A 72089-nucleotide genomic window follows, 5' to 3' on the forward strand; every position below is an offset into this window, starting at 1 on the left:
TCCCTTTAAACATCCCCCTGCCAGGCTATGCTGTCAGGGGCTGCATGACTGGTCACAGCTTATTCATAGCCTTAATCAGCAGGTGTGTGACTGCCTGTTTAGCCACATTTTTAGCTCTCCAGGCTCTTGCAAGCTGTCAGAAAGAAAGGCTTTATTTTAGGTAAAATACCACTGCAAAACCAAGTGACATTCAGTTTGACGCGAGGGGATAAATGAAGGATGAAGATACATGAAAGGAACCTCCGAGCACCTTTGTCACATTCCTACATGGAAGGAGAAATGCAGCCGAGTTTCAGTTGATCTTGGCTTCCTCACTGACCTGGAGCAGTAAATTTTCCCCCCTTCCAGTGTTTAAATAGGTTGTCACTGAATGATCCCATTCATAACGTGCTGGTGATGACAGTCATGCAAAGCTAAACAGCCCTTAACTGTGCACCTAATAAATCTGCAACGAAAACAAACAGAGGGGATGAGGATAATGAAGATTAACAACAGCAAAGAAAACCCCACAGAAGCAGCAGCAGCACCGGCAGGTCTGAAAGGATGCTGCCATTATAACCGTTTGAAATGGTGCTGGGCAGGATTGCTCCCATTTCCCACCCCTGCCTGGCTGAACTTTGGATGCTCAGAAGCAAATGCACTTGGGTGGTATCTGGGAACTCAGCCTTTGTTCAGATGAAGTCACTGTGGGTAGTGCAGATCCACCTCCGTGTGTAGTTATCCACTTCCACTGCAACCTCCTGAGTTAGTCCAAGGGCATCTCCACTCTCATGGAAAGCAAAACCTGCATTTATCACCCATTTTATGATTCCATATAGGAAAACATGAACTCCAATTGCTGAAAGCAGGAATCAGGTTGGGAAGGGAAATCAGGGCAGGAATGCTGGAACCATGACAAGCTGGTCCAAAACAAGTCTCAGAAGCACGAACTGCCAGAGCAAAATATTGATTGTAATCAATCAGATAAAATCCAATCAAAGAGATTGATTCAAATCATTGATTTGAATTGATTGAAATGAATTGATTTTAATGAATCTGGCTGAAGGTGGCACTGAAGGAATGTGCCACGTATCTAAGAACTGGGAGGAAGATCTGGAATAAGCAGGCTGATTTATAGCTTACGGGGGAAAAGCAACTTGGGGGAGAAATGAAATACAGGGAAATGGGATAATGTGGAAGGAAGTTTGCTCTGCCTAGTTGCTCTCTTCAATAAGATAAGGGGTTTTCTAGCCAAAGGAAATGCAGAGCACCAGTCACTGATATGGACTGTACCATTCTGTAGCAGGAATTAACAATTTCACTGGGGTTTTCCATTTGAGGTGGCCAGAAACCATGGGAAAACGTGTTCAGAAGGACACAAGTGGGCTCGAGGGAGTTTATTAACAGAGTTGGTCACGATTCAGACTCATTCTGCGTAAGTCTTGAACGAAAACCCTGGGCAGAAAAGCTGAGTCGAGCCCTGGAGGTTTGCTGATGGCAGAAAGCTGGGTCAGATTGCCATTACCAAACAGGACTGTACAAACTGCAGGAAACCCAGGAGATGGAGGACTGGAGCAGAGGAATGAGACAGGGAGGAGCATGGTAATCAGTGACCCCTTAAACAAGGTTTGTGGCTACCGAAATCAGGTCACCCATATTAAAAACAATGCAACTCCAAAATGAACCAGATGAGGAGTTTGTGCTGGAAACAGCACTGCTGTGAGACCTTCTCTGCTCAACAGGTCTAGGTCTCATCCCCTGTGCTCAAGAGAGATAAATTCAGCCTGGAACAGGAGCAGCAGACGGACACCAGAGTGATGAGGGAAGGAGTTTATCTCATGAGACAAGCCTCCAAGAGCCTGGCAGGATGAAGGTTGCATGGAGATATGATCCCTGGCTATAAATACCCAGTGAGAGAAGGAGCAGAGAAGGAGAAGAGCTGCTTGAGGCAGTGGACAATGCTAGTAAAAAGAAAACAAACCAAGGAAACCCTCAAAAAACAGTGAAATAGGATAGATATAGATAGATAGATAGATAGATAGATAGATAGACAGATAGACAGATAGATAGATACACAGATAGATCTGCTGCTGGAGCAGATGGGCTCTGTACTGTGTCCAAAAGGTCAACAGGATTGGCCTAATCCAGAGCAGGGCTGGGAGCCAGGGAGCTGAGCATTCCTCAGGAAGGGGTCCATGGCTCCACAGCTTTCAAACAGCTTCCATGAAGGGGAGGATCAAGTTCATGGGCTTCTGCTTATCCCTGTTGGACAACATGGCACGAGGAGAGAGGCAGGTCCTTGGGAAGGGAAAACCAACCTCAGAGTTAGCAGGGAAACATCTGGCTGATGCTTCCCAAAGGAGTTATCCCATTTCTCCTGGCAAGAGGTGAGAACAAACGCTGAACCATCCTCTGCTCTTTGACATCTTCATCTCACTGCTCACAATGGGTGAATTTACACTGCACAAACGCATCTAATTATGACCTCAGGGGTAAATATTCACTCAGTCACATGGAGAATAAGGCATGGAACTCCCAGTCTGGGCTCCTAATCCCATTATCAGACACCTCCTTAGCATCATTATCCTAAATAACACAAAAGGAAACACAGAGGGGAAAAATACCCCATTGTATTTGCAGTAATGAGCAGCACGGACACTGAGGAAATCAGTTCTCTGAGTCATGCTCCCCACCCAAATAATAGACACAGCTCCATGAGGAGCAGCAGGTGACGTTATGGGTTAGCTGCACTTCATTTTCATCATGGAAAAGTTCCTATGAGCAAATCCCAGCATGGAAAAGCCAGCTCCCTGTACTTAGGTGGCCTAAACTCCAGCTATTTGCTGCCTGAGTGTTGATGTTCTACATCCCTTTCCAAGGGATCAGGCCCCTCTGACTGAAGCCATGCTCCTGCATGGACCATCCCATATCCATCCAGCAGCCTGTAGTTTGGGAGCAGACCCACGTGCGGCTGCTCAAGACGTGGCAGCACGGGTGGATCCTAGCTCTGGGAATCCTGGAAGGTGCAATTCCCTGCAGGAACAAAGCTGACTGGGAAGGGGCAGAGGCAGAAAGGTTTGGAAAAGGAGCTGGAATTAGAGGCAAGCCGAGATTCCATAAAGAAGAGGGCAATTCCCACCTCTCCTGGCAGGACCTTGGATGCCCAGAGCACCCAGGCTTGTATGTGCACATACATGCTAAGGACAGGGATGGATGATGGAGAAGTCTCTTCTCACTGAGCTGGTGCCATTGGCTGAGAGCAGGAACCCTGTGGAGTGGGGATTTATTGCTTTTAATCCACCACTTTTCAGCTCTTTGGCTTCTTATTTAATCTGTGAGATGTCTTAGAGAGTCCACATTCCCACTGGGAAAGCTCCACTGAGAGCAGCTGCGTGATTTGGATTTAAAAATCATCTTCCACCTTGCTAAAAGGTACTTGAGAGCTACAAACATCTGTATCCAGCAGTGCCAAGGAAGATGCCCTGCTGTTTTCATGACACTTTACACCTCTTTTCCCCCATTACTCCTACTATAACATCATAATGATGAGCTGATGCTGCTGCAACAGCCACCAAAGCTGTGATAGGAGAAGGATGCTGCTGAAACCTTTCTCCCAGTGCTTTGCTTCTTCCATCAATTCCAGAATCTGCCTGACTTCAAGCAGCTCTCAGACCTGCTTTAACCTTGTGCTGGGTCCTGGCACGCTCTAGAAGGGGGAAGGAACCTTCCTCCCAGCTGCCTGTAGGAAGGTCCAGGACCAGAATGATTTCAGGAACCTCTCTCTTACTCTCAATTGTCTGACAAGACAAGAGCTCTGGTGTTTCCAGTCCTTAGCTGACATGTCAGAACAGCCTGGAGGGGTTAACACTCTCCACTGGCAACCTCCTAGCAGCACATCTCTCCCTTTTGGCACCTATGGATCCCGGGAGCAATAAGCAGCTTCCTTCCTAGCAGTGACTGCTGTGCTAAGGTGGAATGATTCCATCGCGCCGGGCCAGTAAACTTGGGGAGATTAACAACATGAGAAGGGACTAGAATTGGGGGGAAAGCCTAGAAATCACAGCTTACCTGGCTATGAGGGGAAAAACATCTACTTCTGACAGGGATATGGATTTTAGGGCTCAATTGCCTATGCTCCCTCATGAACTTTAACTCCAGGCTTCAAAGTCTGAAAGCTTAGAGGTTTGAATTACAAATCCTATGCTTGCAATGTGCCACTCTCTTCAGAACAGGAAAACTACTGTGCTACAAAGATTTAAGCCCCTAAAATCCCTCATCTGCATTTTACAGCAAAACCTAGGGAAGAAAGAGGGGCATCCTTACAGGATGCTCATGCCCAGCATCTAAGATTCCACAGGATCTAGGCTTCACCAAACTTCTGCTTTTGTGAAGACACAGATTTAAGCTCAAATCCTGTATTGTAGCTCAAGTCTAACCCAACTGCTCTTTACTCAGCCACGTTTTAACTTATACAGGCTAAAAGGAAATAGAAAAAGCTGCCATTCACCATCCTGCAGGTATAGCTAAGCCCCAGATAAATCTCTCTTTACAGAATCAGAGCTTTTCCTGTCAAAATTTACCAAAAGTTGATTTTGCAACATTATTTTTCTCCCTAGTTTTCATTTTCATGTAGTTTGACCCAGGTAAGCTTTTTACCTTTGCTTTTTCTCTCACCTCCTCCTCCTCTTTGTTTCACTCATTCTCTTCTCACTGTCCTTTTCCATTTTGCTCCTGAAGAGAGGTGATGGAACTGAAAACCCACCCAAGCACCAAATTCCTTTGTACTGGCCTGAAGTTAAATGAACACATCCTTTTTCTCTTGCAAAACAAGACCAAAGCCCATTCATCCCTGCTGGGACCTGGGGGAACTTACCATCCTGCAGGATGAGCTCAGTGCTTTGCGAGATTACCTAAACAGTGGGTACAATAAAAGGTGGGTCCCAGCCAGAACTCCGGATATGAGCACTTTCAATCCCTGTAGGGAAGTTCGGATTTCGACATCGGGGCTTGTTCCTTGCTGTCAGAACTGGAAGCCAAACACCCCTGAACATCAGCAAGGTTCAACCCCAAGGGCACACGATGAGGCTCCTCTGATAAGTGACAAACAGTCCTAGGACAGGAGATGCCTGGGAGACAGAACAGTCAACAGCCTTTTAAAGAAGTAAAACTACCTGCAGGACCAGGCACTTGGAAAGCCCTTTGCTGTCATTCTCTCAATAAAGATGGGGATGAGACTTGCAATGTTCTTTCTGGGTCTCAGAAGCACGAAGCAAACACAACTCACAGCCACGAGAGCCGGGCATCACCACAATCCCCTTTAAAAGCTAAACTCAACCAGCCAGGCTTTCTCCAGCCCCGCTTAGCTCAGCTCAGCCCAAAGCAAAGGGGAATCACTCCTCAATTCTTTGAATTCCAGTGGAGGAAAATCTTAGAACAACAGAAATCTCACCCAGAGAAGCTGTGGCCGCTCCATCCCTGGCAGTGTTCAAGGCCAGGTTGGACACAGGGGCTTGGAGCAACCTGCTCTAGTGGAAGGTGTCGCTGTCTGTGGCAGGGGGTTGGAACTGGATGAGCTTTATGGTCCCGTACAGCTCAAGCCAGTGATTCCATGAAAAGGAGTATTTGCCTACCAACAGTGGCTGGGATCACTATGTTCAATTCCAACTAGAATCTGTAGATGGTTTTTCTCCAGCTGCAAATATGACCCAGGACAAACAAAAGGTATGAAAAGATTTAGCCAAGAAATAATTCAATGGGTTTTCATTCAAACAGACACATTCTGCATGTGCTTTCCATGAACATTCAAAAGATGATCAGGCAAAAGGAACTCAGTGGGAGCAAGTATCAGCATTTCAAGAGCTAATTTTGCATCCAAAGAACTGCGTTGAAAAAGAAGATGCTAAGATTGCTACTCATCCAGAAGAGGAACAAAATCATCCCCAGTGTGTTATGGGCTCATTCAGAACTAGCCCAGACAGCTTGAGTATTGCATTTGTACCCAGATTGACTCATAAGTGATTAGAATGGGATTAAGGAAAGAAAAAATTAAGTCAAATCCCTGGAACTGTTCCCACCATAAAATGGGGCTGAGTCAGGAACAATTATTTTCCTCTGGGAAGTGGGAAATGTCGTTTTGTAACACTTGCTTTACTCTTTGCTGGAAGCTCACCAACTTTGCCTTGCTGGTGCCTTAAACATGTAGCTTGAAAAGGATTTCACATTTTCTGTTTTCTTATTTACCCATTTCAGTGCACAGCACAGACCCAGCACTGCCCATTGCAGAGCAAGAAAATAACTCCTTTGCACCTGTTTCTACTTCTCTGCTGCTCTGTATATAGATCAAACCACCTCAAATCAGAAAATCCAATGCAAAAAAGGAAGCACAAGCCCCACATGCATCACCCATTGTATGGAGCAGCCTTTGGCTGATAGAAAGGCTGTATGCTGACATCTCCCACGTTTCAAATACACCTCTGGATGTACCTGGTTTGTTAATTCACTAGAATTGGGATTGCTCTCTTCACCCTCACTGAGTACTACAGCGTTTAAGACTTGTGGAAACATTGTACTTTGAGATAACAGTGCTGATGCTACTACCCAAGAACAACAAAGGCTGACTGTGGGTTTCATAGACCATCTCATCTAATTCCTGTACAAACAGGCCATAAGCCTTGTCTCAATTCAACGCCATTTCAAGTCCAATAGATGAGATTGAACTAAAGCACAGTGCTGGAAAGGAAAAGAAAGACAAGACAATGAAAAAAGACCGCCACAGATAAAGGAATGTGCAATAACATCCTGTATGGGAGTCCCAGACAAGCCACCCTTGCCTCTCCCTGTGCCTATCACCAAGTCCTGCCAGGTTCACAGACAAATCTGGAGGCATTTTGATGGCAGAGGAAAGATTTTGTAGCTCACAGCCTGCATCTTCAACACAACAGGCAAGAGGGAAACCTATCCTGCTTCCATCCCTTTGTGCCAGTAAAAAGCAGCTAAATGGCATCAAATGCCTGGGATTTCCCAAGGTTCTTCCAAACGAGCCTTGCCCAACTCTGGTGCATTTGGTTTAGGTTTAGGTGTAAACCTGTAGATTGCACTTAAATCTGTAGATGCCTCTTCAAAGTTGATTACTATGCATGAAATACACACTGAGTGGAGCAATGTCCCACCCTGGCTCTGCTGAAGTCAGCTGGAGTTTTGCCATGTCAGTATTACCTGATGCAGATGCATGTGCCACAGCAGAGCTAATCCAGAGGTGGAATTAGAGTCTTTCAAACCCCATTGAGCAAGAAATTGGAGGGTGCAGGGGGTTTGTGGGGTGAGAAGGAATCCCTTCTCTCCAATCCTCAGATGAGCCACTTGAGATCTATGTGTGTGAACTGTTACCACCACCCCAAAAAAGGGGTATTAAATCATCTTCACAGGGGCACCAAGACCCACGAATGGGGTGTCCACAGCCAGAACATCAGTGCTCTCATTCTGACACGTTCATCTGCACCCAGCGACAAGGTGGCATTACCAGCACCCCTCACCTACCTCAGCAAGGTGCTACAAGGAAGTCTGCCCAGTGCTTGCTACACAGGAGTGTTACAGAAAGTCTGATGACTTCCATTTTCTCCGGGGTTTGTTAGAACAGGCAAGCCTAGCCCACAAAAAGTCTCTGTCTAGCACTGAAAGAGAAACAACAACAACTGGTTTATTTAGATATTTCATTTTTAATTAAAAAATAAAGGTTATCTGAATACATCTCTTGCAGCCTTTGGGCAAAATGCACCCTTAACAAGACTTTATGAAACACGATGCACGTCTATTCTTGGCACACATCTTAGACAAATGTGAACTTTCTGCAGCAACTTCTTCAATCCATCCTTCTCCCAAAGCCCTGGAAACATTTAAGTGTTCTTTAGAAAAAAACCTGACAAGAATTAGAAGTGGGCCCGGAGCAACAATCCCAGCTCCAAGCATCCCAAAGCTTTTGGAGCAGACTCAAATCCAAACCCATCCTCTCATTCGAAGTTTTATCCTGGATCACTGCAAATCCACAGACACGGCACCCAACCAACCAAGAGAGATCAAACCTGGATGCCAAACCCAGTGTGGATCTCTTCGATCTTTACACTGGGCCAAAGCAAAGCGATGGAACTGAGCTCCTTCCTGAAATGGTTTGGAGTAGGGCCCATCCCAAACACAAATAAGTGCTGGTTACACAAGGAAATGGTGCTATCAGAGCTCCCCATTTCTTCACTGTCCCTGATCTGAGACCAGACCAAGCACTCTGTCCATCTGCACTACTTTAAAAGGCAAGGATAAAGTTAAGCTATCACACCGACCCCTCCAACACAGTCCCAGCATGGTCTTTCTCCCACCATGGCCCATGATGGCTGATTCCCAAAGGCACAAAGTGACCAATCTTTAGACTTATACACAAGGTCTACATATATATATATATATTTATATATATATGTACACACACACAATTACATACATATTTAAATATATATATACATATATATATATTTGGTTTTGGTTTTTCTCTTTAATATTTCTTTTTGCTTTTCTTTTTCCCTCCTTTCTTCCCCTTTTAACTTGATGGTGTAGTCTCCTCTGAGGAGGGCTCTGGTATATGTTCTGGAGACTTCTCTGTCTCCAAAGAGACTTCTGGCTTCTCCTCTGTCAGTTTAGGCTCCTCGGGGGCTTGAGATCCCTCCAGCTCCTGACTCTGAGCCTGACTGTTCATTTTCTCTTCTGCTTCTATCTCTTCCGAGGTGGGAATGGAGTTTTTCTTTGGACGGCCTTTGGGCTTTGTTGGAGCTTCCTGTCCACCCTTCAGCACCTGGAGCAACGAGATGAACCATCAGGATCAATGTGAGACATCCTTCAGGGAAGGATGAAACTCGGCTTTGGCCTCAAAAGTGAATCCATGGTCACCATTTCAGCCTGCATTCATGGAGCGAGTTCACCCATTTTCTCATGGAAACAGAATGAAATGCAAACGTCACCAGCAAGGACACTCAGAACTCTGGAGGTCTTTATGTCAGTTCCTACAGGAAGCCCAAGAGCAACCCAGGCATGCAGTCCTCATCACTATGGACAGAAGATTCAGTTCCTTTCCTGAGTGTTTGCTTTATTCCAAGCCCAAGTCTTGGAATGAGACCCCTCTCATCTGAGTAAGAGGTGGGAGTCAGCAAGCCAGGTCTGATCCTGTGTTTAATCCCCTCTCCCTTCACACCATCACTGCGGCAATAAGACACTTCCAAAGATCTGTATCCAAGCTAATCCCGGATTTAAGTGGCAGTAACTTCTGCAGCTGTCACACACATTGAGAGATACGGTCTAGAACTGCATCTCCTCTGCCAGATCAGAATACATAAACATCTCCACTTGAGAATGTCACAGCATCATGGTTTCCACCAGGATTTATTGGACACTTGTCCTTTCTAAAAGCATTTTAACTGGAAAAGGGCCATGAAGCTGTGAAGAAGTGAAAGACATGAAAGGAAGATATGAAAAGCAAGAACTAATGATATTAGCTCTCAAAACTGCACTGGTTTCCATGAAACAGCACAATCTTTTTTGTCTATGCACATAACCTATCTCACAAGCATTAAGATCCCAGGAATGCTCAAAGTGCAGAGGGAGATATTTTGGTTCTTGCCTCTGTTCTGTCTTCATTCCTTTCATCCCTTTGCTTTGTATCCTTCCTACTGCCTAAGGGCCCCTCTAGCCCACCAGGCTGCAGGATGAATATCTGAAGAACAAAGGATGTCTCTAAGAAAAGTGATCAAGAATAAACCAAAACTGGATCTCAACAGACACAGGTCACTGACACCGTGCTCAGCTTCCAGATCTGTTCTTAAGGATGAGGGAATGAACCACTTACCATTTTCTTCCACTTCATCCTACGGTTCTGGTACCACGTCTTCACCTGCAGCTGTGTCAGCCCCAGCGACTGGGCTAAGTCCAACCTTGGAGACAAAAGAGACACTGAAATGAGCTTACAGAGTACAAGAAGAGCTCAGATGCTCTGGGACAGCTGCTGGTACACCACATCCCTGATAAACAGGTCTATGGTGGCTGAAGCAATCACCTAAGAACCAAGACGCCCAGCATCAGCCTGCTCTTTGCATCCTATTTCTTCTTCACTATGCACATAATAGGGGTATTAATACTTTCTCATTTCTCACGTAGTAGTAGTACATCTAAATCTATTAATTCCTTCTGCATTCTGCTATTATAGGCAATTCAGGCTTATAAATGAATTTATTATTTGCGTGCTTAGCTTAAGGCTATATGTGGCAGACAGCCCATAATCCTGATTCATCCTCCACAAATCTCCAACCTAGGCAAGTTCCTCTGAGACCATTCATTATTTCTATGTTAAAACCCAGGATATGAAGCAAATGCAGCTCAAAGTAACTCTTTATCCTTCCCCACAGGTGATAGCTCCATGCATCTGCCAGCTTTGTCATGGAGTTGCACAACGGATGGAGCTGGAAATCCTCAACCACACTTGGGTAAGGGCCCTGTAGAGTCACGCAAGTCCTGCGGGTGGGACAGCTCCAACTCAGAGCCACGTTCCAATGTGTTCTGGACTGCATGAGCTTCCTGGCAAGTCATTCCCGGTCTTTGGATAGGGTAAAACAAAATGTGAAGGCCAAGTTTTTCATAATCAAACTCCAGTTTCAGGTGGGCTCTTGGGGCAATAGACTTGCCCTCCTATCCACAAACACCTACATATCTGTAGCAGCTTGCTGTCAAACTCATGCATGGATTCATGGCTCTCTCCCACTGTGGATTCACTCCAGCCTTGATCTGCCCACTGCCTATGCCACTACGTAACATCTGAGAGACACCACATTGACTTCAAGACACTGTTATGTGAAAAGGAAAATCTAGCACAGGCATTACCCTGTTATGCTGCATTCCCTTTCTACTACTAAACCAGGTGCTTCAGCTGCTCTGCCATGGGTACAATCTTGTGTTCAGGACCAAACCTGAATCACAACCCATTGCTTTGCCATCACGTTTCCAGCCATGAGTAGACAGAGAGAAACCCTGCTTGACTAACGCTTCTTGCCTCAGTGCACATGTCTGATCATACTTTGGGACCTGTTACCAGCTCTTGCCACACACATTAGGGTAACCAGCATTGCCTAGAAACCCGAGGAAACAAACAGAGGGGAAGTGGTACACGGACAGGAATTGCTCATCAGCCTCAAACATGTCCAAAGCCAAGGAACAGTCATATGATAATATTAATTAACAGCCTCAAGTGCTTCATCAACAGTGTCAACCATCTGGTTATGTGAAGCTGTAAGGAGTCAGCACAGGAGCATTAGGAGCTCTGACACTGTGTGATACGGCCTGGCCAAGCCGGTGAAATTTGGTGACAGGCAGAATGAGCAGAGAATGTCACCTTCAATTTAAATACTGGGGCACTGCCATCTGTGGAGTTCAAGGCCTGGTGTACCCTCCAAACCCTCTCTAGGTTTACAGACTTCATAGGAACTGGACAGGTCTTTCTCCTGTCATTTCAATTTGCAGAATAGGATCCAAAGCCCTTTTAAAAAGCTAAAGCCTCTCCTTAGTTTGGTTTCTCCACGTGGTACCAAGTAGTCCCCAAGACCTTCCCTTTTCCTTCAAAAAGACAAGGTTCTTGCAAGTGCCTTCACAAGGGCAAGGCAGCTTTCAACTCTCTGCAACCCTGTGTGTGTTTTCCAAGCTGCTGGAAAAGCCACCACCTTCTCACTGAATTGCTACCAAGAGTGGTAGACAGGCTTCACCTTTCTGTCATGAGCAGCAGGAATGGGAAAGACTGAGATCCTTCTGCTCAGTACTTTGCCTGTCTCTGAGCCTGGATGCCTGCTAGCAAGCACATACATCACCATGTGGCCTTTCCATTGAGCTAATCTATCTGTGGAAAAGTTATCTATCCCAGGAAAAATTAAGCCTTGGAATTGAATCTGGTCATCTGCCCACTGGCCAATGCCAGAGGCATCTCTGTGGAACCAGAAGGCAGAACACTACAGTAAGGATGGGATGAGCTGAGCAGGTCCACAGCAGCCCTTTAGCTCATTCCTTTTCCTAGTGGAAGAGTCTGACCTACCTGTCAGGGGTAGAGAGATACTTCTGCTTCTGGAACTTCTTCTCCAAGCCCATCAGCTGGAGCTCAGTGAAGATGGTCCTACTCCGGCGTGGCTTCTTCAGCCGAGGGGTGGGCTGCTCTGCCTCCGACTCGCTGCTGCCATGGGTCTCGCTGGCTGGTGCCTCGGAGCTGGCAGTGCCTGATGGGGTCTGGGCTGGCAGCACGCGAGAGCTGGTGGCAGCAGGGACGAGGTGAGGGACCACAGAGGGCTGCCGGGTGATGACGGAGATGAGAGGGTATGCCCGCAGAGAAGGGGAGCCTGGCAGGGGAGGAAGCAGAGGAGGATAAAGGCCAGTTCAGTGGCAGTGTGGTAATGGGAGCACTGGAGAGAGTAGGGAGAGAGGAATACCTTTCCTGACTCTGTCCTAATGACCACAAGCAAATCAATTCCTCTCTCTGGATCTGTGCCTTCTCCCAGACTTCACAGGTTTCCTTGGGCTGGGAATCTTGACGTGCATATCTCTAGTACAGGGAAAGGAAGGCCTGTGTTTCCACTGATGACTGGTTTTTTAGGAGCTATTATAACACTTGCCATTGAAGTCATCTGATTGCCACAAGAGATTAAACTCCAAGCAAACAATGACATCTACCCCCGTTCATGCAAGTCTGCTTCTCTCTGGACACCAGCACTGAGTTCACTTGAGATAATTACCTATTCTCTCCTTACAGGCAACAGACAGTGGAGTTCAAGTCACAATTCATCTCATCCTTTAGTAGGCAACTGAGGGTTACCTACTAACCAGACAGTCACTTTCATCCTCTGCTATCTACACTGACCATACAGGCAGATGAGGAGGAACAGATCAGAAGCAAAGCTCTTCACTGACTCTTAACTCCACATCCAACCAGTTGATAGCAGCCCTAAAGCCAAACCAGCCATTCTCCTCCAATCCTTGAAGGTCAGGGCCATTCTGGGGTGACAAATCTAAATGTTCCCTTACACTACAGGAAGTTCTGAATCACATCAGACCTCTTACAGCTATAGACAGATTTCTGCTCAGTGCACAAGAGTATCCCCTACAACTCTGCAACCAAACTGCACAGTTTTGGGCAAGTCACTCTCTTGCTCTGTACCTCCATTTGCCTCATTTGCAGAATGGAAGCAACCCTCCTTACCTACTGCACTGGAGGTAAAACGTGGATTAAAGTTGAATGTACATAAAGGATTCTGAGATCTTTAGATAAATGGTGTTGTGGAAAGGAACACCTTACACCAGCAGGCCTGATTGGGCAACTCTTCATGTGAATCACCACTAATGAAAATGATCTGTAGGCCTCCATGAGTCTATTTTGGTGAATGACTTGTTGCAGTGGAAGTAAGGAGCTGTCAGCTTGGCCTGCTGATGACCTTATATATATATATTTATATATACCTGTATGAAGGCATTCTTACCCTCCTCCCCTGAGTGAAGGGTTGCGATGGCACAAATCAAGTCCCAGGCACTGAGTACATTGAGGAATCACACAGCTTGTTGATTATCACTTCCCTCCACAAACACTGCAAGCTGGGCAAAATCCAGCCACCTACAAAGCAAGCTTGGAAAACTACTGCCAAAACGCTTTAAATCCCAACAGACTGGGATTTAAACAAGACTGGGACTACAAACTGGGGTTTAGGCAGACCGGGGCTTAAGCCTTGCTTTCTCCTCCACATCTCTGCAATGCCAAACATCAAGCTATCTCCATTGATTTTAAAACAAAGCACCAAAGAAGTTCTTGAGAGATGAGATTAGAATTTCCAGGCAACCTTTAGCTTGTGCAAAATCGACCTTTTCTTTCTGCGGCTCTTTTTCATCTGTCCTACAGCATCACCAAGGAACCTGGCAGGAATTCTGCCTTGATTTAAAACCTCGGTGGCTGCTCCAAGACCATGCATTAGGATAGAGCGCCCTGTCCTTTGCTTTACACTACTAATGCTGCCCTCACTGATATTCATTTACCCAGCTACACAAAAGGTAAAACAGATCCAGCTCCCATAGCCTATATCCAAAAGTCCTGTGCAGGAATCTGAAGCCACCTCTACCATAAGAGATTTTCCTAGGGGAGCGATGAGGTTCGTCAATGGGACTTGGCTCTTCTGCTCTTGTTCACAGAGGCTGAACAAGAAGAGGCCTCACAGACGCCAGTTCCAACCCGCTCTGAAGAAGGAGACTGAAAACTGACTCCCAAGCTTTACACACCTTAAAGGAGGGGATCCAGTCTTACTGTATCCCCTTATCCTCCTGTTAGGGAGTCCTGATTCAAATCATCCCATCACAGAGCTCCTGCTCCTCTGCAGGTTCATTCTCTGAGCCTTATCTCAACCTGAAACCTGTCCTTGCCTATGGGTGACTTTTGGCACCAGATCACTGGTTAGTTGATACTTTTACCCTTGTACCCCTGTATATTTGCAGTACAGCTCTCCACAAACCACAAGATTACTGAGGAGTAATAAATCAGCAGAGCTCAGAAGCCCCTGCAGCGCTCCAAGTGACCAAAACCAAAGGCATTCTTACAAGGAACTTTCTTCAAGGGAGGTCAGCAAAGGTATTTGATATCAGAACAATCAGAATTATAGAACCATAGAATGGTTTGGATTGAAAGGGACCTTAAAGCTCATCCAGTTCCAACCTCCTGCCATAGGCAGGGACACCTTCCACTAGACCAGGCTGCTCAAATATCAGTGATATTTGCTCTCCTGTATGGCATGGAAGCAGCATGTGGGACTGCCTGGAGTAGGGGCAGGCTTGCTATAATGGTCCCAGAGGTTAAGATCTGCCTCAGTCAAACAGAGGGAAGTCTCTTCAGGCTATTTTCCTAACAATCAGGTAGGATGGGGAATAAAAGCACTGCTTCTCTCCTTCCACGATGGGCAGTGAGAACGTGGCTGGTTTTGCAGAGTAGAACTGGCTGGGTTTTAGAGAAGCAGATGACATTGGAGTTGTTCAGGTCCACGCTTCCAAGTGCTGAGCACCTGAATGGGGGGATACATTTCCCAAACATTCAGCAGCCAGCAGCTGTGACCTGGCCAAGCGCTCAGAAAAGCTCAGCATGGGCTTATTTTTGGTGCCCACGTCAGGACACTGATTTCCTTACGGCTGTTCTACTCCTGTGCTACTAGTGGGTTGCAACTGCCGGGTTGCTTTGAGCTCCAGGTGGTGAACAGATTGCCGAGGCTGTTGACACCAAGCGTCTTAGATTTGTTTATCATTTGTGCTTGAAAGAGAAGCCTTTGCTTATGGTTTGACCCTAACAGTTGCGACGGTGCTTTTAGAAACCACTGTAAATAATGAAGGCATCTGCTGATGTTCAGCCCAGCCGTGTACAAGACTTCTCAGCTTTCTGCCCTCAGCCTGATGAGGACATAGGATGGGTAGGGCATAGGATAAGGACAGCTTTCAGAGAAAGAGAAAAGGTTTGAGGTTGTTGCTGGCCAGAAAAGGGGCAATGCTTCAGCACTGAACTCTCCTTGCAGATAGAGGAAACCAGAAACAGCCTTTACAGTGCCCTAGCTAGCTTCTAGATCACAAAGAAACAAGCCTAAGTTCAATGTCCTCTTCTGGATATAGTTATCCCAAAGTTCAAAGGTAGCTGAAGTTGGGCCAGCCCATTGTCTCTAGGTACACTATTAACATGACTCCCCTTAAACCATCCATCCAGTTCTTACCCTGATAAAGCCTTTGCTTCCAAACACTATGAAATCTGAGGCTAGATCTAAGTTCCACATCCCCCAGAATTCAAACGGTATTGTAAGAATGGAATAATTTCTTAATCTTCAACAAATTAAATGCTGGCAAGCAGCTCTTGTCTGCTCAGCACTGTTGTGACATGCTCTGTCTCCCAAAATGGGAAGCAACGGAAAGGGAGCGCTCTTCCTTTCCCTGCCTTTCAGAACAGCTTCAGCTAAACCCAGCCTTTTCCTGCATTGCACCTATTCCAATCCTGACCCACTGCTTCTTTGCACTTGAAAACCAAACCGAAGCCCAAAAAAGACAGAAAATGAGGAATTAACGCAGCAACATGCACCAAGCACTTTACTGTTTCCACCTACAACAACCAAGAGGCAGTACAGTCAAATGTTAGACTGAGATGAGCTCTTAGGCAGAAGCTCTTCCCTGTGAGGGTGCTGAGGCGCTGGCACAGGGTGCCCAGAGAAGCTGTGGCTGCCCCATCCCTGGCAGTGTTCAAGGCCAGGTTGGACACAGGGGCTTGGAGCAAGCTGGTCCAGTGGTGTTCCTGCTCATGGCAGCGGGTTGGAACTGGATGAGCTTTAAGGTCCTTTCCAACTCAAACCATTCCATGCTGGGATGTTTCTCCTAAGGTGCTTCTGAGCACCAGACATGACGCAGCTGGTACCACCAGGACACCAGATCCCTTTCTAATTAAAAAGAAATATTTCAAACACATCTTTTCCCCTCCTTTTTCCCCTTTCCCCTCCTCGCTGGCTGACTTTCAAGCCCATCAGATGACAGACTGGAGGGAAGAGAAAAGGGAAAGCACTAATTAATTGCACTGTTTGACTGCCGGCAATGGCAGAACAATTTTCCTCCTAGGCAAATTCAGCTAATGCTGTTTTGGAAAGGAAGAAAAAGGAAGGAATGATTTATGGGTAAGCTCCTTTTGGCAGGGCAGCCCCGCTCAGAGGCAGAATGAAATCTCACTCAGAATGGGCTGCAGTGAAAGGTAAATAATGAAAGAAAATGAACTTACGACTCAGGAAGGTCTATAAATCTGTCGTCTCCTGAGTGTCAAAACAAAAGCAAACCAAGGAGTTGAGTTCATTTGGGAAAGAACTTCATTTTGCTGAAGGAGCAGGCAGCCTACTGGAAGGAAGAAGCAAGCCCTGAGCGAAGCAAAGGAGGCAAAAGCAGCAAGGAAACATTGAGAATGAGCTGAACCATACAGCTGGTTTAGGTGAGAGGGCATTACATCTACTTCATCCACCACAGATCCCCAAAAGTAGACATTTGCCAGCCAGGCCATTCCCAGTGACCCAGTACAGTCCAGAAACTCAGGACGCAGCTGGCTAAAGACACCAGCCAAATACCCACTGTGTGCCCCAGGACACAGGATGTCCTCTCAGGTCAGTGTGGGCTCCTTTGCTTTATGGTTGCTAGAGCTAGCTCAATGGACCAGAGACCTAACATGACTCTCAGCAAGGGCTGTGCTCCTTCTGCTCGGCTTTCTCAGCCACCACTGCATGGACCTGCCACCTCTCCTGCCCATCAGAAACCCCACTGAGGGAAGTATAGCAATTCCTGCTCTCAGGGTAGACCTTACCCCATGTGTTATATTACCCAATAACACACAAAACCCTGCCCTTAACCCACTGTGTAAGTAAAAACCTGCACTCATTTACTCTTGATGTTTTCCTTAAGCTCCACATTATGATAAACTATGAGAAGGCAGCCTGCATCAGATTCTTCCAAGATCAGTGCTGCGCTCCACCAAGTGCCTTGATAAGGACATAAAGGCAAAAGGAAAAAGAACAGCAATGGGCTGTGCATATACCAGGCAAATTCATTTCCCCTTGGGAACAAGTGCTTAGGAAAAGGTTCAAGGGAAACAACCAGGACTCCAGGAAAGGGAAATAGTCCCTTCCTAGATGCCCACTGGAGCGCTGTCATTAACAAACACTTGGATCCTAAGTTACAAGATGACCTGGGTGGCATTTATGCTCTGCAGCATGGTGCTGTGCATAGATCCAGGATGCTATCTCCAGAATGGGGAGCAGCACAGCTCTGTCAGGCTATGATTGCACCTGAGCTAATTATGGCCTGAGGAGAGGTGGGCTAATTAGGTTGTGAACAATGTGTTGACAGCCTGACAGTTTCCAAGACATGAGTTGGTGTATTTGCACGGTGCGGTCCTTGCAACACACTGATGCAGATGGGCTTTCAGAGCTAGCTACCCCGCTTGTGTCCTCTTGTAATGGGCTGCAAGTCCAGACATGGCCTGTCTGAAGCTGTCCCCTGCACAAGTCACCCAAGTCTCAAGCCCAGAGGTGGTACCTTATTATGGGTGTCAATGCTTTTAGCATCCCTGTCAAACAAAGCTTGGCCAGAGAGGTGGTGACAGATAATTCATCACGAATCCTTCCTATCAGCAGTGCAGACATTGATTCTCTTCTCATTCTTTCCACTTGTACTGTAAAACAACCCTACAGAGCCTACCCTTCTTTGAGAATTGAAATAGCTGGAAAACCTGCATATGATCCTCAGACCCTTTAAAGGTGCCATTCTTCAGCTCTATAATCTGATCTTGCTGTGGCTATTGCATATTACATAGGAATGATGGAACTGGGAATGCTTGAGAGTTATCTTGGTTGCCATTCCTCTTCTCCAGCATCTCAGCATCCAAGATCTTGGTCACCTAACTGAGAGTTAGTGCTGTTGTGGGAGAGGAGATTTCTCTTTGGTTTTTTTTTGTTTCTTTTCCTACTAGCTCTCTTGTTCTTTGGTTACACGTGGAAACCTTTAGCAGCTAAGCTAAAGGCTCTGCAGATGAGCAGAGGGGAAGGGTTTGAAAGCTTCCAAAAAGAACTCAAGACTCAGGCTAAATGCACAGAGCCGATATTTCCCTGGGAAGCAGGAGTGCCTCAGTGGCTACAGGAAAGCAGAGCTTTTTTCCCTGGAATCGAAGTGCAGGGCTGGAGCATGAGGAGACACCGGTGGTGCTCCAAAATAGCACGCAGTGAGGTTCCCTGAAGTCTAAGTGCTCCTCAAACAAAGACTGCAGGTGCAGTTCACACCGCATCCTATTTCCACTTCAACTGAATGAACTATATTAGCCTGACAAAGACTGTGAGACTTGCTAAACTAAATGCAGCTCAGCTACACAGCCAAAGACCTCTTGGTAGCAAATGGCTTCTCTCCCTTGTGGAAGAATCCAAGCCCAACCCATGTCCATGGCAAAATGCCCATCAGCTCCAATGGAGCCAGGATTTCACCCGCGTGTGTCCACAGAAGGAAAACAGAGAAGAAATGAAAATCAGTGCAGCTAATTTTAGCACAGCTAAAATGAGCCTTTTTTGGAGAGCTGAAGGCCAGTTCCTCAGGAGCCTGCACCTTCTGTGATGAGCCAAGTGGAAGTGGGGGGGAAAGGCAGCACCTTTTCAAAGGGTAATTTCTGACAACAGCTTCTTAGCTGGGGGAAAAATAGGGCTCATCCATGTGTCCTATTTCACCTCCCCTAGGCACATTAGAGAACAGCCCCTGTATTGTTTTTGAGTGAGTTTCCAGCTCTATCAGTTGCAAACAAAACCACTGGTGTCCGTAAATGCTAGTTTCAACTGAATGCAACGTATCACAGCTAAATGCTCCTCCTCAAAGCATCTCTTACCACGCAACTGAGCCCAGTTTCCTCAGTGAGATCCAGGTTTTCCCTTCCAAGCCTGTCCCCGTTAGCGATTCATCAACGCAATGTTTCAGTCTAACTTCTCCATAATAACAGTAATGAATAAGTGTGAATGCATGTGAGGCATGCGTGCCGCAGGCCTGCACAAAAACCAACCAGAAAGATAATTAATCCTCGCTTAATAATGACATTTGATATTTATGTTGTGCTTTTTTATGTGTTGAAGGCACTGTACACGCAGTAAGTAATTGGCCCTGAACAGACGTTGAGCCTGAAGGAGAACTTGCCTCACTCCCTGCTGCCACGGGCAGGATGTGGATGTGGGGTGGTTATAACCTTATAACCACAACCCAAACACTCACCTACAGCACCAGTGTCTCCAGGGATGCCAAATCCCTAAAGCATGGCACCAGGGTTCTTCCGGCAGGGCTGGTGATAACCACTCTAACAAACTGGTGTTGTTGAGGGCTGCACTGGTGGGGCAGGAGATAGGAATTCATGTTGAACTGGGAGTCCTGGTGGTGCTGCTATCCTGGGGTGAATCACTCTGCTTCGTGTTATCACAGGATAGCCCTGCTGAGCTTCTCTTGAACTGCTGGAAAGATGGAAGCAAGCACCTTCTTGGTGCTATGCGCTGTTCTCCTCCCCTTTCTTCCAGGCTGTCAAACAGAGGAGTGTGCCAGGACCTTGTCAGATCCTCAGTGAAGAAGAAAATTTATATATAAAGAAGATTATTACTTTTTTAGAGAAGCATTTAAAGCATCGATTTGGCCAGCACTCAAGAAATCCTTTGGAGCAAATGTAATAGCACTCCGGCTTCATCAGCGGAGGATGAATCAGAACAACATGCACCACTGCTCTATTCTGATTTATTCTGCTTCAAGTACTTGAACAGCAACCTGCCTTTTGAAGGTTTTGACTCAAATCCACATTGAGCATGGCTCTGAGAGTCGCTGATCCTTGAGGACAAAGGAGAAGGATTCTGCCTGGGACTCCTCGTCTTTAGCAGATGACCCCTTTCAATCCTACTCAGTGGGAAAGCAAAGTGCTCTGAACGCAAGCAGATCAGCCCTAGTATCTCCTATTAGGATATCTGGGCCTAAGGCCATCATGACAGGAAACAGCTCCAAATGGATTGGTTGGTTTGAACATGAACCTCCAGTCAAGCCCCTTACCGTTTGAACTCTGAGGGAGCTCTAAGACCAGGCCACATGAGTCTCAGAGAAATAAAGATGAGCTCCATAAAGGACATCTGATGTCCTTTATGATCTCCATAAAGGATAATGCCCAGATGGTGCAGGAAAGTTGCCAGGATACAAGCCACCAGCTCATTTACCATATCTGTATCAAGGGATGCTTTGGCTCCACTAAGACAACTTCAAGTTGAAGCTCTTGCTTTTGAACTAAGTTAGGTTAAATACTTCAGCCAAGTGTTTCCTTCATTACCAAGGATAAGACTCAACTCTAGAGCTCATTACCCACTGGATCCAGGTTTAGCAAGCAAAGTAGCCTAAAGATTACAGAATCAAACAGCTAGAATAGATTTACAGGGAGTCTCTGGTCATCTCTGTTGGGATGGAGGAAAAACACTGCACCAAGATGACACAGCTTTCAGGGTATCAAAGCTTAAGATGTCTTTCTAATGATGGCCAGATGACCAGACATCGTCGGACATGGGGAGGAAATGTAGGAGGCCAAATCCAATCCTCTGTTCGAACGGTATCACCAGTCAAAGAGCAGGATTTGGACTTAGATGAAGAAACAGAGCTGAGAGTGTACAGTTTTAGTGGAAGGATAAGTCACGTTCTGCTCTTTACACAGCTCCCTATTTCTTGCTGGCCAGGATACGAGTCTATATGGACTCTGGACTGACATAATGACCATTCCTACATCCTTACACATTTGATGAATAAATCTGCCTTCTCTCGGGATTTCAGAGTTTCTATCCAAGTTCAAATGCACAATGCCATGTGTGCATAAACCAATCAATCCTTTACTTCCTGCTCTATTAATTATTGTCACAACAGCCATAAGCAAACACTAGCCTTGGACAGCTGACTGGCCCTGCACACAAAAGCACTCTTCAGGTTTCTCAAGCCCACCCTTGTGTGAGCTCCAGCAAAAAGCTTCCCATAAATGTCACTACCTCTTCCTGCTCCCAGGCTCTAAAACACTCTGGTGAGTGACACATGGGAAAGAAGAGAGTTCAATTGTTGCTGAACAGCAGACTGTGTAAATTTGGCCTGATGGATCTTTTGGAAAGTGTTTTTATTCCTCTGGGGAGAATAGTGGATCAGTGTTTAAAACACACAGACATCCCCCTCTTCTCCTCCACACAAATGAAAGGGAGACTTCACCAAGCACCAGTGTTAACCTCAAAGAGACCTGTCACATCTTTGCCAAGCCTTTGACTCCTCTAACCATGGCTTATCATCTCAAGGGTTGCTTTATTAATAACCTTGCCCCCATCAGGACACGTTTAGCAGAGAGGTTGGTCTCTCTGAGCTGCTTTATATGACTCTTTGATCTTGCATCTGCCCTAACAGAGAGAAAACTCATCTCTGTTTCCTCTATGGACGAAAATAAACTCTGGGGATGGTTTGGCTGAACAGCTGCACAAACAATGCCATTTAGAAGGATGCAAATGAGACACGAGCGGGTTTTGTTCACAGCCTGTCTCCTCTTTGTGTCTGCCAATTAGATTGGTGATCTTCACCCAGCTCTTGTGGCTGGGCTGAGGAGGAGAGACATATCCAGGGAATAAAGCTAAGCATAATGCACATCACAGGAAGGTGAAAGCCTGTTATCATAGTCTATAGCACCCTGGAATAAGGATTTCCTCCAAACCTGATCTTTTGGGTTGAATAAGCTGACAAAGACTATGTCACAGCTTCCACCGGCACAGGGCATGGCTATTTTTAAACCCTCCACATCAAATGACAGCACACCCATGTCACCCCATGGATTGAATCTTAACCCAAACAGAATGAATCAAGGAGAGCCAAGCTTTCACTTTTTGGATGGGGAAAAGAAAAAAGAAGTCACAGAATCCCAGACTGGTTTGGGTCAGAAAGGACCTTAAAGCTCATCGAGTTCATGCCCCTGCTACGGGCAGAGACACCTTCCACTAGAGCAGCTTGCTCCAAGCCCCATCCAACCTGGCCTTGAACACTGCCAGGGATGGGGCAGCCACAGCTTCTCTGGGCAACACAGCAAAAGTACAGCTGAATTTCCAGTTTATAGACAGCTTTCATTGCAAACTGTTCTGCAACACTGCAAAAAATCACTGCTGGCCACTTCATTCCCAAATCAGCTTCCTTGACTTTGTATAATGTCTACATTATACAAAGGTAGTCATGACCTGAAGATATTGCAAGAACCAACAGACATTTGGCTTCATCACTGCTTCTACCTGCAGCTGTGACTATCCAGTAGGGACACAGGGAGGCGGGAAGCTCCCACCAGTCTCCAGGCAAACTGATACTCCACTCACTTCAGCATCTGCACTTCATTAGCCAGGCTAATGAGGACAAGGAAAGCTGCATTCACTGCCACAGACATCATGGAAACATCATGTCAGATGACAGCATTACATCACAGAGTACAGCCGGTGGGTGAAGATACAAGCAGAGCAGACAGGGCAGATAGGGGGTTGGTGTGCAGTAAGGAACAAGCAGAACACCCAACTGCTGGAGAAGGACCTAGAGGACTCCAAACAACAGCCAAACCCACCCTACACCCAACCCTGAAGAGCCCCCAGCATCAAAACTAGTCTGAGGTATAGTAGCTGAGACCCAGCCCATTCGTTTCAGGGTGGGTGGTGGTTCGTTTCTTTCCAGCTGAAGCATAAAACAAGTTTCACTCCCATTGAGACTCATCTTGCCTCAAACAGCAAGCTGAAAACCGTCTCGAGGATGGGCACTCTCAAACTGGTCACACCCTGAAGAAGCAGTTCCATGAGAAAAACCTTCATGCTGCAAAGCACTTCAGCGGCATGCAACCACTTCTGGGTCAGGAAAGTGGTGGCAAGGGTTTCTCACCTGCCAGGCTGCCTTCTGTGGCACTGGTAGAAGGATAAGCCAGAAATTCCAGCTGGTGAGCTCTAGCTGTCCCAGTCTCCAATGAATACGAGCCCTCGTGCACATCAGACATTGGTGTGCTGGGGTTTTTTCGCTTCTGATAGGAAGTCAGCCAAGGAGACACTATTTGCACATCTCCAGACAAATACAGATTAGACTTAGGGTGGAAATAGGCTCTAATTAATCATCACAAGGGACTGAATTAGGTTTCTACAGTGCTCAAATTGTGAATGAATGCCATTATGGATAGAAATGATGGAAGGACACGTTACCAACAGCTTCAACCTAGAACCATAAACATGCTCCTACAAACGATTTAGGGATCCAGATGGGAGACTCTCCCTCACCTTGAGGTTTGGAGAACTTTGAGGCAAAGCTTGGGTTATCCCTCATCTCTGGTTCCCATCAGCACACCTATTTACCTCCGATTCTCCTTGCGCACCCGTCACTGGGGAATGCAGCATTGCCATGTTCCACAAGCACCTCTTGGGTTTAAGTATCTCATTTAAATACCAATCAGGAAAGTCAATAAGCAAAACACAATGCAGCCCTTTCTTCCCTCCACGTGGGTGTGGGTGTGCAGTTAGACACAACTCCAGGCTGATGGGAATGTTGTCTCATTGCCACCACCTTTATTTATCCTCACTTGCTCCATCAAGGACCAAGAGAAGAATGTTCTCTTCACTTAGATGTAGATCTGGGAAGAAGAGGACATTAGGCATGGTGTTTCCAACCCTGCCACTGCTTGAACATAGGATCTCAGCCACATTCTTGAATCTCATTGTCCTTCTGCTTTCCCCAAGTGCAAGGTGAGGATGGTAATACTGACCACACGAGGTGGTTGTATGGCCTGGAAAGTACTCGAAGGGAAGCCATAAAGGGAGGCAGAGGTGTGACCATCTCACAGCTGGCTGAAGACATTTCCTATTAACAGACTGCATGAGCTCTGCATTGAGAACTCTCCTCTGTGTCATTGGATTACGAAATTCCTTAAGGTGCCATTAATATATATGTTAATATCGAAGCTGCGTGTGTATCCTGTTGTTGTGTAACTGGCAGCGTTGCCACAGGAACTCCTCCGGTAATAGGCACGTATGCAGCATGTGGCTTTTCAAACCAAAATAACTCCTTTCAGCCTTCCTGTTTGGTAGTTTGAGGGGTCTGTTCGTGTATTTTAAAGTTCTAAACCAAGATTCTCTGCCAAAGATCAGCTGTGGCTGCCACTTTTTACATGAGGGTGATCTAACCACATACAGAAAGCATTTCAATTCAAACGTTATTTAACAAATCCTGCTCATTTTTGTTCTACCTTGGGTGACACAATCTAAGGTGAAGTGTCCCTGCCCGTGGCAGGGGGTTGGAACTGGATGACCTTAAGGTCCTTTCCAACCCAAACCATTCTATGATTCTAAGTCGATGTTATACCTACAGTTGTCTCTGTTTCCATCCCAGAAGATCTCCTGGGAAGCCAGATCCAAGGTCTTTCAGTTAATGCAGAGCTTTAGAAAGACTTGGACACTGCAACCCACTTCACCGTCTTGAAATAGATTTTCTTCAATTCATTCCAGAGTGCTTTTTCCTCTTTCCTTACTAAAGCTAATCTATAGAAATGAAAACCTTGATGTTAGATGGATGCAGCATTGAACACATACAGATGTAGAGCTGGTTTAATAAAAAGATGACTTCTACATCTAGTTCCTGTATTCAGACCAGCATAAACACTACCCCACCACCTTCTTTCCACATATAAAAATGACACACATGAGGAAAAAAGCACAACTGAAACTAAAGCAACATCAGAAACGTGTAACACAAGAATTGCCCCTCAAAATAACTAGAGATTTCAAATTATTTTAGTCCTTTACTAAAGTCATCAACCAAAGACAGAGCAAGTTTAAGGCATTTAAATAGCTTGCCCCTCCCAAATTTATCAAATTGCCGACTGACAACACATTCTGACTCCTGTCCAAGCGGGAGGGAACAAAATAAGAATCTAAAGAAAAAAGAAAACTCATGTATTTAAATAAAGAGAATTAAACAAATTAATCCATGTGAGCTGCCTCTGCACACATTGCAGAGAGGCAAAGAAAAAGGCATCATTTTAAGTCTTTTCTCCTCTCTGTAGGTCACCTTTCATTCAACTGTTGAGAATGAACCATCCTCCCACCAAGACAATAACATCTCATTTCCAGTACTGCTTGGGTGAGGAGCTCAACATAAAAATAAATGGCCTCTCCAAGACGACACATCATCCATCTTCAGCGTGTAAAACACAGTCATTAATCACAGCAGCAACCTACTTATTACAGGTATTCAAGCACTGGCAATACAAATGCTTATAAAACAGGGGCTCCTTTCATAATTCCCTGCCCTTGCCTCTCAATAGTTTAGAGGATTAACCCTTTTACAACAAGGGATGGGCAAACTGGTTTTGCCTAATTCCAAACCAACTTGACGTCATGGGTTCGAAAGTTCGACTTGAACTCAAACCTTATCAGATGCAATTTGTGCCCATGGGAGGCAGCTCAGGTGGGGAGAAAAGGGAAGAAAGACAGTGAAGGAGCACCTTAAAAAACCCAGCAGGCAAGGACAGAATGCAAGAAGTCCAGTAAAGAGTCAAAGGATGGATAAAAATTGCTAGTGAAGGAGCTGAAACACTTATGAAGTAATAAACACAGCTTTATCTTAACACCTATCTTAATGCTTAATGTTGGGAAGTCTCTTCCCTCCTACAGACCTCTCTGTGAGGAAAAACATACACATTTGATTTGTGCTTCATTAATCCTCCACAGTTAAACAGACACAATCCCCACTGACCATATTACTTTGGGTGTCTCTTGCCTTTCTTAGCAAAGGATTTTACACCACTTCGCGCAGGTGTGCAATGAATCACTGTTTTCCTTTAAATAATGGGAAAGACGAGCATGTAACTGGCTCCACATCACACAGTGAGTCAAGGACAAAGCCAAAGCACCGAGTGGCCGTAGCAAAGCTCTCAGCTCTTCCAAGGGCTCTGCAGAATCATAAGCTCCGTTCAGTTATCCCGTTTCCCACCAGCGGCATGTCCCAAGCTGCCGGCTAAATGAATGATCAGCAGAAAACATTCGGATATGTGCAGTCTGATGCAATTCCTTTTCTTTTCCTACACACCCAAAACTTCTACTGACTTGAAGGAGTAAATAAGAACTGGAGACAGGGGGGTAAATCAAGAGGCATTGAGAAAAGCAGTATTTGGACATAACCTGCAGCAGGCAAAACCACACGAGCCTCACTATTTACTGTGTGTTGTAGTAAGTGAGCCACCTGAACGAACGAAATTCTTGTGGAGGGGAAGGAAAGGAGCATTTGGATTTTCTCACAGTGTGCAGACTGGCCCCACTTTAACCAGAGGCAATAACTTTTCAAACACTTAAATTCTCTTTGTCATCAACTGGACAAGCATTTCCAGCATCGGCATCGATTACTGGAGGCACATGACCCACGACAGGCTTTGGGGAGAACAAACATTTTGAGAAGACAAATTTAAAGAGTCCACCATGCTTTAAAGCTACATTAAGAGTCCACCACATTTCCCTAAAGGAAATGTTTTTTCTTCCAGCAAAAATGCCGTCAAGGCACTGGGATGAATGAAAGCGAGTTTTCAGAATCTTTCACTGTCCAAAAGGATTTGCTATCCCATAATTTACCGCAGGAAAATAGCATTCTGATTGCACTGGCATTTGCTCACAAATAAATACAATCACCAGGTAAAACCATTATCAATGGGTTTGCTTTCTGAAAGGTATCATCAAAGTTAAGATCACTCGTGAGTTAATGTGAGTCAAACACATCACGCCTAGGCTGGACTCAGCAGTCGGTATCTGTGAGGAGGTAATAGTAATGCCAGGTTTTAAATAGCTGTCAACTGATTTTAACGCATTTTCACAAGTTGCAACATGACTATTTGTGCTAATATTAAGAAAGGGGAAATAAAGCATCACAGAAAGTAGTTTTTTCAGACATATTCAAGCCACACGTTGTCTGCATTGCTTTCATGGCAGCGCCTTTGCTTCCTGATGGGGAAGAAAGCAGGCAGTGTTTTTTCTTGGGTTTGTGACACAGAAGTCCTATACCAATACTTATCATGGTTGCATCCCTTTCTCCCGATTAACACTGATGGGTACCACTTTTACCCTTCTCTGAAGGACAGATAGCTCTATTTCATCTTTGCAATCTCTTTAGAAACTGATAGTGGAAGCTATGAATTGATCCTGCTATTCATAGAGACGCACGGAAAACAGAAGATGATAGCAAAAAAAGGCAAAACCACCATGAAAACTGTGACAGCACAAGAGAAAAGGAAATAATTTGCCAAACGGAGTTTGCCAGGCTGAAAAGGAAGCTTGTTTAGCCAGCTAACCAGCTCTGGAGACACTCCAACACTCCCGTGCTAACTGTGCATGCAGCTGAATGGATCCCGTCTTCTGTCCCTTTGGTGCTCTGCAGATACCCAACATTTCTCTCCACCACAAAGACCTTTCACAGCGCCAGAGCCATGTTGTGCCCTCAGTTAAACAAGGATCAGGCCCCATCTTTCATTTTAAACACAGATGCTTACAAAGGCAGAAAAGAAACCAGACCAATTCCAAGCCCTGCACAAGTCCTTTCAGCGCCTGGCATTGACCGGGAGATCATCTGTCTGCGGGGACGAATTTAGTTCCCTTGGAGAGACAGGAATGACCCCAGCTAACAGCTATTCCCTGCTGTGTGCACAGCTCACCGTGTCCCAGGCTTCTGACAGATCTTTAGGGATGGCACTCGGGATGGGATGCGGTGCTAAAACCTCCCAAGACAGCCTGTAAACGCAAGCCAGGAAACCCTAGACCTGCCAGTCCCGAGCTGCTCCCAGGAGCAGGAGATGCCTTCGAAAGGGACGGCGAGGAGAAATTCTGAGGACAGGATGAAAAGGATCAATCTTGAGTTTATAATAAAAAAGATAAAGACATAAATTGTCCTAAATCAGTTTTGTGAATCCCAGTTTAAAAGCTGATCTCCCTGAGGTTCTGAAAACACCACTATATGTTGTTAAACATGAACGTAGCCATAAATCCCTCTTTTTATCACAGAGGTTATTTCTTTTTAGCTAACATTTTGGGTGCTGTCCATTGTTCGGCTGAGACAAAGATGAATATCCATCACCATTACGGTTTTGAGATGAGCTGATGCAAAAGTTGGAATGTTTTTTGAGCTGGTACTTACACAAGTAAGTCTCTAAATCCTGACAATTAGATGAAACAGCACCGGGATTTCTACAATCTCTTCTCAGTCATCTTTCTCATGCAATCTCTGGCCAGCTAGGCTCTGATAGACAGAAATACATCTATGGTATCAATTGCTGCGACATCTCTTCACAACAGACAGGTGCTGTAGGATTTAGGCACCACACTATAAGAGGTCTCCGGCTCCGAGCCGCAAGGAAAAGGGGTTTTCAATAGAGCTGTACAAATAAAACACTCTCCATCTGGGATTTCATAAATGCTTTTGGTTTAATGTAATTTAAGTGCTAAACTACCTTATAATAGTGTGCTTTTAAATGTTTACAGTTAAGGAATAATTGAATTTGACTCATTCTGGCCCTGATCCAGCTACGATTTAATTGACTTCAGTGGGAGTTGGACTGGGCTTTAAGTAATTTTAACTAAAATAATCCATCAATTGTTCCTCACCCACTTCATCAAACTCCTTCCCATCACTTCTGATTGCTCTGTAATTTATTGCAACAGGGTGAAACCAACCCTTCTAACTTCTGGCACGGCCTCCTGTCCCTCAGTGGGGACTTTTACTACTCTCCAGCAACCTAAAATGTAAGCAGAAAGCTAAAGAGCACAATGAAGAGCAGGCGGCAGAGATCCAAACTGCTGAGCACCGGCCTCTGCTGTCACAGAGAACTTCAAATATCAGCTCCTCCACTCTTTAGTCACCGCAGGAACAAAATGAACTGTTAGCAAAGCTGTCAAGAGGAGGTTTGGAACAAAACAGACAGAAGGGTGAAGCAAAATGTATTCACAAACTCACACAAATGTTTTGTGGGCAAAAAACCCCACCCCAACCCATTTGCTTCAGACTTGTCACCATTATATTGCTTCAACGATTACGTTCCCCATTTCTATTTCAGGGGGACTTTTCATGTTTTTCCCTTTTTGAGCTGTCTGAATCAATGCAAGGCAGGGAAGTAGGCCTTCCTAAAGACGTATGATGTTATGCACTTATACATATGTGTTATGTATGGCATGCAAGTAGATATTTTCCATCAGAAAGCACCACCACTGCTAATTTTGCATCTAAGATAAAAGGTTAATCTGACACAGAACACCCTATTTAAGTAACCACAAACATATTACACACATTTCTCTGTCTTCTGAAAGGAGATGCTTTTATTAAGGCTTTACCCCTTCTTTGTGCTTACACAAGAGTGTTTTGGTTTTGAATGTACAGACGTAGGCAGCTGTACACTAGATGTGGCAATAGGTACCTGCAAACTCAAAGCTACAGGGACCTGTTCTTGCTCCAACATTAGTCCTAAAGATGCCTATTAAAATTTAATTCAGTTCTGGATTTAAATCCCAGTTAAAAGTAGCCATTAACTGATCTCTAATGTGAAAAAGAATCACTAGTAGAAATACCCAAAGCCAAGCGCTGAGCCAAGTGGTTGATGACTACATGGAAAACTCTCATTTTGAAGAAAAGCCACAAAATGAGTGGCAAGATTATCCGAGTTACAGGGCAAATACAAAAGCTTCCAACCCAAATCCTTCTTTGCATGAGTAGTCCTGTTGAGGTTAGCCACTAGCTACTGGCACGTTAAAGAATGTACAAGATAAGACCTGAATACGCACATCCAAACACATTTTAAGGTCATAGTAAGGGTGTTGCTCCAAATCTCACAGAAAATAAAAACCCAATTTGCAAATTTTCTGTCATCACATTTTCAAAGGAATTTTATTTTTCTTATATAGGATGCTCTGGAAAACTGGTTTTGTCCTTCCTTAACAATAAGTGTGATTTTCTTTTTGCAGAAAATGAAAACCAAAGCAGAGGTGCTGTTAAGGAGGGTGTTCTTTCAGGTGCTGTGTTTTAGGTAGACCTCAACTATTTGGGAAATAAATACTGCCAAAACCATAGCTTTATAAAAGTCTTGTATAGGGAAAAGACTGTATTTTCCCACTCATCATGTATGCCAGGCTGTTCTTGTAGAAAATATCTTGGGTTTACTCAAAGTCATTTCTTCTTACTGAACTATATATTTATGCTCTGCAAAAGTGCCAGCTATCATAGAATCAGACTGGTTTGGACTGGAAGGGAACTTCAAGCTCATCCAGTCCCAACCCCTTGCCACGGGCAGGGACACCTTCCACTAGAGCAGCTTGCTCCAAGCCTCATCCACCTCACAGATTCTCATCAGGAAGCCAAGAGCAGAATCAAGCCCTTAGCATCCTTATGGCATGGGTTCTACCAGCATCACCCATACTCCACTGGACTTGTCCCCTCTGGGGTCAGGATATGTTTAGAGAAGCAGCAAGTATAGAACTTCATTTGCAACACCAGGATGTGCTATGTGCAGTTGGAGGAGGTTTGAGTACCAACCAAGGGGGTAATCCTTGAGTTCTTCACCCTTCCCTTGAGTTGCTTCAATGGATCTCAGTGCCAAGTACCAAAACACCTGTCTGAAATATCTGCAACTGGTAACTTGGTGTTCTGACCGAGAGAAATAAGGGAGAAGATGTCAAGAATCTGTCAAAACTTAAGGCTGCTGAGAGGAAAATGGAAAATATTAAGTATTTAGAGCGTTAGCCAGGTCCTAACACCAAATCTCTCTATATTTTTAAAGACATCATTAGAATATAGCTTTGGGAATTCCACATCACTCAAAAAGGCCTAGAAGCCTCTCAGCTAGATTGTCCCAGACTGCTAGGAACACAAGAAACAACAGATAACCTGGGAAGCAGAAATCCATCTCCAACGCTTGCCTGGATGGTAGTATTGATACAACCTCACGATGTATTGCTGCTAAGCTACTCAAACTCTTGCCTTTGTCTCACCCACATCATCCATCAGACACACGATGGCAAAAACCTATGAGCAATGCAAAGAGGGGACACTTCAATCAGTGTGAGTGGACCCTGTTGCGTCCACCAGCAGGAGACATAACATGGTCTGTCTCACCTGAGCAAGGCTACACTGTGCTCCAAGTGCCCACAAGTAAAAGGACATCTGCTGCTCAGCTCCCATTAGCTTGTTCTTGTGATCCTGTTCTGTTATGGGCTTTGCCTTGACTTACACAAATACAGCCGAGACCAAACAGCAGGTCCTAAACTTTCCAAGGAACTTATTTCCTAGCAAATGAAGCTCGTGGTAGCGTGTTCTGGCTTCTGCAGCCAAGCTGGAGCAAGTCTGAAATAGAACTGATGGAAAGCGCTGCCTTGTAACTTCCTCTCATCAAAAACAAGGCAAGAAGAGGGAAATTTTGCAATACAAAGTAACTTCACTGCTTTGCAAATGTCACAGAAGAAGGAAAGTGTTGTAAGTTTTGGTTCAGCCTAGAGATGTTTTCAATGTTTTATTCTAGATCAAGTGTTTTCTCTGATCTGATTCCCCCCCAAAAAAAACCTTTTTAAGCCTTTAGCTTGCCAAGATATATCTAAACCATTTTGCTCCACTCTGAACTGAAAAGGACAAGGGACTGTTATTTTTAATAACAATCTAAAACACCCGTTTTCCTGACTACTCCCAGTATTTTCACTTTGGTGTGACGAAACTTTATACACGGTGTGCAAATGCAAAGCCCCAGTTTCTAGTTCTTCTGAACTGCATTGCACAGTCACCTCAAACTGGAGAATCATGGAATCCCAGACTGGTTTGGGCGTGAAGGGACCTTAAAGCTTATCCAGTTCCAACCCCTGCCACGGGCAGGGACACCACTAGAGCAGATTGCTCCAAGCCCCTGTGTCCAACCTGGCCTTGAACACTGCCAGGGATGGGGCATCAAGGTATCAAGGGAATGAGCATAAGAAATAGATGATCAGAATCAAGAAATCCAGATGATCTGAGGAACAGCGAGCAAGAGCACAGCCTTTCCCACCCAAGTCAGTGCCAGCAGTGGAGTAAGGAACACCTCTAGCCAGTGCATAGAGGAAGCCATCTACAGAGATCGGTTCCCGATGTCAAGATCAATTCCTGATGATCACCTCTGCTGTCTATTACATGCAGTGGAATATAAATCCTCCTTCCACACAGGCTGGCACTGAGGGCATAGAAGCGACTTAAAGTCAGGTATTTCTTTCCCTCCTGCCGCTTACAACACTCGTATCAGCACTAAATCCTTTCTGAAGGTGGATCTCTGCTCCGATCACCACGCTGCCAGAACATGATACACCTAGCTGTCCTTCACCATGCTCCTCCACTGGGAAAGAATCGGAATGCTCAACGTGAGTAAACAAGACAAAACAAAAAGGCTCCTTAGCTACTGCCCCGTTCCCTGCCTCACACACAGCCTCACTTCTTTTCCTCCCTCAGCTTCCCAATGGAGGTTCTTGCCCTTGCTCATACCCAGCTTGTGCTGAAGGCAGCAATGCTGGGGGACGTTTATTCACCTTTTGATGTCAGTCTTTTCCTTCATTTTACAGCAGCGAGTTGAATAAAAGGCATAAAATCAGTAATCCCAACACCCTGAAAGCTGTGGCATTGTGCAGTCACCTCCATGAGGACACCTTTTACACATCTACAGCCTTTGAACCTAAAACAGTGGGGAGATGGATCCACCTGAGCTTCATTGCAAGCCATGAGGCTTTAGGAAATCAGGTATAGCTGTTGGTTTTCCCAGTGGAATCCCAAATTCATTAATACCTCCTATTAAAGCATTCCTCTACAACGCTTATTCACACCTAACCACAATGCTGATTACTTCCCACAGAAGGTTTTGGTGTGATTTTCTCTTTCGTCCCATTTCATTTGTCCCTTTCATTCATTTCTTTTAGTCACTATTAACTGTACCGAGATCCAGACAGCAAAATTCAGTCTGGATTCCAAATGTTTTACTATCTAGCACCGAAACTATTTCAAAGCCAGATTTCCCGGCTCAGTCTAAGTGAGACCTGGTTTCAAATCCAGATTCCGAGCTGCTTTTGATTCTGAAATACCACCTCTAACACTGAATATAATCTGACAGGGAGAAATGACAGACGCTTCCCGAGTATCTACTTGTTATTCCCCAGCCTATTATTATCTCTCATATGCCACTTTTTGGCATTTCTGAACTATGTTTTCTGCTAAAGACATCAAAACATGTAAAAACCAAGGCAGATGTCCAGAAAAATGCCTGATCTTCAGCAGTTACAGATGAATTCCATGATTCAATGAACCTATTTTCAAAGTCTATAGCATTGGGTCAGTTTGCCTCAGTCGATAAACTGGTCTTCAGCATGGTTGCTATGAAAGACTGTTACTTGTAGGCCTAAAATGGGTGGGTTTTGGGGTTATTTGGGTGAGAGCTTTGAGAAAACTCCAGAATTCCCTGAGGCTGCAGCTACGGGAGCAGGGAGACAGTCGGGATAGCAAAGCCTGACTTTCCCAGGTTCCCAGAGAAGCACGCCGAGACATCAGTGTAAATATGACTGCATCTTCTAAGATGTGTATGCAGCAACATCATCTCTGAATTATCTTATGCTTACCAAGAATACCTGACAGCTCCCCTAATACTGCAGCAGGGACATCTACAGACGTAACACTTCCTATTTTTAAGGCTTAATAGATATCCTTTGCCATTTTGCTTTTAGTTTTTGCTGTTAGACACTAGAATTACACTGTTCTTTGGAAGCTAAACCCAATAAATGCAGGCAGTTTCCAAAAGATATTTCTTCTCTTCCTACGTTTGCACAAATAGCCAGAAAAACCCCAAGCAGCATTGCAGCAATGTGGATTTCCACACAGATGCGCTCAGCTTTGCAATTGAAGTTGGCACCTATCATTCCCTATTCATCCTGGCCCCGCTTCCCTCAATAAATCCTACTTGGGACACAGGTCCCAGATGACACCTCATGAGCCATCAAGCTCCGGCTCCTGCCATTTCAGGCACATGTTTAAGGCATCAGGGGGTCCTGAGCACCCAACTTCACACACCACAGGAGCAAAACTCTTTCCAACACCTTGGAATTTTGGCTGGAATGTCATCCTTACATCTGCAGTGAATTAGGGGTTGGCAATTCCACCCCAGCTGAAGATGCAAGGCTAAGGCACACTCAGGTCCAAGTTAGCTTGGCAGAAGGTCTACCCATAACTTTGCATTAGCTTTATTTCATGGGATTAATCCAGCTGTTATGTTTCGGATAACATACTTTGAATGGATGGCATCTCATTTTTCCCCACGCTGGGGACATACGCTACATGGATTCCCCTTTCCTTTCCCACAGTGCCCTGCTTTCCCCCAGGAACTCTGTAACAGGATCCATTCAATTTAAAGGAGAAAGGTTCAGCAAGTATTTGAGCAGAAGAAATAATGTCCTAGAGCAAATTCAGTCCTTGCCTAGGTCAAGGCTTTGTGAAGAGAATCAGAAGGAAACCCGTGGTAGGGTCACACATAAAGACCGAGCTGGTTTCAGACACAACAAGTGTACTTTCTCACCATGTGTTTCCTAGAAAGGCTGGTAAGACTGAACAGGGACCAGGATATCAAAGCTCCCACTTGAACACACACACAAGGATTCCCAGCAAGTCCCACTGGTTCCAGGAATTGCTCAGTGTAATCCAGACAATACCAAAGATACCCGGAAAATGCCAGCTCAAACAACGACTTTGGGATGAGCAGTTCCCAATTTCACCTTCAGATAAAACAACAGCAGAGAGGCAAAAGAACTGGAAAAGCAGAATGCAAGTTTTGAACCATTTTATACGAGATACCTGCCTACATTAAAACCACCCCCAAACAACAAAACCTCACAACCAGCAACCCCAATAATCATTTCAAGGAAGCAAATCATTATTATAAGTGTTCCTTAATTGGTTCCCCAGACAGAGCAATAATAGTTAATGTTCAAACAAGCTGAGAAAACAAAGGTTATGTCCACTTCCAGAACTTGTGGCACTTGTAAATACACACAGAGCAGCGCAATCCCCTTTAACATGACTCCCCTCACAAGAGTGGGAATTCAAGCAGCTCATCTCTCAGAAAAGTGGGTTTAAGGCACCTTGCCATCTCCAAAACTGCTTTCATGCAAGACCTTGTTCTAGTATCGCGATTGCAGCAGGTAAAAGAGAAAGCACAGTCCGACTGCAGATACATGCTAGTAAAAACCTTGGTGTAGAGCAGAAATTAACCGGTCCTCATTGGGATTTACATGATAAATCACTCAGATACCTTCAAGTTTAAGGGGTTTTTTTATGAGCTCTGGAGTAAGTCCCGGTAGAAATGAACACATGGCATAGGCACTGAATAATCTGTCCCACTTTGCTAAAATAAACTGAACTCTGGAAGCTCGCTCTTGGAAGAGGCAACGCAATTCTTTTTAATCCAGCCAGCTCAAGTCATTTGGATAGTTCAGAAAGGACATCCATGACCAATAGTGTTAATTATTAATAGACAACATCACACACTGCGCTATTGCTGGGGATGGAGCACAACTTCCCACACACACACCCCCAGCTTTTCCTTTGCAAGCAATTGGAGCTATTTTGATACTATGGAGCATTTCTAGTTCGACCTCAGAACATTGTACCATGGCAAGTGCTTCTTTCTCATGCCCAGAGCTACAAATACTGCAATTGCATTTAGAATGTATTGCTAAGTCGGGATTTAAAGCCAGGAAACAAACCAGAATGGGTATAGACTCACCTACCCCTGTTGGTACAGGTAAAATTGAAAAGACATCTGTTTTCTCTACATATTGTCTTCTATAAAAGGCTTACACATTGTCTGCATATTATCTCCTATAAGAGTCGTATACTGTCTTATATAAGGACAATTTGAAATGATTTCTACAGGACTCTGCTCAGTCAAAAGCAACCTTCAGAAACCACTGTAACAAACCAAGCAGGGGATAAACTAACACTACAGTCATTCACCTGCACAGATTAACTGGGTATCGCATCAGCTGAAAAACCAAGGAAAATGTAAATATCATGACACCCAACAAATGATGGTTTCACTAAGCCATCCCATTCAAAAAGTCAGGGAGTTATTAAACATCATCCAAAGATATTTCTGGTTTCATAGATGGCTTTTTTCAATCACACTGGCTCTGCATTTTGTTACAGGCTCAGTCTGAGCTCCTTGTTTATTCGGCTGGAGAAATGACACAATAGATCCTCATACACCAAATTTTAAGCTAATGAGGGATCCTTTTTCTATGGAATTGCATCTGAATTTCCAGAACAAACATGCTCTGTTTTGGTTGGGGCAGGCTCCAAGCTATTCGCAATGGGAATCCCTGCAGTGAGACAGGTGAGCTTTACATTAAACCTCCAAATGCTTCTGAGCACTAAAACACCAGCCTTAGCCCTCACGATGCACAGGGAAAGTCCCAAAGGCTCCTTCCAGCCCCTCTCCCCTCTACTTGACAAATCTGCTTCGCCCCAGCTCAGCTGCACACACTTAAATATTCAGTGTTTGATCATGGCCAAAAGAAGAAACATTTTCCATTTGGTCAGCCGTGGTTTCCAGCTCACTTAGCAAAGGAGGTTGTTAAACACACACACACACTGCATAGCTACAACATCTCCCATCTTTCAGCTCCAAATGAGGGCATATCAGGCTTCTCCGACTTCACCCCACATGAAAGAGCTATTAAGTCTGCAGCCCGTGAAAGCGCCGACAAAGTTTGCCTCCCAACTTGCTGCTGCAGAGGAGCTCAGCTGAAGCAACCAGTTACTCATTCCTCTTCCAAACACCCTCCAGTTCCTAGCTACAGCCACCCCGACCAGGCAAATGTCCGTGATTTAGGTTGAGATTTAGGTGAACACTTTGTTTTTCAGACTGCAAACAAACTCTAAGCGCTCACTCGCTTCCCGATGAACTCAAGAGACAAAGGGAACGCTGGCAAGTTACATGCTACAGTGCTGGGATTCTGCAGCCTTCAGTCCCTCGGTGAGTTTTGGGAGGGGGTTTGGTTGGGTTTTGGGGGTTTGCTTTTTTAAACAGATTTGCATTGGGTATGAGTCTATGATTGTTCAAATTCTCACACATTCAGCTCTCTTCTGTGGTAGTGTCCATTCTGTAGAGAATGACAGAATTTTCTCTGTTATAATAAAAGAAATCCCATGACCTAATACATATAGCACTTTAATTACACCTCTAAATCTTAGAAAGCTTACAATTTGGAAGCATTTTGTGGCAGTTTCTTCTACGGTTTTAATCTCACAAAGCAAATCTCTCTTCATACTTGACTTCGCAAGCTTATACAGCTTATTCCATTAGAAGCAGATATTCCCAATCCACCCCACCACCCGGACAGGCCAAAGCTTGAGCCAGAAACACAACCTCGAGGGCAAATCCATGAAAGATCCCAGGCACAAAGAGAAATAAGTCTTCAATTGAACAGTAACCACAAAAGTCTCGCTAGCATCACTCAGAATCCCTGCTGAATCACTGCAGGATTATTAATGGTTATTTAATTAATATCTCGATGACTCTTGCAAAGACAATGCTATATTTGCTATATATATACTTGCTATACTTGACACAGAAGTATATATTAAAAACAATTCTCTCCTTTTTTTCCCCAAGGGGGTGGTGAGAGGCAAAGCAGCTGCTGGGAATTACCCCAGCCATCAGAGGTATTAAATATTAGCCTAAAGGTGACACTCAAAATGCAGGTTTTGATGCCAAGTTAGCCCCATGTGTTTCTGGATGGTGGTAAATATTCAGGCTAATATTCCTTTTGGGTGCTAAGGGGAATATTTTTTCTAATGCTTTCTTTTTCTGTATATAGGAGGAGATGGAAACCGCGTCTCCTTGGCAGATGGAAGCCACGGCACCGACTCCAGCGCAAGCAGAATTGGGCCCTCTGCGCCTATCTCCAAACTGAACCCATCTGGGACCTTCATGCCCGTTTTGGCCAAGCACTGAATTTCCCCCTCTACGCTTTGAAAACTTCGTCAGCAATATCTTGATTAACAAGCAGATCTTCTTGTAAAAAACCATGCCAGCCATTAGGCAGAGGAGGTGAGGAACGGTGATCGGAAGAAAGCGATGTTGAAGGAGGATCACACCATTCAGGTCATTTCTGCCCATCAGGGCTCTTAATTCTGCTCCAGCCTCCTAATCCCTTCCAGCTCTTTAATCATTAGTATTTATATTGAGTTTGGAGGAAGACTTAAGCTTGGGCCGAGGGTTTACTCAACTTGTCCAACTCTCAGGATACCCCAACAGCGAGTTCTTTAATAGCACAGTTCCACTGAGACCCAAAACGTTCCTTTTTCCTTATATTCAGCCATAAAAAACCCAACCCAAACAAACCTAAGCTGAAGTGCAGGCCTTGCATTTGAAGCACAACTTAATACAAGTGCAAAATGAACTTTCCCAGGAAAGGGAAAGAGGAAAACCAGGATTTTATGACCTTGAAATAGAGACAATTTTCCCAGGAATTATCCCTTTGCAAATATTACTTTCAGGAGGTAAGATTTTTGTTGAAGAGTGTATTTTATTCTGCAATTTCATCACCGGATTCTCTGAAGGCATCAGGTGGCACCACTGGCAGTATGGGAAGCATATAAACCTGGAAAACTGCCTCCTTCACCAAAAAGAGGGATTTGTTGCTGGTTTGAGATGTGGAGCGCATTAGAACAAGGATATTTTCACTTTTAGTGCGGATTTCCAAAGCTCACATTAGATCAATCTGGCTGTGATATTTAATAACACTCATGATCGAGACCCAACTGCTCATTTTGGTGTGTTTTATCTGCACAGGACGGAGGTATTTGTGTGTGTTTGTTTAGTTGCGGTGCCTGGGTCTACAACATCAGTACGAGTATTTTCACATTTTTACCACCAGAAATAGCCTAACTTCTTTCAACGGAAGAAAGGATTTAGGGTAGAAAAAAAGGGTTTAGGGTACAAAAACTGTCTCAAGAGCGATTTGTTCTCCTTTGTCTGATTTTACTATTCATTTATTTGTTTGAGCGGCAATGAAAAAGCCGCACAAGGTCTCTGCCGCTTCCTAAGGGACCTGAGCTCCTCTCAACCCCCTCCCATTCACACTGTGAACCTCACCACCGCATGCTGCGATGAGCCCGCAAGACTCCCTCTTCCCTGGAAAAGGAGGGCAAAGGGAGTAAACCCTTCCGCTGGGGATGGAAACCTGGGCAGGAGCTGGTTTGGGGGAGCCCCTTCAGTGCAGAGGAGAGGATGGGTTTGGCTGGCAGGCAGTGACCTCGGGACCCTGGGCACAGGGCAGCGGTCTTACCGGCGCAGGAGTGCAGCGGCTTGGGCCGGACGAGGAGGGACGGACACACGGAGTAGAGGGAAAGTTTCTCGAAGTAGTCGCAGGTCTCCTTGGAGAGGATCTCGTCGATCATGAAGGTCTTGTAGCGCCTCCTGCCTGCCCTGTGCCGGCCGGGCGCGGAGAGCCGGGGCTGCGGCTGGCAGTGCATGGCGGGGCCGGCCCCGGGGCTGCGGGGCGCTGCGGGACCCGCAGCCGCCCGCGCATCGGCCGCCTTCTCCTCTTCTTCTTCTTCCTCCTCCTCCCCGCTCGGCTCCGCTCCGCTCGGCTCCCCCGCTATATAAACCCTGCGATAAGCATCTCTCCGCGGCCTTTTTAGGACGCCCCGGCTGTCAATCACGACGCCCCGAGTGTCAATCACGGCGCCCGCAGCTCCCCGGCCAGCACCATTGTTACCCTGCGCCGGGCGGGGAGGATCCACCGGGCCGCTCCCTCCCTGCGCTCTATTTTAAGACACCGGGGTGTGTGCGCGGTTCTCTCTCCCGTCTTTTTCTCCCTCTGGAAATGCTCCAGCTTGGGGCTGGCTTTTTCTTCTTTCCCCTCCTTTCTTCTCTCCCCACCCCCAGGCCTGTTCATTTAAGAGATTAAAAGTGCACATCCCGCATGAAATCCATGCGACAGGAGAGCGCCTCATCCCAGCTTTCCCCCATCGGCATCAAACCTGTTCCCCAGTCACCGCGTGCTGCAGAGAGGCAGAGAAATAAATAAAACCATATTTACAGGGGCCTTGCTGAAGCAAAGGCTGCTTTCTTCAGAACAGTGTCCCGGGATAAGATGATTCCTGGTGGATCACTGCTCATCTCAACTGGATTTTTGCAGAGATGAGAGCTGAGGATGGTCCCCACCGGTCCCCACTCCACCGAGGCCAAGCCACAAGTGCCATTTCCCTGCGGCTATTCCCCCCGATGGGGGGAATTCAGAGTGGTTCAGGGCAGGAATCACCAGGGCACACTATAGGGGGAAGGCAGATTGGAATGAACCGGAGCTGCAGGGTTTGCCACAAAATACAGCCGGCTTGCAGTGACTTGCGGCCGCAGATGGGTGCATAGAGGCTCGTTACAGAGCTGTGCCACCCCTCCAAACAACCATTTGCAGCCTTCCCACAAGGATTTCAGTGTCATCTGCAAAATGCTACCACCACCCCTTTAGTTTTCAGGCTTTGGTGATCCCAGGGGCAGCAAACTTATCTTCCTATTAGAAAACTCTGCTTATACAGAAGAAAACAACCATCTCAAATGCATAAAAGATTTACTTTCATTTTGTTGATCAGTATCTTTATTAAAAGCCCTTGAAAAGTGCATAACCTACACCTGTAATCTCTTGTTTTACTATTTCACTATTTCTTTTTCAATTGCAAGAATCAGTTGGCTTGAAATTCTGAGATACATTTGCTGATTTGGGCAAATTTGAGCCTGAAAACCCAGAAGGCACACACACAGCGGCCACACGCTCTCACAACTGGAACACAGACGCAAAGAAGTACACTTTCCTTTGATCTTATTTCCTTAAAACCTTGTTACATGGTTTTAAAATACATTATATATTAAACCAAAGGTAAACCAAAGCATTTTGCTCCTTAAAGCATTGGAAGGGCATTCTCATTTAAAATAAATGGCTTGGAAATGGGTTTGCCTTTTTCTATCGAGAAAGTAAAGTGATCAGACAAACAGGAATTAAACCTGAATTAGAAGAACAATGAAGGAGCTTAGAGACTTTTCCCCCCCCCCCATGTGATAGAACTCTTGTAAACTTAAATGTTGCTTTAATTCCTAAACAGCCATTTAACAGATTTGCTGACTGCATTATGAACGCAGCTTTACGAATACTCAATTCAGACACGGAACACTTTAGGAGCCCACCTTCTTTGCCTCTTTTTCCAAGATTTTTTTCCTTTAAGGAGCTAAAATAATTACTAACACCATTAACCTCAGCCATAATTAGTGCTTGAAGATCATTATGTCAAAGAAGCTTTCTGAAGCGCCGTCCTGAGCATGGCACTGATTTAAACCCCAACGCAGCAGCAAAAGGCATTTTGCTCCACCGTGGTTCCTCGGTGCCTGGGGAGTTGCAGCCCCTCTCCCCCCATGCCAGATTCATCCTGCATTCACTGACAAGACTCAGCAGAGGAATGTTTCCTAAATGGAGAGTGCTGGAAATCAAAGTCTTCCATGAGCCCGATAAGATCCAGCCCTGAAATCAAGAGGGAGAGAAAAGCGTCGGCTCGCCTACAACTGAGAGCAAGACACAAACCTCTGTCTGGCTTTAAGCATTTCTTTGCCACATTTGAACGGTTGGATATGCAGAGATGTGGGGCTGGCATCTCTGCTTGTGCTCTAGAAACACCAATGCCCTCACCAGACTCCATCCATGAACCATGAGGTGGGATGAACACCCCCGGACCCTATTCGTGAACCATCGAGTGGGATGAACACCCCGTGACATGGCTCTAGAAACTTGATTTATTAATTAAAACTAGAGAAGTCAAACTGTGACCCGAGCAACACAGTGTTGTATGGAACACACACTGGCTGTCAATCAAAACAGGAGGGCTTTGGTCAGGAATAATCAGGGGTTTTGTTTCTGAAATTAATGAAGGGGCTGGAATAGCAAACATCTGCCAAGGGGACTCAAACCCTGAGCAGCTGCTGGAGCCCCCATGCTCTCCCCATGTAGGACTTCTCCCTAAGGTTTCTCCTGTGGTTGGGAAACAGGGCTGGACAGGAGGGCGGGAAGCAAAAGGCATGTTTGGAAAGGTTTGGAGGGCAGGAGACATGACACAGTTCGCATGCGTGAGCCCAGCACCCGCACAGCACAAACGACAGCGTGACAGCAAAACACCCGGATTGCTCCACAAGCCCTTTTCCAAAGGGGAATTAAGCCAAGGACATGATCCGACAATTCCAGTTTTTGTGGGGGTAAAAGCACTGTTGGAATCGAGGAGGAAAACACTGCAAGGAAAGCTCTGAGCTGGTCGATCAGCAGCGGGTTGTTCATGATGAAGAGGGAGTTCAGCTCTCCACCAGAGCACTGAAAGGAGATCCCCCAGGAGGGAAATCGTGTTCCATAGGGAAAGAGATCAGCAGGAGACTTGACCTAGGGTTTGGGGAGACAATCTGCTTTAATTCAGAGAGGATTTGTGCTCCCAGGCACTTCTTGTGCTGTAATGGAACCCTACTGGTGCTGAGCACCTCTGGAAGTTCATTAAGCACCTTCAAGTAGACTTGTTTAGTCCCACCACAGTCATTAGCATAAGATGGTGATTAAGGCCAGAGCAATTAAGCTGCTACTGGATTAATACAGTTGTTATTTAGGTAGAACCTAAGTACCTGGCTCTGCTCAGGGAGGAGTTGCTGGTTGTGATTACTTGCTCCTGTAGTTATACATTGCCTGGCCCATGGGCATCCTGTGCCTAAGGAGAGGAGCTCTGCCCAGCAGGTTTGCAGCTCACTAGTTCCACATTCGAACACTAAAATGCAAAAGGGTGAAGTTTTCCTGCCCATTCTGTCACAAAAGAGTGCCACAGCCTTAAAGCGCATTGGTTCTGGTTCTAACTTCCTTTTGCAAGCCCCTGACGTTACAATGCTTAATCATTAGTAAAGTCCCTTTTCCAGTGAAATCCAACCACCTCTGAAAACAGATCTGCTGAACAGCAACACTCTGATCATACAGGTACCCCTTTTTCAGCAGGATCTCATGCCTGATACCTGATCCAGAATAGAAAAGCCCAATGTTTGCCTACACACAGGGGGGCACAGTTTGGGTCAGTGTTTCACTCCAAATAATCCAGAGGCTTTGTTCTCTCAGCATGAGATGTCTCGGTACATCAAAGTCCCTCTGAATGAAAGAGCTCAGCATCCATCTCACACAAGAGTTTCTGGTATCTGCTTGATGCCAGAGAAAATGGGTTTGGTTTGGTTTTAAAAACCAGGAAGGGTGTAAAATCTCCCCACACATAAGCCCATGAGCCCGTGACAGAAATGCTCTTTGAGACAGACAGACACCTCTGCATCATCAGTTTGGGTTGGAAGTGGCCTTCAAAGCTGTTCTAGTCCAAACCCCTGCAATGAGCAGGGACATGTTCAAATAGACCAGGTTGCCCAGACCCACATCCAGCCTGGCCTTGAATGTTGCATCCACCACCTCTCCATCATTATACTGAACTCCTTCCTCACATACAGCCTGAATCTCCCTCTTTCAGTTTAAAACCAACACTCCTTGTCTTCTCAGGACCTTTGCAGATGGGAAGATGATACCACTGGCACCAAAGTGTGCCATGCAACAGGAATGGCAGAGCAGAGAGGGAAGTGCTTGTGCTCACACACCCCACTGGCTTCAAGGAGGCTCCCACTATTCCCCCTACACCACTATGATGCTGCAGCATATGTGGTCCAAACCCACTCTGGAGTTGTCTCTCAATGGGCAGAGCTGGGCTTAATGGCAGCCACAGCACTAAGCGGCCCTTGGAATGGTCAGAAGACCCAAAGGCATCGGTCACTTGCTTCAATAAAACTATACTGAAAGCTGAACTATAAACTGGGACACCTTTGTTTCATTCCTTGCTCTGCCACAAGCCCTAAATGTGATCTTCTTTGCTTAGAGCCAACTTTGAATAATCCCGAAATAGAGTATAATGGTATTTATCATGTCTATGAAGCCATTGGCTAGTCCCCAAACTAGTTTAGATGCTCTGCTTTAAAGTACTAGCAGAGCTCATCCATGCTGATAGCAGGCTCCAAATGCCAGAAAGCTCATCACAGAGATAGTAAAGTCCTTCAGAAAGATATAGATAAGGTTTCAGATATACATAAAGAGAAACTGAGGCAGCAGCTCCCCCTCTGTTAATCCTCAGGCCAGAAGGCAGATGTCCCTCAGCACCATGCACCCTCTCCAGGTGATGTGCATGATCTAAGTCCCAGTATTCTCCTCATTTCCCCTCTCCTCCAGCAGCACTGGGGGATGTTAAGACAGCATGTTGGTGTTTTCCCAGTTACCCCTTTGCAGGGCACACAGCACCTCGACACCTCCTTTCCTAGGCTCTGTTGCTACCAAAATCAACCCAGAGGCACCATTGGCACTGCTGGTTGGGGTGGTTTCCATGAGCATTGCTTCACCACTATGGAGAGCACCAAAGAACACACCAAACCAGATGGAATAAATCATTATGCATTCTGAAACAGACTCACCAGCAGAACTGAAGGCATTCAGAGTAATATTTATGGGGTGGCTCTGATTTCCTGGGTGGTGGAAAGATACCACGTACACCTGAGCTGATGCCAAGGAACATATGGCATCTCTCAGCAAGTGGGGATCTGTTTCTTCATGCTATAGCTCAGAGGCTAGAATGTGGACTTGTGAACTAAGGAGAAGGAGTTTGGGAGCAGCAACCAGAAAGGAAGACAGGAACACACAGGACAACATCATAGAAGGCAACTGTTCTGCTGCTGTCCTAAGGACTACAAATGAAGGCACAGTTTGGGCAAGACAAGATGTGCCTGGTCCCCTACTGTGCATCCCAAATACTAATGGGACATGAGTGTTTTCACCACGCATCCATTTCTCCAGGGAACTCCACACTGCACAACCATCTCTTCTTCATCCTGTCCACACTGCTGTCCTCTCCAGGATGCTAATGGAAACCAAGTTAGCTATTGTAATATGGCCAAGGTACCAAAACTCTTATGTAACCCACTTCCCTAGAGGGACTGGAACCAACAGAAAGGAGAAATACCTGATCTCATGAGAACAAGAGCATTTGGGGTAGGAGCATCTTAAAGGTCTCTCTATTTTGGGCTTTTTTTGCCATTTCCCAAAGCTGACACCACTTCACTCTAATCCACACTCCAGCCTCATCTGGATGAGGATCAATGTGTGGATCCTCACTGCTGCATTCAACATTACCTAAGGCCAGTTATTTTTCACATAAGGCTTGCTAAATCTCTGCCAGGCTGGATGGTAGCATATTAGAGAAGGAAAAAATCACACTATTCCCAGCTCCTATAGAAGAGGACAGGATGGTTTGGTGCTCTGTGAGTGATGCTTTATTCACCATTCACAAGGATTATATCCATTTGTCTTCTTTTTCTACAAGAAAACTTACCTGAGAGCAGGGAAAAGCTCCCAGACCAATAGAGCAGTCTCCATAGAGACACCAGCAAAACACCGTGATCATGTGAGCTGCACACAAGCAGCCTATTCATACTGGAATGGGTGGTGTTCCAGGACATGAAGTCATTTTGACAACCTGCCACTATCTCAGCCTGCAAGAAGCCCAGAGGGAGTTATTGATGCCATCAAGTACTGAGTTTTATACATGGTTTCTAGATGGCCCTTCATCAGTCTGAGCTCCCAAACCCAAAGCTCCAGGTGGATCTGAGCACAGCCATTCAAAGGAAACCACGACCACCATCCCCAGGGACAGCCCAGATGTCCTACATAAACTGTTGATGCTTCCCCTCCCAAGCAGGCTGCAGAGAATCAGGAATTGCCTGCACAAAGCCCAGTTATCACAATACACCTGAAGAGCCCAAGTCTTCCCCTTCACTTACTTAACTGGAGCACTCCTGGGTCCTCAGGAGTTCACAGGACTCCCACTGCCTAACGCTAAGGGAAAAGCAGAGTTATTTCCAAGAAGCAAAGCCTGATCATGCCTATAGATTCACCCCTCCTAAACAAGAAAAGAGCAAAGTATCAGCTACAATGAAAACCCCCCTTCAGAGACCCTGGCCAAAATGACTCTTCTGAAGTAGGCTGCAAAGGGCTTGCTGTATGCTGTAAGCCAGCCAAGGCAGGGTTTGGTGCTTCAAACACAGAGGAGAGCCTATTCTAAGCACTTAATTCTGCTACTAATTACTGCAGTGTCCTTCTGCATGAAGTTCTACAACATCTGCATCAACTTTCTACCTGTGGAATAGCTCAGGAATGGATTTCATGAACAACACCACCATTCCCAGAAGGATTTGTTGCAGCACTTAGGCATTTCAACATCAGCTAGGAACCAGCACACAGCTCCTAGGATTCGAGAGCACTGAGCTGCCTGTAGGACACTCACATCCATCAGCCCCAGCTCAATCAAAGCTATTTCTACCACCAAATCCCTCAAGAGTAGCTTTGGACTGCAAGATCTGGCCCTGAAGAATGATCTGTCTGTACAAGTGCCATTCTAGAAGCAAACCTGTCACCCTCAAGATTGCTTAACAACAGCCAAGGCACCTACAGGATCCTGCTATCAACCAGGTCATGCCACTGTCCACCTCCACAAGAACTGGCTCTGCCTCACTGCCCTTCTGTTTGCTGCAACATGCCTTCAAACAGAGCTTCTTGGATGATTCCAGCTCCATACAGGGACAAATCCTGCCTCAAGCCTAGGGCTCAGACCAAACAGCTACCACTCATGAGGAACAGGGGGAAGCCAATTGTAACTCAATTGCCATTCAGTATAATCAGGGCATTTAAACACACATAGCTGCTAAGCCCCTGGTGCCAGTGGTTAAGCCACAGAGCTTTCGCTGTGTTAGCAATGTAAGAAGAGGAATAGGACATCAAAACCGCAGTACATATGGCCAATCTCTTTGCCTTTAAGGAGCACCTTGACTCAGACATCCTGTTTTCCTGCATGTGATCTCAGCTTTATGCTTGACCCTGGGCTCTTTGTCTTCTCACCATTACCCATTTCCTTGCCCTCTCTCTCAAAAATGCTCTTAACAGTGCTTTTCCAACAGCATTCTGAAACACTTCATCTCTACAGCCAGGGCTCTCACTGCTTCTGGGAACCTCAAGCCTAACATTACCTGCTAACTGACCATATGTGTAGTGCCTTTCATTCTGGGCTTTGCTCAGACTGCACAAATCATGAGCTTTATTCGTTTGCAAACAAGAGCTGCTCTCATTTGCTTCTACCTATTTCAAAGCCTTCATAAGAGAAATAAACTTGTGCTATTCAGCTTGTTGTAGACAGCAAGAACAACCATTGAAAAAGGCCTTTAAACACAGGAAAGAAAACTCTAGACACAACCTGAAAGCTTGCTCCTGCTACACCTCAATTATTTTGTCACCAATCCCTCTTTAACACTTTTACCTACTCTAGAGACATTCTTGCTTACTACATTTAGAATTCTTCATAGCTTAGCCCCATATTACCCCTTTATTATAGATGAATTCCTTATTAGCTTACCAGAATAGAGACACTACCTTCTGTTCCTGTTTTAAGATCCCATATTTCACTCTGAAAGCATCCCCAGAAAGCTCATTTTCTCCCTTTTATAAGAAAGGAAGGGTGCCTACACCCCTGCATTTCCACCTGCAAGCACTAATAAGGGCTCATTGGACTAAGTGCTTCTGCCCTATAAAAAGGGGACAGGATAACCTTAGAAAGTCTTGTTGTGGGTGTCAGTTATGCTGTGGTATTAGTTCAGTATTAAGCTCAGAAATTAAAAGCAAAATGTTCTGTTGCTAGAATAAGTAAGGTTAAAATGAAATAAGTTTGTAGGGTTTATATTAGACTTATAATCTATATAAATAATAGATTACAACTGTATAATACTAGTCTGTAGAGGTGCTATCAGAAAAATAGATCATGGGGTAAGGATATCTTGCTATCAACCATGTTGTATTATACTGAGCTCTTTGGGTTTTTTTTCTCTCAATTGTGGATTTTAAATAAATGTATCTTTTAGCACTGCAAGAAGAATGATCCAGGACTCATCTTCTGTACGCCTCACTAGCTCCCATGGAAGTTTACTGTCATCGTCAGTTGTGGATCTTCATTGCAGGTAAGAAAGCTCCTTATGAGCAGAAGTCAGGAGACTTCTTAATCTTAATTCTTCTGTGCATCCTCTTCTGTGCTTTTTATATTGAAGAAAATTATTTTTTTCCATAGTTTTAGCTCTAAAGTCTAGCAGAACACTAAATGCCTAGGAAAATAGAAGCATTAAAGTAGATATATACATTAGCATATGGAAGAAGTGTTAAAGCTTATAGAAAATCTTCTGTTCAGTGAGCAGAAAGTATTTAGCTGCAGCTGGAGAATAAATCAAGATCTGAAATTTCTTCATAGTATGAAAGGCTTCTTTTTACCTTCTTACAACCACTGGGGCTGGGTAGCTTCATAGTGAACTAGCAGAGGTTTCTGTTGTGGTGTAATGCCTGAACATGGACATTTGATGTGTAACTAACTCCAAACTTAATGATGAGCTTTAGACACCAACCCCAGTAAGCAGAGCTAGCCTTGCTGATCTGGGAAGAGGAAAGCAAGTTATCATGTGCGTCAACCAGCTTACAACAGGGTTTGGACCATTCTGGCATGACACTCTCCTATCTTAGCTTTGCCTGTAAACACAGCAGGTTGTGGATGCTGTAATGCAGCAAGGTTAGAGAGCTAAGGGCACTTGGGCATTGGAAGCATGAAAGGAGGTGTGAGAGCTAAGAAGCACATGGAACTCTTGAGTAGGAAGGAGATTTGAATGCCACTGTACAGAGAGGGCTGGCTGGGGAAGAGGGGGCAGATGGCTACCTCCAGGAGATGGTCTGTGTCCTGTTTGTGTGCTGTTGCATTGGCCAATCTAAGTCATCTGTGGCATGCTGCCTTCACTTAACACTTTCTGTTAGTTGCCATGTTTCTGCAGATTTAAGTGGGAAAACTTCCAGGGTTTTCCAGAATAGTAGGATTGTGAACAGTGTGAACACTTTAACAGATGAACTCTGTTCTGTTGCATGCAATGGGACTATGGATACTGGATAAAGATCTGTCTTGTGATCCAGGTGAGGCAAAGCTTAATAATTACCAGGTAATCAGGTCTTTGGTTTAACTGTTCTCTTGGTTGAATCATGATAAGTAACTGCTTCAAAATCAAGACCTGCTCTGAGCTTAGAGCAGTGAAATGCTGCTCCTTTAAACTTCCAATGTGTTATTTTTCTATATAGTCAAGGCACAACAATGACAACATCAGTCAGGCAAAGGACAGTGACTTAAGATGTAGTGATAAACCACAGATGATTGTTGAGAAAGGCAAAGAGCAGATTAGAGTTTTCTGATCCTGATTGTTTTTAAGCAGAACTGGTATGGCCACATAGCTATGAGATGCTCCTGTGTACAGGTGTACAAACAACTCTGCCATGTTCCACAGCGCTCTCTTGCTAAGAGGCACTGCTTTCAGTGCCCAGTTCTTGCTTGGTACACATGCAGCCTGGATCATGGGCTGGGATAAACCAGGCTGGTTCTGCTTGCTTTAGACAACTTACATTAGGAGATACTGGTCTCTTGGGCAAAGGTGCATGTTGTCAGCTGCTGCTTTGTCTCCTCTGCAGGGGATTTGGAGGTCCTGGTGACTAAGCAGAGTGGGTAAAGGTGGAGTGTTCCTGGGCTGGTGGTGTTGACGGGTGCTGCCCCATTGTACTTTACAAATGCATGCTCTCAGCTCACAAATGAGCGCTTAGAACTGTTCTAAATAGAAGAGGATCAAAAGGCAGGTGGATTAGAAGTCCTGGACTCATCCTGACCTTATAGAACTTGAATGGCAGGGCAGAAGAACAGCACTCTGTCTTCTGTGACAGGCTTCAGTGGGATTTCCAGAACCTTGCTTCCCACTGGATAAGGAAGCACTGTATGAGTGGTACATAGAGATACCTACCTCTGTGGTAGTGGTAGGTAGAGGTATGTCAGCACAGCTAGCTTTTCAATGAACTTACCAATATCCATCAGGGGAGAACCCCTGTTCTGGATATCCTTCTTCTGAAGCTTGCTAATATTGTGGTGTTGGATGCTGACAGTCTGGGTGCCAGTGAACTGGTCATTAAAAGGCTAAGTTTGAGAAGACTGTCAAGTACAGAGTGCTGTGTGTGGTTAGAATAGATAGCACCATAAAACCCAGATACTGGTAAAGAGACAAGAAAACAACTGTCCTTAGGTCTGCTCCAGCCTCAGATGCCATCCAACCCTTGGTCAAACATCCAGACAGGGATGCTCTGTTCTCAGAACCAATTGCCTCTCCCTTCTGCAAGCGCTGGGTCACAGACACATGGGATATTAGTGTTAAAAGCCAAGCACCAGAGCTCTTCCATAAAAGTCCAGTAGACAGGCACGTTAACCCCTGTAATCCCTTCCTGTGAGGTACATGACGCCACAGGGATTTATTAATTAAACCCTGTTATCCAGTGGCCACTGTTTCCTTGTAACGTGTATAACGAGGGCTCATTCATTAGTAAATGTTTCCATTACATTTAAGGCAGTGAGGCTCTCTGAAGACTTCTCCCCAAAAAGAGGTACAGAATTTGTTGTGGTTTGAGGTTTTGGGTGAAGGCAGGGGATGGAGAAGTAAACCTGGAGATGGAGCCGTTGCTAATCCGAGCAATTCAAGCCTTGCTGTGCCCTGGGAAGACATGGTACTATCTACAAGCAGCTCTGTGCCAGGAGATGGATGTGATTCCTGCCCTGGCACTTCTCAGCCCTGTGATCCCTACCTTTGTTGTTGGTGTTCCCTGCTTAGCGCTCTGGAAAGTTGCATGTGCGACTAAAGAGAAGCCACCTGGTGTGCAGCGCCTACATCTTGATGAGTGTCTCTGAGATCTACCCTCACCCAGTAGCCTCTTCAGGCGGGCAACACTGAGATCTGAGTGTTTCTGACTCCATTGCAAGATCTGTAGTGCTGACACTTAAAGTACCAGCTACTAGAAATATAATCACTTTTGTCAGATGAACTCTGAATGCTGAGAAACTAAGCCACCAAAAGACTGGACAAAGAAAAGCCCAAGATGCTTCTTTCAAGCAGCAGCTGTAATAATAGGAACTTCATGATTTTTAAATGAGAACCTGATGTGATTTTTAGATCATTGGGCTTTGGTAAAATGGATTTAATAGAATATTAAATCTGCTCTGCATGTTACCAAGAGCTCTTTGCAGCCTCCAGAGCAAGAGGGAAAGGACTAACTGAATCCAAAGCCTTTACAAAGTCCAGGCCTGCCAGTTGCGCTGGAGGAGCTGTTGGGAGATGGAGCTACAGTTCCCTCTTCTGGCAAAACCTGCAGTTGCAAGTCCTTTTAGAAACAGGATTTAATGGTATTTAAATGATATGTTCATTTAATCCAGGCCTGGGTTAGGGCTCCGTGTGACTAAAGCTCAAAGCTAAGGATAAAAGCTAAGACAAATCACAAAGTCTGTGTGTGAAAGGGAAAAAATAAAGCCTTTATGGAGATAAAATACAGCAGAAGAAATTAAACTTGATGGCCAACTTGATACAAGTAATCATGGAATCATAGAATCCCAGACTGGTGGAAGGGGCCTTAAAGCTTACCCAGTTCCAACCCCCTGCCATGGTAGGGATACCTCACACTAGAGCAGGTTGCTCCAAGCCCCTGTGTCCAAGCTGGCCTTGAACACTGCCAGGATGGGGCAGCCACAGCTTCTGGGGGCAACCTCTATGATGCTCTTAGTGCTGCAGTGATTTAATGACCTTGTACCACGATCTCAAAGCTTTAGAATTACTACAGGGGCAAGAGAAAGGGAAGCCTCTTGTAGCGACTCTTTAGTTGCCGGAGCCTGGAAAGAGATGGGATTGGACATTCAGATCTTAGGCTGAAGAGTTACTGTGTTGTGTCCCTTTGTTATTCCCTGCTCACTGGGAGCAGGAATGGGGTCAGCAGCAAAGCCTGAAGGAATCCCTCAGCTAAGACGTGAATCAGATGTTCCCCCTCTTCCCTCTGCAGCCAGACAGTGAATGAGCTGTTCCCGTTGAGCGCATGGAAGAGGCGACCTTATCGAATCAAAATCACTGGGAAAAACAGCCCATCCCATCTGGCTGCTCCCGAGCGAGCTGCAGACCTTGCTGGCACTGGCTGAGGCAGCCTGAACACTCATCCTTCCCCATGCATTCCTGGGGCATTTCTAATCATAACTGTGAATGGCATCCTGCAGCGCCTTTCTGGGATCAGGTTCCCCTCTGGAAATGCCCAATACTGTGTCTGGAGGCAGCGGAGATCCAAGCAACGCAGCCTGGCATTTCACTGGGGGACCATTAGTCGAGTTTTTAATAGAAATTGAGATTCTTTAATAGTACATGGGGTTTTCCGAGTGTTCTTGTAGCTTCTCACAGTTGTGTTTTTAAAGGAAGCCAGCAGAAGACAGGCAAGGCTAAAAGGACCTATTCTTTGTCCTCTCTTCTGAGCTGTTCTACAGTAACATATGCATATAATCAATTATGGAGGGCAAAAAGTAGGATTCTCTTCCAGAAGGCCACTTGACATTTTTCCCTTCTTGGTGCCGGTGTGTTCACACAGTTCCACATGGATCCCAGTGCTAACGAGTAACTCGGCACATGGCCCTGTCTGCTCACTTTATTATCACGCATTCCTGTCTGCCCATCTAATCTAAGATGCTTTTAAAGGACCCATCATCAAAATAGCTAAGTGCTGCCACAGTATCTGGTTACTAATCTCCAGGAAGAACCACTGGCTTTGCCGCAGAGTTGGAATAACCTCCCCTTCAATCTTTATGAAGCAGAAGGCTGAAAAGCACCTAAAAGATCAAACTTTCTTGTGCACGGCTGTGAGCGCTTGAGGCATGATGCAACATAGAACTATTGTTCTGTCAGAAATGATGGTGTTATTTTACACTGCACGAGACCATGAGTCATTAAAACTGTGCTGAACTATGTCCAAGAAGTGGTTTATATTGGCCTGTGTAATTCATCACTTGCATTATTGGTTGGCTTTGAGTGTGTTACCAGAGAATGTGAGTGCCTTACGAGTAGTAGTGGAATCACTCTCACAGCATCCACAGATCACATGGCATTTTCTTTCCATGTGGGGAATAGGAGGCATAATGAAGGATGAGATTTGTCTAGGGAAATAAGAGTGATTTTCAGGGCAGCACTCCAAATGCAGCCAGATGTCCTGTGTCATAGTCCTTCTCTGCAGGGTCTCATCTAGACTGAGTATTTTCCCCTGTCTCCTGGCAAGCCAAGGACAGGTTCACCAGCTGGACCACATAAAATCATAGCCAATGTCTGCATCCTTCTGCTTAAAGAAGTTGTTAAAACTCTCACGGTAACGATGTTAGATATAGACTTTGTTGCTTACCATATAAACCAGGGAAACAGACGACTAGGGAATAGGCTTGGGATGAGGCTTTTAGCTTTGTTATAGAAACCAGCTTGCCTAATTCTAGGTCTCTTCTGTTCCTAAGTCACTACCAGCCTTATGCTCTGTTTTGCGTATCCTTATTCCTGGATAATTCTTCATCACAGGCAGGAACAGGCTCATGTATCACATCCATGTGTCCCAGAAAGACAGCCTTCACTCCAACTCAATCCACAGAGTTCCTCAGCTCTGTCTCATTTCCATCAAACTGTGATTTTCCTAAGCCCACTGTAAAACTGTGGGTGGGCACAGTCTGATTTCCAGTTTGTGTGGACTGGGCCAGTTTGTAGTGGTACATTTGCAGCTAAAAACTAAATCATTAGAGCCAACTGTATTGTAACCAAAATGGCTCATGTTGCACTGCTATAACTGTGGTTTTAAACAAATGTATAATAGACAAATGGATGTATTATTTCATCTTATTAACTGCCATCCACTTTCTCCCATGGGCAGAAGTATAACCTGCATAACCTGAACCCCAGCCTTCTCTTTCCATTATTCAAGTCACGCTCCCTTATCAAGCAGTAGAATCATAGAATCCCAGAGTGGTTTGGGTTGGAAGGGACTTTAAAGCTCATCCAGTCCCAACCACGGGCAGGGACACCTTCCACTAGAGCAGCTTGCTCCCAGCCTCTGTGTCCAACCTGGCCTTGAACACTGCCAGGGATGGGGCAGCCACAGCTTCTCTGGGCAATAGCAGCACATTCATAGAGTTAAAGCATGTGCCATAAAGTTATCCAGGCACCTCAATGCGGATGTCCTTGAACTGCTCTGGTTAGTCATTTTGGGGGGAAACAGCAACTTCAGGAAAGCATCCATAAAGCCTTCATTTGGTGGCATCCTGAAACAGAATTGATCCATCTGCTGAGATGTGCCTCTACAAAAGAACAGTTTTACATCTAAGTTGGATGTGTTCAGCTGTAGCATCTAAGAGCTGATTTAGAAAGACTTGAGTTCCAATGTTAAAACTTCTAATTATTGTTTGAGTGCATTTATGAAAGTGGTTTTAAAACAGTGTTACAATTTTGTAAACTCTCACACAGAGCAGGATTTATCACCTGTAAAATCAGTATGCTCGTCACTAGAAAGCCATTTTAAGGTGACCAGCTTCGATCCCTGTTCTGGCTGGCCTCTAGCAAAGGTTCTTCTGCCCTGCCAGTGTACCTGAGGGCACCCAAGCTGCACAGGTAAAAGCAGGGTTGCAAAACACCAGTTCCCCCCAGTCCTGCGGCCCTGCCTTTCCAAGAGAAACCCACCAGATGGCAGTCCTAAAGAGCAGAGCCTCAACCCAGACCATGAGCATCCCCTTTTCCTGCTGCACAGCAGCCAAGAGCAGTAGCTCAAACCAAGGAAACCTGAGGAAATGAAGGAGCAAAACATCCCTAAGCTTTGCTGAAACATTCAGCCTGAACTTCTGTACCATAATGGGCAAAACCGTTGGTGCATGTGCCCTCTTCTCCCTCTCATTTTTCTGTCTCACTCTGTTCTTACCATTGCAGCTATTTTCTCTTTGGAAAGCCATAGTCCCTTTTAATAGGATGAGCACCCCTTGAGCTGGATGCTGAATAAAACCCACCCCTTTAACCAAGGTTTTCCAAGCTAATGTTATTCTGTCTCCACAGACAAGGTAACACTTTTGCTACCCCAGCAGCATCTGTGCAGAAGTCGGAGGGAATGTTGTTAGCCTGCACACACCTTGGTAAAACTGCCTGCCTGTTTCACACCACCAGGTTTGCATAGAACAGTGAAGGGTCTTGGATGAGCTTGAGTTAATCTTCTTCCTCTTTTCTCCCATAATTGTATCCTTACATCTTGTACTTTAAAACCACTGAAAAAGAAACCAATCTCAGCCTAGAAGTATTCATGCTGCGAAGGACAAAAGGCCTTTAATGACATTAGGGCTGAGAGCATAAATTAGCATCTCTGGCAGTGTTCAAGGCCAGGTTGGATGGGGCTTGGAGCAACCTGCTCTAGCAGAAGGTGTCCCTGCCTGTGACAGGGTGTTGGAACTGGATGAGCTTTAAGGTTCCTTCCAACTTAAACCATTCTAGGATTCAGTACTATAATAAATAAAATAACCCCATGCAAAACTTAGCAAATCAATGTCTTAAACCCCATCCCTAGGAGGCAGAGGGAGAGGTGGTGTTATCCCAAACCTGGGGAAACTGACAGAACGGGTTATACAATATTCCACAGGAGGGACCAAGAGCTGGAGCTGGATGCTGAGTGCCAAGCAGCCAGGGAACAGCAGGGGGAGGTATCAGGCCAGCCAGGAGAGTAACCAGGCGAAATTCCTCGCTCTGCACACTCACAGGAGGTGATCACTAAGGTTTCTTTGGGTCTGCGCGCCTCCCATTCCCAAATTCCACTGTGGAAATACCCTCAGAGTAGTTGTGCATAAAGAAGGAAATGGTTTTACAGGCAATATACAGAGAGAAGCCTTTGTGTCCTGGTTAAGTGCACAGCTGTGCACATCTGTGAGCCCTTGAAAGGACAGAGTTACTGGAGGAACATGTAAAAGGCTTTGGCTTTTGGGTGTACTTCTGAACGCTGCTGATCTCATCGCCGTCACTCAGGTCCGAAGGAGAAGGACAGTGATGCCACATGCAGTCCTGGAAGGGGATGTAGCTCTCGCCCTTTCAGTGCATGGATGCTCTCAACAATCAGAGGTTCTGAAGAACACATCTGGAATCACTTCCAGCAGCATCTGGAAGCTGTTATGAGCTCCAATGAGACACAGTTGTTTAATTATTGTGGGTCCGTATCCTTTGCCACTGTGAAGCTGTCAGTGGCCATTCAACCTCCTCTGCACACCATCCCTGCACGTTGTCACGCGTAACACTTGTAATGGTTCAGGAAGCATCAGCTTTATCTTCAGCCCTGCCCTGGTGGCATCCAGCACAACAAAGCAACTCTGGAAAGTTTGCTGTTACATGAAGAGGAATGAAATACAAAGGAAATAGAGAGCCTAGAACAATATCCCTGTAATCTTCATGGATTATCTCACCACCAGACACAAATGAAGCTCTCATTCTACAGCTTCAATCCATTCTTTCATGAGAAGTCCATCAATAAATCTCTTCGCAGCAGGTCTAAGGTAACACTATGAGATATCCTAGAAGAGGAAAGGGGTAGGACCATGCCTAGGAGACACTGCCACTTTACTATTATATTCTCAGTACCTCATGCTTTCTTAGCAATGTAGAATAGATGGTCTTTTCATGCAAGGTGATCCTTTTTTGTTTCCCTCTCTCTTTCCCAGCATCTTTGCTTGCTCCTGGAAGTGAAGGAGTTAAGCAGACTGCACAGTGCATTTTACTCCTAGCACAAAGGGGGAGAAGCTAAGGATTCTTGCTCTTTATCCCAGGGCTGAACTTCCTCTGGAATCATTTGCATCTTCCCTTTCCGCCTCCAGCAATGCCTCGGAGGTCAGTGTCTTGACCCAGGATGGATGGGATTAGAGCTGATGCCTATTAGGAGTGGGATGGTGCTCCCAGTGCTAACAGGAAGCAGTGAAACATGAGGGAAAATGCACTAAAAAATACTAGAAACCAAATAATAATGTTGGAAAGTTCTGGGGGAAAGAGGGAACATGAATGTAGATGGGATACAAAAGGGCAGAGTGCTCCAGGGGCACAAATGAGCCGTAGAGAAAATGTAAAGGAATGACAGAGACATCATTAAACCAGGACCAGATTCCATAGGAGACATCTAAGGCTTCGGCTCATGCTGCAATAAACAGCCAGATGGCTGCGTATCCCAGAGAGATGCTGCTGGGAAAGGAAATGGAGAGAGAAAGAGAGGGAGAGCAGGGTCACTTACACATGACTCTGCCATTCCCAGGGAAAGAGGAAAAGGAAATGTACATTCAGAGAGGTCTTCACTGCCCCAGCGCAGGCACAGGAGGCAGAAGCAGCCAAAGAATGGTTTTGAACCTCGTGTGCTCCCATATTTTTCTTGCCCTCTTCCCTTCTCATTCTCCCTGACCATTCCAGCCCCCCCTTTTCCTCCCTCTCTCCATTCTGTTTTCACAGGCCCAGAGCAAGGACTGGGTTATAGCACCCTGAACCATGTATCATGGTCTCGCATCCTCTCCTCTTTTGAGGCTCCAGAGCCCTTCACAAGGTCATGGTCAAACAAAGGGGAAGCTCTAAGAAGTGAGTTTCAAAGCAGGAGGGTTTTGCTGTTGTTGGTTGGGTTTTTACTGGGCTTTTTAGGCTTTGATAAGCTCCTTTCCATTAAATACTATTCTATTACCTGGCAGAGGCACTGAGTCCTCAATTAAATGCCAATGGGAAATGAGAGAGCTGTGTTATATAGAAAATGGCTGTCTAGAACTTTGGTCATTAAATCAACACTAACTGAGCCTTTTTACTTTGTAAAGCCAAGGGCATTCCTGGGAAAATCAGTACCAGAAGCCATTACTCAGGACATATTCCCCATGGGACTGTAAAGGGCCATAAGGAGTACAGAAACATAGGAGATGTTAGTTATGAGCTGTCTAGCATAGGGAGACACAAGAAGTAGGTTGCATTGTCCCTCCACCACCCTGAGAGGTTAATATATCAGGTTGATTTATCCAAGCTTTAAAACATATATGAATATCGGGAAAGGGGATAGAGGTCTGGTTTTCCTTTTTTCCTGTTGTTCCGTGCCTTCTTTAGATTGAATAAGGTATTTTTTCTTCTAAACTTTTTTCTTTTTAGCATCACTATTTGTACCTTATTTTGCCTTTTACATACATCTGCCTTTAGAAGCCTGCTGGTAGGGAGATGTTGGTAGTACTTTTGTCCCTGGGTGGCTGAACGGCAGGGTGCAGTGCTTGGAGAAGTCAGCATTTTTAGGGTTGTTAGCTTGCATCCTTGCTATGAATCTATTTTAGAATCTGCTGACTAAGCAGGGAAAACAGACTGGAGCAGGAGGAGGACAACAGATTGCTGTAACACCTTGTTCAAGGATCTCTTTTATACTGAGACTGCTAATAATCACAGAATCATAGAATCCCAGAGTGGTTTGGGTTGGAAGGGACCTTAAAGCTCATCCAGTTCCAGCCCCTTGCCCCTTGGTTGCTCCAAGCCCTGTCCAACCTGGCCGTGAACACTGCCAGGGATGCAGCAGCCACAGCTTCTCTGGGCACCCTGTGCCAGCGCCTCAGCACCCTCAAAGGGAAGAACTTCTCCCTTAGATCCAACCTGAGCTGCCCCTGTTTCAGCTTAAACCCATCACCCCTTGTCCTGTCACTACAGGCCCTGATGAAGATTCACCAGGGGCTGATGTTGCAGATGGTTTTACCATCACTTCAATCCCACGAGCAGAAGCTGAATATTAAGAGGAAGAATAAACAGTTCATGGATAAAACAGTAAATCAGATACTGCAAATTTTATATTGTGTCTTTAGTAAGTCCCTGTGTGATAACTCATCTGTAGAAAACCAATTTGCTTTTCTGTCTTGCCTTTCCGGGTGCTCTTTTGGTGTCTCTCTTGACCCACAGAGCATCTACCCAGTGGGATTGCTGCGCCTCTGACCACCACCACACTGGGAAAATCAATGGTGTGGGCTGAATCCTGGAACACAAGACTTTGTATTTGTGATCCCTGTACCATTTCCACTTAGCAGACAGGCACCCCTAAGAGCAGGAGGCCTGTTCTAGTGACTGGCACAGCTTCCAGAGCCCCCATAGCAATAGTCTTTCAGTCACAAAGGTGGGCACCAGTCCAGTGTCACTTTGCCTCTGTAGCAGCATACTTTGGCTGATGGGTGAGCAAAGGCCAAGAAAGGCACAACACGGAAAGGAGAATCATTCTTCTGAGTCAAAACAGCCCAGAAGACATTTGCTGGGCTGCAGCAGTAACTGAGACAAATGCACTTGTATCTGCCACAGCGTTTGGAGTATTTCATACTCTACAACAGCTCCACGTATACAGGCTTCTCAATGGTATTTGCCTGAACTTCCTCCCCAGTCCTGCTTCTGAAGCCAGAAATCCCTCCCCCCCCGCCTCATCAGAATCTAAAAGGTTTTACCTACATCTTGGTTGGGGCTGTCCTTGACTTGCTTAATGAGGTACAGGGTATTTTTATTACCATCATCTTCTTTGCAGAAGCATCCAGCATTCCCAGTGGCAGCCCTGCAGTACCAGCTGCAGTGTGAGTGCAGGAAAATGGGAACAGACTTTCCCCAAGGAAGTTTATCTGCTCAGACTTGCTGAATCCTCCTTGTGACCCATACACAGCTAGTTCCTTCCTTCATTAAGCCAAGTCTGCTGACATCTTCATCCTCCTGAAATAAAGCCACTTCATACAAAATTAAGCTCCCAGAATGCATCCAGCTGGAAATCAGACCTAGATCTTTTCTCATGGCAAACAGGTAAAGGTTTAGGACCATTACAAGTGGTGGAAACTTCCCAGGGGATAAGGGCAGCTCATTGGGAGTAACTTCTCAGATGCTCTTTCCCACTTCTCATAATGGTGTCATTCGGATGTTATGCTTCAGTCTAAACTGGACCCCGTGATGCAAAACCAAACCAACCCAAAACCCCACAGCAGCTCGCTAACATTCATTAGTTCATCTCAGGCTCTCAGATACATGGGATTTCATTTTATTTTCTTGTTTCTTCCAGGAAACTTTATCCAAACAGATCTGAAGAACACATACACTTTTTTCTCTGGGTTTCTGGATGTCCAGCAGCAGCTTTGCTTAGGTAACTGTGTCCAGGACTCCTGAACATACCCTTTGGATACGGAAAGCTCATCGCTCCAGCACCTGCAGAGCAAAACTCCAAAATCCAAGAAATTCAGGAGCTATCAAGCATGCAGCTCACAGTCAATCTGCATATGCAGGGTAACTCCATGGTGTTCATGGTGTACTGCATAGAATGCCTGAAGAGAAACATGCAGTCCCACACCTCTCCAGCAAGACAAACACTGTCACTGTGACAATGAGCTTGATGAAAGACTATACATGCAGAAATCAAGCATTTTTTAGCTGCGCAGCAGCTCACAGACATGTTATCCTAGAGCTGGGATCCTTCAGCTTTTCTAGAGGGTGGGGATTGGAACTAGATGATCTTTCAGGTCCCTTCCACCCCAAACCATTCTATGCTTCTGTATTGTTTGATGCTGGCACATCAAACAGAAGTTTAAAACACGCTGCATTGGTTCCAGTCTACTCTTTAGCAGCTGCTATAGTTCCCTCCTAGATCCAGCAGTCTCTTGCTGTGGGCACTCACCACCTTGCAGAGCATCACACACTGCCCTTGCCACAACCTTCTAGTGGAAGGTGTCCCTGCCCGTGGCAGGGAGTTGGAACTGGATGACCTTAAGGTCCTTTCTAACCCAAACCAGCCTGGGATTCTATGAATCCATGATTCCCTGATTCTGTGTTAGTCATCTTTGCTTGGCACAGGCCTCAGAGCTTTCTTAGTGTTTCTCTCCTTCCACTTTCAGGCATTGCAGAACCTTCACACAAACTCCCACAGTGAGTAGGCTCAGCTCTGAGATAAATACATCCAGGTACAGCAAAAAAGGTTTATAAAGCACTTTGTGCTTATTCATGGGAAGCACCAAAAGGACGGAGGTCTCTCTGTTCCTCCTCTCTCATCAGTAAATATATTCTTTCTTGTACTGAAGAATAAAGAACCATGGCAAGGAGCAGCAAAAGGAACAGGGATCTCCCTGACATGAGTAAGGAAATTCCAGTAATTGAACAGCTCATATTTTGACACATTGAGTTATTAAAGTTTGAGCACTGATGAAATCTCTCTAGACATAGCACTGCTTCCCCAGCGCCAGGATAAACAGCAGAGCTCAGGCAGCCTCATTTTAACACAGATACATGGCCATGAAGCCTCCAGTGCTGCTGGTAGAGAGAATGCTTAGCCTAAAAGAGAAAGGTGGCTCTAAAGGTAACAGCACCACAATGGCTGCACACATGCTGATGGCATGTGTAACCAGGGCTTAAGGATCATGGAACTGAAGCTCTCCATTTGCTCCTTTCTTCACTGAAAGCTGAGGAACCTCCTCCAGTTTCTATACCCTGCTGCATTTCCAGCTCTTTTCTGTTCCAACAGGGACTGATGGGGCACTCCCACAAGCCACATTTGGCACTGTGTGTCCCTGCTTAACATACCCTTGGATCTTGGCTTGCAATCTGAAATATGCCATGGATCCCACTTGAAATGCAGTATTTCCAATGAAACTCAATTGGTTTTACCCTGCAAATAGCTGGGAGCATCACTGTTAATAACTTAGAATCCCTTGTACATCTTTCATTCAAGAGTCTCAAAGCACTTAGGAAGAAGCAATTCATTAACCCTGTAACATCTCACTGCTGTAATTACAGCATCTCTATAAGGACTAATTGCACCATCAGTGGCTCTGGTTCCAGTAACATCACCAACCTGCAGCAGATCTGCCACAGCAGCCTTAGAAAGATCCTAAAAAAGCTCTGGATGAGGCTCCTCTAGATGAGTGATTCAGGAAAGGAGAATGCATGTAGGGAATTCATTACTGGTGTTACAGGATTTCTGGACAACACACTTGAATACTTATCTAGAATAGATACATTAATCGCCAGGATGATTTTGTCCATCACATTCACGTTAGGTTAAAAGCACCCCATGGAAGCCTTGATCCACACGATTCCCATAGCAAGAGGCAAGTCAAGGGTTTCAACTTCCAAGCACAAAGTTTATGGAGCAGTTAGGCCACCAAGAAGGCCTAATGACGACTTGGGATGTCTTTAAAATACCTTCCAGACTTTCAGGTTCTCAAAGAAATAGCTCCAAGGAGCACGTATTACATCGCATTTTGCATTCCAGAGCCCAGGGCATTAAGTGAACAACAGCCACTGTCTCACAGGCTCAAAGGGGCCCTTCATGTCAGAGTGTTTATCAGACACCCTCACCAAGCAGGTTTGGGGATACTTCATGTTTCATTCTCAGTTTGGATGAAGAGCTGCCTCCCATCTCTTCTTTTCCTAGTGCTGCATTAGCTTCTTTCCTACCCTTTGATACCTCCTTTCCAGTAATAGCTGTCCTATCTTCCCATACAATTGTGACATTCTGTTCCCAGAGGAAGGCAAAGGGGATTTGTTCCTTTAGAGAGCTTTGCTCTGCACACAATGCTTTAAGGCATCTGCCTAGATTTCTATAATCTGACAGCTTAAAGATGGAACAACAAGAATCATCATGGCAAGACTTGCCATGTTCTCCAGCAGCTCTCAAAGCAATGCAGTGCTCTTCAACAACATGAATTTTAACAGTGTTTTTGTAAATGGGAAATCTTCAGCACACACTGGGTTAAAAGGACTTGCAGGGCATCACGGAGGTCAGAAACACAGAAATAGAGCCCAGTAGCCAGACAGTATTGGTAAGGCCTAATTTTTCCTCTTTCCTTTCCTTTACGTGTGCATCAAAGTGCATTTCTAATGTGCTAGTGTATAAGAAGTGGCTGTACTTCCCACCTTGCTGCTTTCTCTTCTCTTTCCAAGCCCACCTACCATCAGGCTGGGTCAGTACCCAACAGAGGAAGGACACTTCAAAGCAATGCTTGAAATGCTAAACTTTCAGATGTCATATCCAAGATTTTCCCAGCAATAGAAGACTATTGATACTGAGTTAACTTTCTATTGTCAGGCAAAACCCACACAGCAGTAAGAGGCCAAAATCTTAGCAGGTATAATTTAGCATAGTTTTATTGAACCCAGAAACTATAGACCAACTTAGACCTGTCAAAGCTGTGATAGCAAGACTCAAAGGAGGTATTAATCAGGGACTGTAGCAATAAGACAAGGGGTGATGGGTTTAAACTGAAACAGGGGAAGTTCAGGTTAGATCTAAGGCAAAAGTTCTTCCCTGTGAGGGTGGTGAGGAGCTGGAACAGGGTGATCAGAGCTTGGAGCAACCTGCTTCAGTGGAAGTTATCCCTGCCCATGGCAGGGGGCTGGAACTGGATGAGCTTTAAGGTCCTTTCCAACCCAAACCATTCTATGATTCTATTTAACATGCATAAAACCATCAAGATCTGGAGTTTCATCATGATAGAAAGATAAGCATCTTGCTTCAACATTTAAGCCAATCTTTGGAGAAGGTCCAAAACAGACTGGGGGTGAGATTTTCCCCACACACTCACTCTATTGCCTAAACAAAGGAGAGCCAGGTTATTTCTATCAAAGCTTTGCCCTGTGTTGTAGGAAGAGCAGAGCGAGTTGTGGCAGTGTTTGGACCTGAAAGTCAACACTGTTAGAGTGACAATGTGACAGAGAAACAGCAATGAAAGCGTTAACCCAAGTCTGGGTTTGTATTGCCACAAAGGCAGCAGAAAAGAGTGGTGACACCTTGGGTTGGATGGCTGAGAAGGCACCAGTTGTAACTTCAGCTGTATGGGTAACCACTGCTGTGAAGTTTTAGCATGCTTCATCCACCAGTTCCTCCTGAATAGTAAACTAATGAGTGGCATCAAATGTGCTGTCAATGAAAAGCTCCTGAAATGCCAAACCTTCTCCACGCTTGGGCTCACAGTCAGCAGTTCTGCAGGGCTGGGTTAGGCTGCAGACCAGACCGCAGCAGTGTTCAACTATGAAGCTGTGAAAGATGTTCAGCCAGTATTAAACCCCTTGTTAAGAGCCATCCACATCTTGTTTAAATTTATCCAATAGCCTGCTCCTGCTAAGAAACATTTGACATGGCAGAGCTCTGTCAAACAGTTCAGAGATTGTGGCTGCTGTCAAGGGCACTCAAGCCAATGTTAAAAACATAGAAGGAGCATGCAGCTCACTGTGAAGTCAAAGAAGATGCTGCTGATCTACCTGAACTAAAGCTGCCTACTGAAACAGGCCCCAAATTCCCAGCTCATAACAGAATTCACAGAGCACAGTGTGTCTGTTGTACAAAGGATGTGTGCCTCTTGCAAATGAAGAGGCATTTCCTATGTTTACTATGCAGGTCTATTGTTTGGTACATCAAAAAGAAATGATCATGCTGGAGGAGGAGAATGTTGCTCTGTTTTACAGAGCTAAAGCTGTCAGTATTGGTTTTTTGCCTTGATACAAGCGAAGCAAAGAATCCCCATTCAAATCAAACTCCATTTCCTGGCTGTTGTGGCATGTGGGACAAAGCAGCAAGTCAAACTAGAAAGGAAAAGGGATGAGGAGAGTAAGGCACAGCACACTGGGCACATCTCCCAAACTTCTAGTTGCCCAAAAGCTAAGAAACCCACAGAATCTCCCTGTCATTGCAAAGCTTCTTAATGTCCTCAGATGTGTCACCAACATCAGAAGGACATGAAGCTGTTGGACCAAGTCCAGAGGAAGCCACAAGGATGCTCAGAGGCTGGAGCATCTCCCGTACAAAGATAGGCTGAGAAAGTTGGGCTGTTCAGCCTGGAGAAGAGAAGCTGCATGGAGACCTCGGAGCAGCTGCCAGTGCCTGAAGGGGGCTACAAGGATGCTGGAGAGGGGCTCTTCACCAGGGACTGTAGCGATAGGACAAGGGGTGATGGGTTCAAACTGAAACAGGGGAAGTTCAGGTTAGATATAAGGAAGAAGTCATCTACCGCGAGGATGGAACATGTGCTGAAGAAGTCCTTGACTGCCTGCTGTCAGGAAGCACTGCTGTCACACTGGGTGCGTTCTTCACCTGGAGACCTAACCACATAAGTATAGCCTTAAAACTTCAGAATTTAACAGAACTCCAGCAAGGATGGGTGGGCAACAGGTTCTGCAGCATTTGTTCCTCATGGCAATTAGAAAAAAGAGCTTTATTCAGGAATTCATGGATTAATATACAGAAGACTAGATATTAAATACATCGCATGGGACATTCTCCTCCCATCTGGCTCCAGATTGGTGCATGGTATGGAAAACCTGCCTTGCAAGGAATGCTCTTGTTTAAGTGGCTTGAGATATTGGATTCCTTTGCTGCTGTTTGCTCTTCCTTAATCTCTCCTAATCGTAATAATGATTCTTTTTGTCTGCAATGCATCTGACCTACTTGCACGCTCTCCCTTCCCTGCTGTTCTATCTACATTCTCTGTGAAGTATCTTCATTCTCCCTCCCACCCCACTGCCTTTTCCAATCAATTTCTTCCCAGAAAATTAAGATCCTCAGGCAAAAGAGGAGATGCTTTGATTTTCACCACCTAGTGAATGCTGGAAACCACATGCAGGGATTCTTCCCCTTTATCCAGTTCAAGCATTAACCTTTAGCAGTCCCAAGATACTGTTAGGCTACATGGGATTTGGTGAAGTATTTGAACTACAAGAGACCTACAAAATGAAAGCAGTTCCTTTTTTAATCAACAAAAAAGGAATTTGGCAATTAAAATAAATAAAAAATAGAATAATAAACCAACTTTGATTCAGGGACAGAAGGAAAATAGCTTTGAGTAGTGGCAGGGGCATCAATTCAGGCAAACGATACACCAAGCATCCTGAATTTTGTCTGATAGCGCAGGCATGAGGGTTTTCATGGAGAATTTAGAATTAGGGATTACAGTGCCTGCCCCATTATGAGGTTAACAATTTTCCTCCTCCCTCAGCAATATTAAAACACCAGAAGCAGTGAATATTGTCAGGCTGTTAAGGCTAGATACAATCTAAAAGAAATCATACTGGGATGGAATCTTGAGCACTTAACATGGGAGCTTTGTGAGCATTTAAACTGAGAGCCACGACACTTCAACTCTGGTACAATCCAGGAGGGAGGAGCTTTTTTATACCTCAAGCTCAGCAGTCACCTTGTTTTCTACTGTAGCTACCTCCATTTTTATGACTTTAATTTTTTTATCTGAGTTAGAGATACTAGTGCAATAGGAGCAATAAATAGGGACCTAAAAGGATGCTGGAGAGGGACTCTTCATCAGGGACTGTAGCGATAGGACAAGAGGTGATGGGTTTAAGCTGAAGCAGGAGAAGTTCAGGTTAGATCTAAGGCAGAAGCTCTTCCCTGTGAGGGTGCTGAGGTGCTGGCACAGGGTGCCCAGAGAAGCTGTGGCTGCCCCATCCCTCACAGTGTTCAAGGCTAGGTTGGATGGGGCTTGGAGCAACCTGCTCTAGTGGAAGGTGCCCATGACAGGGGGGTAGGACTGGATGATCTTAAGGTCCTTTCCAACACAAACCAGTCTATGATTCTATGAATAAAACCAAGGAAAGAGCAGCTGGTTGTACACAAACCAAACAGAAGTAGATGCTGATGGGGACCAGAGTGCCACAGCACAGAGGATCTGAAAACAGCAGCACAGGGAAGGTTAGACCCAACCTCAGTTTGTGAGGCTGTACCTCTGACACAGCATGGAGCAGTAAGATGGGAGAGGGGCTGAGTCTGCACACAGTCAGCTGTGACAGATTAACACTGAAGACCTTGTGTTAGTTACTATTTCTGCTCAGACCTTCATTATTTTCCATGTTTTACCAACTCCACTCTTCCCTGGAGATCACAAGAGGCAAGAGAAAAGCAGCTTTTGCATCAGGAAAGTAATTTCTTTCCTCATTTCTGGCATACTCCACTTGGAAACCAGCAGTAGGCATCTTGTCTCCAGATTCATATGAGGGCCAGTACACCTGCAGACTTTGCACCATTCTGTAGCAGATTTCACTTCTAAATCTCCCCTCTGTCAGTTTAAAGCCATTCCCCCTTGTCCTGGCACTACCTGCTCTTAAAAATACTGGAAGATTTGGGAAGAGCAGTACAGAATCCTTGACAAAGCTTGACACTCTTCCCCCATAACAGTCCTAATTCCTCTTGTGTCAATGCTTCTTAACTTGGTGCTTCAGAAACAGTATTCCACATTTGCTGCAGCACAGGGGAGCGGAGAACCTGGGCTCAGGTTCAGGGAACAAAATGTTTAGAGCCAAGCAAGCAAAGACAAAAGGACAACAGGAATCAAAGGGTGTTGTATCTGATCCAAGAACACAGGGGCAGTTAGAGTTTCAGAAGTAAATTGCAATAAATGGCAGGTACTATGGTAGTTGGAGAGCTGAAAAACAGATTTCCTGTGCAAGCAGCATTACATAAAAGAAGAGCTTAATTTAAAGGGACAACCATCCTCTCTCTGTCCTTTCCACTGCTTTTAACACTTCTGCGACAAACCAGCAAGACACCCTGATACTGCAGCTTTACCCCAAAATCCCTGAGGGGGTTTTTCTGGGTGCTAAGCCAAAGTACAATGAGGATACATGGCCAAATTCAGAATCTGTCTCTGGCAACACAAGAGCTGAATATGGACCTCCCACAGTTCAGGTCAATGCTCACAATCACAGAATCCCAGACTGGTTTGTGTCGGAAAGGACTTTAAAACTCATCCAGTTCCAACCCCCTGCCATGGGCAGGGACACCTTCCACTAGAGCAGGTTACTCCAAGCCCCTGTGTCCAACCTGGCCTTCAACACTGCCAGGGATGGGCAGCCCCTGCTTCTCTGGGAACCATGTGCCAGTGCCTCAGCACCCTGATAGTAACGAATCCCTCCCTTTTAATGCCAACACCCCCCTCAACACACGCACACTTATAGGAAGGGGTGGGAAACTGGGCTCAAGCTGACCTGATTTTCTTTACTAAAATTCCAGTGAATCATCTCTTCATTCCGAAGTGCAGAATCATGCAGATGTGATGTGCAGAATCCAGAGGAATGCTGAAAGACATCATTTTCTCCCTCCCGTCCTCAATACCACACATGAAATCAGTTTACTGGGGGCCATTCACAGACCTCACCATTCTAATGACCAGTGTATGCTGTCTTGTCAGATACCTCACAGAGACAGAAGAGCTTCTTCATCCGAGAGTACCTCTTCTGCTTGCACTGTGCATCCAGCGGATTCATTACAGGTCTCATTCCCACTGCCTATCTTGCACTTGTCAGAAGAACCGCACAGAACTCCCCTAGAAATGAGAAAAAAACATATCCTAGAATAAGCAGGCTTAAAAGAAAAAGCAGCTTTTGACTGGAGTATATACATCTAATAGCTCCTGATGATGCGAAGTCATAGAATCTGATGCTAACAAAAATTAGGTAACCCCAGAAGACACACAATAATAAATGTTCATTGCAAATCCAGCTCCTGAATCTGCTGCCTGCTGAGAGAACAAAGAATGACTCAGTCAGACCCGGGGACCTTTTCATTTCAGCTGCAAAACTGCTCAGGCTGCTTTGAGGATGCTACAGAAAGGTAAATGGGGGGGACAACCAGTGCAAACTGGGCTGCCACAGCCCAGCCAGGAGCATCTGTTCAGTTCCATAATGAATGCTCAGGGAGAATAACTGCCAGTAGGATTCCTGCCTTAATTCTTGGTTTATAAATGCACGTTTTCAGCCCATTTATGGAACAGAGATTGAGTCTACTCTAAAGACTTTCCTCCTTGTTGCTGTTCTTCTCCCACCACAGCAATCCTGACACATAACCTTATTCCCTGTTGTATTTCTATTTATTAATGCCACTGCAAACTCTGTCCTCTGGGTAGCAATACCTGGTAACCCTCCTTCACCTCTGAGCTGAGAACAAGGCTGTTATTCTGCTACCTTCAAACAATGTTCAGCAGCTCCAGTAACAGAACATTAGGCAGCAAAACTCTCATTTATTAAATAAGTTGGGATGTGCTTTCTGTTTCCTGATGGACACATTTAATCAGCTTGTGTTTTCAAGGTGTTGATGGCACATGGCTCTGCTCCAAAGACAGCCTGAGAGCTTCCATAGCACATGAGATCTCAAAATCACAACACACAACTGATGATGCGGCACTTTTAAACAGATTTCCAGATGGAAGGAGGTGCTCTCCCTATCCACCTCCTGACAGAAGAGCCCAGCAGGTGAAACATACCTACAGCTTTGAATTGGCATGTAAAGCATATATTAGGGAACTGTCCTTGTAAGGGACATTTCTTATCCCTTTCTTGTTTTACTTGCCTTCAGGCCAAGATGCTTGGCCCAACTCTCATTCTAGGATCCTCAGAGGGAGAGCAATCCCATAAAAGCATCGCAGACTCGACCTAAGGCCAATTTCTCTCCAGTGTCAGTTAAATCAATCAATGAAGGAACCTTTTAGCTAAATTCCCTGCTTATTTTTCATCCTTTGTCTTTCCTCCCCGTCGCCTGAAGCCACCCTCAATCTTCCCTTTCCTGCTGGTTGCAGTGCAGCTCTGGTCCACAGCATCAGCTCCTGCAGCCATTTTCTACGAGAGAACTTGACTCATCCCATTATTGCTACACCCCGTAGCATCTCACATATGCTCTTGATATAAGGAACTGCCACAGCTGTCATCATTAGAACAGCTGGATTCATTACAACAGCTGGAGGGTGCTGAGGCGCTGGCACAGGGTGCCCAGAGAAGCTGTGGCTGCCCCATCCCTGGCAGTGTTCAAGGCTGGGTTGGACACAGGGGCTTGGAGCAACCTGCTCTAGTGGAAGGTGTCCCTGCCCGTGGCAGGGGCTTGGAACTGCATGAGCTTTAAGGTTCCTTCCAATGAAAACCAATCTGGGATTCTATGTTATACCTCCTGTGTCGGGGGTTAAGCCACTCTCTAACAGAGATGGAGAATCTAAGATTGAAAATGCAAGACACTGTGCACTTCTTACAAGGTAGCTTTCCAGCCTGTGGCAGCTCAACCTCGGGCTTGATCCAATCTGCTATGTGCACTCACTTCAGGCAATGGAGAGACATGAATAGAAACAGGCAGCTCTGGCCACACACAGTCATAAACATACAAATTATTATACAACCTAATTTGCATTAAGTATGATGGGGTGCAGCACTAAACCAGTCACTGTGGAAAGGAGGCAGGGGCTGGTGTACCCTGCATGTTTCATTTCCATCACAGAGTGCCTCCGGTACTCTCCTCCAGCTAAGGAATAGTGCTGGGTTCCAGGACATTGCTCTATTTCCCCCTCAGCCCTGTACCTTTACTCTCTCAGTGGTGTGCTATGATCTTAGCAAGTCACAGAAGTGCTCAGCATGTGCTAAGTCTCCTCAGTCTTGCAGGACCCCTGCTTACATGAATTCATCTCAATCACTTTCTATAGAGAGAAACTGTGTGAACAGCAATACAGTCCCACCTCCCTTCCCACCAAGGTCCCAATAGCTAGAAGTTGGCTGTCTTGGAGAAATAGGCATGTGATTGACCCAACCAGTCACTTGATTTCACGGATGCTTCATGGCACTATAGCTCCAGGAACATTTATGAGACTACAAAGAAGGGATTAAAGAGCAAGCAGTCAAAAGAGCAATTTCGCTTTATCCCAAGCACAGCATCACATTGCATGCAAGGAGAAATCAGCCCAATACCTGGCAGAATTCCATTTGCACTCATCTGAGCGGATGTGACCATCAAAGAGACAGGCTGGGATAGAAAGTTCTATTCTGCTCTGCTTGTATTTAGACATAGCTGAACTTTACATAGCCCCAGAGACTATGTGTGTACACTGGTTTGGTACCATTCAGGGCTTTAGAAATGAATTTATTCAGTTAGCACTTCCCATCCTCCTCATTGCCTCATATAACCAAACACAATGTTTTCCACAGAGGTGCCAGAACAGGAAGAATTTGAAAAGCGTGGAAAACCATCCAATTCTTTGGATAAAGGCTACAGAATATTGCAAATTCACACTGGTGTTTGCAAGCACTTTGAGTTTTCAATGGCTACTTCAGCCAAATCATTTCAGAGGATGGCAGGTTTTCTGCTAAGTAGTCTAAACGAATGGTTCCTTCAAAATCTGACCTCAGTATATCTTTGTGAGCATACAGCTCACGTGGATTTACAGTGCTGTGCACATATACAGAAATGCTGGGTTTGTCCTATATGAGTCAGGAGGATTCTCATACCTAAAGATGCTAAAAACCAAAAATAGATGAAAAAATCAAGCCATAAAATACTGTAGGGACAAAACCAATCTCCTATCTGTGCTGAAAAGGAGCTGAGCTGTCTGAACACAAAACATGCATTTGGAAACAGTCACAGAGTGATCAGCTGAGC

The 72089-nt window shown here is 45.4% G+C and overlaps 1 protein-coding gene across 1 annotated transcript; it reads right to left on the bottom strand.

The window, feature by feature from the left end:
* Positions 1-8560: 8560 nt before the first annotated feature.
* On the bottom strand, positions 8561-40155 carry BARX2 (BARX homeobox 2; the record flags this gene model as incomplete). Its single annotated transcript, XM_080631732.1, has 4 exons — positions 8561-8812; positions 9860-9944; positions 12086-12383; positions 39969-40155. 4 exons carry the CDS (start codon positions 40153-40155, stop codon positions 8561-8563), a joined length of 822 nt encoding a protein of 273 aa, XP_080487858.1.
* Between the last annotated feature and the right edge of the window lie 31934 nt (positions 40156-72089).

This window comes from Psittacula echo (assembly GCF_963264785.1).
Source record: "Psittacula echo genome assembly, chromosome: 18".
In the NCBI taxonomy this organism is placed as follows: Eukaryota; Metazoa; Chordata; class Aves; order Psittaciformes; family Psittacidae; genus Psittacula; species Psittacula echo.